Below are 65458 nucleotides of genomic sequence, written 5' to 3'. Positions count from 1 at the left end.
TTCAAAATATGATATTCCTTTAAATTACACATGTATTTCTCAATTTCTTTTAATTTCTCTAAATTTTTTTTATTAAGCAAATAAATTCCTAACCAAACTATACTTGGTATATAAAAATTATTAATTTCAAAAAATAATTTGAAACTCAAAAACCAATTTAATTAGTATTCAATAGTCATAAAACTCAATAACATTATAAAGTCGAAAACCAAAATTTATTTTAAATTACTTTGTTAATTTCTTCTTTAGATATATCATGTTTTTGTAAAGGTTTTTCACTTGGTAAATAAGTTTTAAATTAAGCAAAAAAAAATATGTTGGATTCATTATTGAGTCTAATAATTTTTAAAAATAACTCAACACTCAAATAGTAATCTAATTAATACTTAAAATTTATGGTCAAAAATTGGTGTACAAAACTTTATTATTTCTCTTTTATATAAAATCATTATTTTCCCACTGTTTTCACTAGGAAAATTCAAATTAAGTAAGACTTAATAATACTTAGGTTTCATTAACAAGTTTAGTAATTTTTAGAAAAGAACTTACAGCTAAATAGTGATATAATCAATACAAGAAATTTATGTACAAAAATTGGTTTAAAACGACTATTGTTTCTTTTCTATATAAGATCATTAGTTTCCAAATTTTTCAATAGGCAAATAAACTCCAAATTAAACAAAATTTAAATGTTTGAATGAATTTAGTAATTTTTAAAAATAATTTAAAACTCAAATAACAAATCAATTATGGACTACAATTGATTTACAATAACTATTATTTATTTTTTGCACATGGTTATATTTTTACAAATTTTCTCACTAGAAAAATGAATTTCAAATCAAGCAACCTTTGTATTGATTTTATTAATAGGTTTAAAAAAATTTTAAAATAATTTTGGAACTCAAAAAATAGATGAATCACTAAAAAAAATATATTAGATTAAAATTAAGATATATGAGTCATGACTTTATTATTTCTCCTATGCACAGCTATAATTTTTTTTTAATTTTATTATTAGGTAAATAGACTATAAATTAAGACATAGTTAATAATTTAAATTCTTGAATGAATCATTTGATTTTTAAAAATAATTTAGAATTTAAAAATTTTATCTAATTAATTATAAATTAAATTAAAACATTCTAAAATATTATGTTCATAGTACTAAATATTACAAAAATTCTCTTTCTTAGCTTTGAGCTCAATATACTTAAATTACTAGTATGCCAATTACCAAATACATAAACTACAAATTCGAAAATAAGACAAAGGCATTAAAACACAAAAAATGGTTCAGATTTACATATAAGTACTTGAAAAATACTTGGAGATCAACCCTAGACAGGACAAAAAATAGAGTCAAAATGCAAAGAAACCTTCAAGAATACAAGAAAAAAAATTGAAGGTTGAAGCAAGAAGTGAATGCAAAAGATGAAAATGATAATAGTAATAATAATATAATATAACAAAAACCATCAAATAGAAGATATTACAAATGTTCTTGTAAAAATTTGAGGTTTGAGTCGTACAATTGCCATATTTGTAAATGCCAAAATTTCTGGACTATATTACTTTGATTTTGTAATGGATTAAGAAAATGAGATTTCTCAAATGACTAAAATGAAATCTTAGACATTGAAATAATTGCAAAGGAGATTTCTCAAACAAAAATGAAAATATCATCTACCAAAATAATAATAATGATAATAATAATAATAATAATTATAACATAACTTTTAAAAAAGAGTTTTGTCAAGTTTGTCTTATAAAAACAAGAAGGATTCTTTGATCTTGCCACAGTAAGAAGACCAAAAAAGTTACAATCTTTTCTCAAAGTCCACGTAAGCAAACAATTTGATCATTTTTTTTATTTTTTATTTTGTCATATTTGTAAGGAGTAATAAGAAAAAAAAAGCTATCCAAAGGAAGTGTCTTCTCATTAGTTGAGTCATTAGTAGGAATTCAAAAAATTTGTGATTCTTTATCATTACTAACCCACCTTTTTAACCCATCTCTAAGTTTCAACAATAAGACATTTCTTTTATTTGTTTTTTTTTTCTTAATTTGTTAGAAATGAATTCAACCTTCCCTTTCGATCATAACACCTCACCCTAATTCCTTTTCCTATTTTTGTTTTTCTATTTTCTCCTATAAAATCTTCAAACTAATGCAACCTTTTATTCAGAATTTTGGGTGCAAAGCAATGGAAGATTTAAGGAGAATGATGATGAAGCTAAAGTTGGTGATAATGGTGATGATGGTGCTCAAGGCTTTCATGGCAAGTGCTGAACGAGTTCCAGGAGTTCCCATTTGTTGCACTTATGATCGTGAAAGTTGTAACCGCTACCTTAATGGACTCGCTGCCAAACCCTGAGTTCATAAACTCTTTTTCTTTTTCATCCACCACAGTTTGTAGTAATTTATGAATTATAAATAAGTGGATGATGTTTGTTGCTTTGGTCTAATATGATATATATGATTTATCCATCTGAAAATTAAAATATATTATGATTTTATTCTATATCTCTCTCACTATATATATATATATATATATATATATATATATATATATATATATATATATATATATATATATATATATATATATATATATATTTGATAAATGCTGGATCAAGTTAATATAAGAATGATTATAATGGACTCGAAGCCACGTATAAAACATCTAATGAGATTTGAAGTGAACTTTGTAACATTGGAAATATGTAAGAAACTCAATATCATTAAAATCAACATCAAATGAGATTTGTTGAAAGCTTTGTTTTTTTAAAAAATATATGCATATTTTTCATTATATTTGTTTATACATATTTAGTAAATTAAAAAAAAATTCTTTAGTTATTTATGTTAAGTAATTTAATATGAAAAATATGTAAGAAAATTAAATATAATTAAAATCATTATAAATTTTTTTTTGAAAAAATAATTTATTAATTCTAAATTTATTTTTTATTTATCTTTCGTTATTTCAAAAACCAATTTCTATTTTTTCATTTTAAAAAAAAATATTTAACATTGTCTAAACATTTTGAGATGTTTAGTATAATTAGTAATTTAGTAACTACAATTGCAATTCACAATATTAGTAATTTAGTGACATACCTTAAATAATTATTGGGGATTAATTTTTAATTATTTCCCAACTTCAACACAATCCCAAAATTATAAAATTTTGAAAGAAATCACAAAATAAAAAAATAAAATAAATAAATAATGGAACAATTTGAAAGCAAGGAGGCTTTCAAGTGAATTATGGAAAAATGAAATGAAAATGAGATATTTATTGGAAAGTTTTCGGCCAAATAATTGTTAGACATCATTAATGACCACTAGATCATATTTAGATTGAAAATTGATATTTGTATCCTGTGGATTACTTCATTCTCTATCCTAAGATCACGTTAGGTGCATGGATCACTTCCCAGGGCATCTAGATACTAGAAATAGAAGAAAAAACACATTTTTAAACAATAAGGATCTAAATTAATGGATCAAAAAATTTTACCATTGATTTGGATGTTCCTAAATCTTTTCTTATAGATGAAAAACAAGTTTGAAGCCTCCAAAAGTCTCATACACCCACAATGACTCTCTCTCAATCCTTGGCACTCAAATAGTGAGGGTTTGTATAATGGAGGCTATGGCTCTCTTTGTAGATGGTGGGGGAAAACAAAAAACTTAAGACCCTAACCCCTAAGAGGGGTATTTATAAGGTTCCCTACAAAGCCTAAGTGACTTAAGCCCTTTATGAACTTGGGTCACTTAATCTTGCTTAAGAAGGGTCTTAATTGATTAATTAATACAACAATGTTGTTTAATTAATCAATTTGCTCAATTCGGATATGACATCACCAACCCCTATGCAACTTTGCATAATTAACAAAACACCCTTACATACATAAGTGAACTTATAGTCGATCCAACCCTCATAAACTGTATCATCAAGTATATGTGTTCGAGAAATGACCACTAAGACCCACAGGACAATACCGATTCCCTAAAAATCAAAATTTGAAGTTGATTTAACATCTTAGTATAGATAATTAACTGCATTCCAATACCCTAAGTAAATGATAACGAGACTCTAAGTGCTCGGGTTCGTGACCTACTATTCGTTGTATACAACCTTCCCATGAGTTAGTGTTCGATGCATAACAAAGTGAAAGTTATCAACCTCTTAAGACTACCTCTACTATCCTTGAGTTCCATATCCTTCTATTGTGGGATCAATTGACATATCTTATCTCACTAAGAGCTCATGTCAAGTTTCACTTAAGGAACTACTATGATCATAGTTTACATGACACACCTCCTTAGGATCACCCAATAGGACATATTATCTCAATTTTATGAGACATCATGATGTCTCTATTGAGAATACCTATTGTTATTGACTTCCATTAACAGTGACTCAATTCATAGAGAATATATGACCACTTTAGGATCTCACTTGTAGGTCAAAACCATTATTAATTTTGGCACAAGTTCAATATTCTCTCAAGGTTGAGAGTCAATACAATATAACAACTTAGTAAAGTCATGACTACTTAATAACCTTATTTCATGACTCATTGTAAGTCTTATCAAATGTGTAATCATACACACTTGTGTACTTACCATGGGAAACCCATCCTAATGGCCAAGACTAGTCATCTCTCCAACTAGGAGGTAGTACACCATAGCTTCAAATGGGTTGCCTAAGCCTACGAAGTGGCTGTGAATGAATCACCTTCTTGCAAGGAACCTATAATTTGGATCTTTCATGCAATTTCTAAGGCACCTAAGTCATAAACAATGTAAGGGATACAAACCCAAATTCTCATATAGTATAATGCATGAAATAAGGATAGATTAAAGTGTACTAGAATTTTATTTAATGAATAATTAATAAAATTTAAATTTGTTACATCATGACATAATTTTAAGGGCTCCATCTTAATAATCTCCTACTAGCCATCAAAGAATCATACCACTAAAGTAAACTAGCTACACATTTGACACCTATGCTATCCTTATGACCATCAAAGACTCACCCTATGAATGTCTTGGTGAAAGGATCCATTAAGTTTTCTACAGAAGGGATTCGTCAAGTTTTTTGTAGAAGGTATCTTCTCAACTATTATATCACCCATTTGAACTATCTCACAAATCAAGTGGTACTTTCTCACAATATACTTACCCTTCCGATGGTTTCTTGGTTCTTTAGACTATGTCACAACTCTTATGTTTTCACAAAACAATATCATACATTGTAGAGCCAAAGGTATTTCCTTTCTAAGTCCTATGAGGAACTTTCTAAGCCAAATGACTTCTTTTACTGCTTCAAAAGCTGCAACGTATTCATCTCCTTAGTGGAGTTAATAATGCAAAAATGTTTCACACTTTTCCAACTAAGAGTCGTGCCACCAAAAGTAAATACAAAACCAAATATAGACTTATGAGAATCCTTATAAGACTGAAAGTCTAAATATATGTACCCTTTGGGTACTAGCTCGTCACTTTGGAACACAAGTATGTTATTCCTCATTCTCATAAGATACTTAAGTTTATGCTTAACAACTTTCTAATGATTTGACTAATATTTACTCACCATGCCTACTGCAAAGCAAATATCCGATCTAATACATAGCATCGCATACAAAAGGCTACCCACTATAAATGCATAAGGTACTGCTTGCATGCACTCTTTCTCCTCAAGTGTCTTAGGACACTGATCCTAGGAAAGAGGAATTCCATGTTTGAAAGATGGCAAACCCTTCTTGGAATTTTGCATCACATATTTAAATAAAAGTTTGCCAATATAGGTGGCTTGAGACAACGTCAATTTCCTATTCTTGCGGTCTCTTAGGACTATATTCCTAGGAATATATTACGCTTCTCTTAGATATTTTATTTAGAACTAAGTAGACAACCAGATTTTGATTAATGGCAATAACCATACATTATTACCAATGAGTAAAATGTCATCAGCTTATAAGATCATGAAGAGCACCATGTTTCCCTACACCTTATGCACACAAGGTTCATCCTTATTTTGATCAAAGTCAAAAGTCTTGACTACCTAATAGAAATGTTTGTTCCATGGATGGGATGCTTGCTTTAATGCATAAATTCCATGACTAATTAATTATATTCTAGGGAATGCAAAGTTGGAAGCTATTGAACATGAGTTGATTTCTCGAGATTGAGTCCTCAAAGAACTCTATGAATGCATTGCATAAGCTCAAGCTTGGATGAAAAGATTGTATGAGTCCAAGCACACAAAGAGAGTTTTAGGTAGGGGATTATGCTTATCTTAGGACGCAACTATATCATCAAACATCAATTTCCATGAGAAAAAATGTTAACCTCTTAGCTCGTTACTATGGCCCGTTTGAGGTACATGAAAAGATTTGTAAGGTCACTTATCGTTTAAAACTAACTAGTCACTTATCGTTTAAAACTAACTTCTATTTTAGGGCTCCATCCTGTTTTTCATGTCTCACAATTAAAGAAAAAGATTGGAGAGTGCCACTCTGTGTTACCAAATCTTCCAAAGATCAACTCAAATTATTCTCTAGCACCTACCCCTCAAGCTATTTTGGGTCAATGTTGTCACAAAGGAAAACAAGCAGTTCTAGTACTTCATTAGCAAGGGTTATCTCCAATAGAAGCTATGTGGGAAGCACAAGATATTCTTAGAGAAAAGTTCCCAAAATTTCACCTCAGGGACAAGGTGACATGGGAAGCACAAGATACTCTTAGAGAAAGGTTCCCAAAATTTCACCTTAGGGAAAAGGTGACTACTTAAGGGGGAAGGAAATATTGCATGCATGGTTCGGTCTTTTATTTGCTTAACTTCAATTTCCATTTTTCTTGGTATTGTTTAGGTTGATAATGATTAGTTTGAAGTTGTGGAGGTTGATAAGAATTGCTTTCAAGTTGTTTAGGTTGATGAGGAAGAGACCAATAAGGACTCTATCTCCTTGCTAGCTTCTAACTATTCTGTGGAGGATGATAAGAATTGATTTCAAGTTGTTTAGGTTGATAAGAATTGATTTCAAGTTATTTAGATCGATAAAGAAAATACCAATAGGGAATTTATCTCCTTGCTTATTTAAGCCCTTTTGTTATCAACTTGAGAGTTGTGAGCTAACCCTTCAAAATTTTAACAAATTTCCTTTCATTCTTAATTTCTTTATCTTTTGTTTGTGTGAATGCATAAGAGATGAAGCTAATGTTGGTGATGGTGCTCATGGCTTTCATTGGAAATGCTTAACGAATTCAAGGAGTTCCCTATCATTGCAATGACAATCCCGATTGTAAGCTGCAAAACCCTGAGTCTTCATCCACCACAGTTTGCTTTAATTTATGAATTATAAATAAGTGGAGGAGATTTGGTACTTTTGTCTAATGGGATATGTATGATTTATCTATCTTAAGATCGATTAATATATATTTATTATGATTTTACTATCTTTCGTTTCTTTTTTCTTACATATATATATATATATATATATATATATATATATATATATATATATATATATATATATATATATATATATATAAATGAGATTCGATGAAAACTTTGTTTTTGAATAAAATGTATGTTTATCTTTCATTATATTTGTTTTAAATATATATTTTTCACATTAAATTAGCCAATGAAAAAAGAGATTTTAAATTTCTTTTTAGCAATATGTTAGGTTTTCTTCGAGTGAAAAATAAGTAAGAAAATAAAAGAGAATTAGAATCATTAAAAAAATTATTGAAAAAAAATATGAAAATATAATTTATTAATTCTAAATTTATTTTACATTTTTATTTTACTTTTTTTTTTATTTTCTTTCCCTCTATTTTCTCTCTAGTTTTTTCAATATCCAAATACAAGTACTGTATTTTTTTTTTTCCTTTTTTTAATACTTTATATGATCTAAACATTTTGAGAAAAGTCACAGAAATTGTTGAGGAATTGGGTCGGTCCTTCATGAATACAAATGGGGTCCCAATGAAAGTAAGAATTCCTAGGTACAAATTGTTTCCTTGAGTGTTACATTGATTGGTATAAGGTTGAAGAAATAAATAAGAGTCGATTAACTCACAGAAAAAAGTTGGGAAAAAAGAAAAAGAAAAAGAAACAAAGTTGTCCAGAAACCTTTAATAGGAGAGAGAAATCTTTCATTTAAATTTCTTTCAATTATTTTCTAGGGAAACAAGCAAAATCATATACAGCTATTGTAGAACAAACTGAGTGCTTGTTAACCATAAAAATTAACAGGCCAAGGCCTACATGATCATCAAACTTAATTAACAACTCCAAATCATAACTATAATATATATAAATGATCAATTAAACAAACAATGTTTTCAAATATAATCAGCAACTCAAATGCAGAAGATCATCCCAGAACTCGAAATCCAATACAATTAGCACAGAAAAACTAAGTACCCTTATACCAAACCCACAAGGTTGGCAATAAAAGCCATTAACAAAGGGACCAGTGTTGCAGAAACTAGCACTCCAGAGCTTGAGAGCGGAGATGGTGAAGGAGAAATTGGAAAATAATTTCCGGGCGGTAAGGCAATGGCCGGAGGAGACTGTGAGATTGGGTGCAGAGCCATGACGCTTATGACCAATCGCTGGCCGCTCTTGCAATGCTCAGGATCTCCGCTTATGAAGTAGAAGGAACCTGGCCTTTCTAGTTTGATAACACTCTTCCCGTTCTTGAATGAAGAGATGGGGCTGGAGCTGTTGCAGTGGTAGAAGTCCCATTTATCCACTTCAAGAAGTGAATCATTCTTGTATTCAAATGCTGTACAAATCAGGAAAGGATCACCAAGCATCAGAGAACTACCACTGGTTACCCTAGCAATAACAAAAAGAAAGAGAAGGTAACCCATTTTTTCACAAACTCACAGAGAGAATCTCCGACTTGAAACCTGTTCCTTTTAGCCCACTGCTCATACATTGCAGTCTCGTTCACACCGGGCTTTCGCCAGCCCTCACCATCTCCGACCCGGAACTCCGTCGCAGCTCCGGCCGAAGAGTTCATGGCAACGAGGACGATCAAAGCGGTGAACAGAACACTTAAGGAAGAAGCCATGTTGGTGTTCTTCATTCTTTTTTTTCTCTCCTGGAAGAAAGGTTGAAGCAACGTCTGTGAAGTGGAAGCGTGCCACAAGTGATGTGTGTGATTCAAGCAAACGGGAGTATATAGGAATATGGGTTTTTGAAAATTTGGAACGTGGGTGGTTACAGAAGTGGAGGTGGATCGACGTGGCAGTTATTTTGGTAGTTAAATGGACCGTTAAAGTGTGGTTGTCGTCCAAGGACATGCAGTTTTGGATTTGATTTTAGGAGGTGAACGTCTGATATGGCGCCAGGCTCATGCAATTGGGGAAATAACAAGTGACTCAAAAGATGACTAATCTTCCCACGACTCAAGATTACTCGAAAGATAACGGGAAAAAGCCTTTGAAATTGCATCAGTGAAACTTGTACCATGGCATATAATTTTTGGCTATTTCCCTTGTAGAAACATAATTAATTTCCATAATACATCTACCACCTAACCCTTTTTTAATCACCCAAACATCACAAAGATTCAGCTCCTCTCATCTCCGAGGGTTTAATTGAAGCATAAACATATCATAATGACCTAATTTGTTTTCACCATTCCATTCAAGAAGCTAAGGAAACCCAATCAGATCAAAATTGGCATATAATGTGAAGATCGAAACAACATACCACATGTAACCTGTGTTCCTCGTATAAAATCAATTGAAACTGTGTAATATGATTACAAAATCTCAGTGCCCAATTGTTATGATTAGGGCAGAGCAGAATTGAATTCTGAATCAAATCGCATTTAGATGACCACCTACTTATGCCCACACTGTGAATGAGTTTTATTTGGCAGCGATGGCCTTGCTTCCTCAGTATCAAGCTGTATTCTTCCTTCAGAACCGAAGTAATTTGCCAGGTCTAGTTCAACATGTTGACTCTGCTTTGGACGAAAAACACCAGGTCTCAGTTTATGGTGCTAACCATGCTGCAAACATATCAGCCAAAAGCATACATAAATCCTTGTGAGAAACCAAAACATCCATTACACCTTCAACGTGACAAAATACATACTAACATAGAAAGAGAGATTTTAGGCTGCCATGATCAAATAAAAAAGAAGCGACAGAGAGGTTAGTCGCAATGATTAGGTTAACAGGTAAAACTTGCAAGGGTTGGCAAGAATAAACTGGAAATCTGTATTTCAGATTTCCCTTACACCTGGTTCTGTTTTCTATCTTTTACAATACATGCCAGGAGAGGAAGAATACTATCTGCAAAGGTGAAATTATGAATACTATCTGCAATGCCCAATGAATGGGCAGGGAAACATGACTTGAAGTTCACATAATAAAAGTTTTGCCAAGATGGATTTGAACCCTGAATAAAATGGACAATGAAAGACCTGAAATGAGGTTTGCACATTACCAAGCACGAAAACAAATGTTTTGACCCATGCACAAGATTCTAGGTCAGTATCCCTACAGATTGAATTAGCTAAACAATATCAAAACTTAGTAAACCTTAAACAGAAGATAAGAAAATACAAAGACCAAAAGTTTAAGCACCTGTCAGATAGTTCTCTTGGTACTGTGCTCAAATGTTCTTCCCTACTGCTGCCTCTCTCTGGTTCATCATCCTTTCTTGGAATTGTATACGCTTGGCAGCCCTGATATCAAGAATATTAGGTGGCATAGGTTTAAGGGAGCCATGCACCTCAACTAGGCGAAAAAATTCTTGCTTGGTCAGACTTTTCTTCTGGACAAGTTCATCAACCACAGCATCCATGAGTTTTCGATTCTGCTTCAGGATCTGAAAAGGGAAATATTGATTTGTATGGAGGAAGAATACAAAAAGTTGCAATTGCATGTTTCTTCCACGTAATATAATATACCTCTTTTGCACGTTCATAACAAACTTCTAAGATCCGCAATGCCTCCAAATCAATATCCTGATGACAGAATTGTACATCATAAAGTGCATCATATGTAACCATGGCCACAATTGGTAATTGATAGTAGAAACAAGATTCTTTTTTCCTTTTTGCTCATCAGAAAAGAAACAAGATTTTTTTATAGAAGAAACAAGACTTGTTTTTTCTTTTTTGCTTATCAAAAAAGAAACAAGATTTTTTTTTTTTTTCTGGATTTTTCAACAGCTTCAGAAAATTCAAAAGTTCAAGGGAATTTCCATATTTTTCCCACTTTTGCTTCTAGCTCTCCAGTTTGTGAATTACAGAGAATTATCCAAACATGCAAAGTGGAGTTTAAGTAAAGAATGGAGAGGAAATAGTGCTGCCATTTATCAACTTCAAAAGAAAATTCAAAATTTCAGCAATAGAACTAAAAAAATTGCAGGACAAAGTTGGAAGTGGCATACATTAATTCGATCCGCAACCCAGAAGCTAGATAACCCTTGATGTTTCTCAGAAAGGCCACCAAGAACAAAGGTCCTTGCTGCTGATCTAGCATTATCTGCTGTTTCAGCCCATATGGTACTCAACTGGAATATTTCAACACATATTAGGGACATTTCAAGTGCACCAGCTTAGACTAACATAACCAGAACAGAACAAGATGCTACGACTCCAAACACCTATGTTATGTCTTCTGAGAAACAACGATGTTCAACACCCATGAAAAACCACATATTGATCATATCTCAAAAACAAGCAAAATGCAACTAATGATGTTAGAATGAACGAAGAGAATAGTAAAGCACTAGTTCTTCAGAGCAAGAATGATCACATGTCAAAATCAAAACAAGAGTATTTGAAATAATCCCTCCCAACAATCAACAGATTTTTTAATTTCTTCAAAATATTTGCTACCAAGTTTCTAGCTTTACTTGAGAAAATGGTCCAATTATTCAACATAGGAGGGGGTCCAAAAAAATGGAAAGCCTGATTCTTGCCAAACAATTACTATTTTCTGCACAATAATCTCCCTTTGAGGAATATGAAAGACATTATACATTTGTATAAAAATTGTCTCCTCACCTGATCTTCACCATACCAAATCTCATCAGCAGCACGCGGTGCTAGTTGAACAGTGATATGATCCAGGAGGGATTGCCGACTGCATAAGACCAGGAAAATGAAGGAAAAAAACAGAGGTTGAAATTTCAAAACAGCCACTAATGCATCACAGATAATTTAAGTACTAAATGCAAGAGCACTGATTGTAGAAACATTTCCTTCTAAGGTCAGTGCAGTATTGTATGACCATAACCAGTTATTATTAATAATTACTTTTGGCAATCTTGACTTTCTTGGTAAGCATAATCTTATAACATGTCCAAAAGAATGAACAAAGAATTATGGATGTGAAAAGGCCATACCTAAGCATTCCTTCCTTAAACTTGATGTGATCCATTTTCATCCGAACGTAACCCAATTCCCTGCCAGCTCTGGGAGAAATTGTGACCTAATGAAAGTAATTTTAGTAAGATGTGTTGTTACCATAAAATGATTTAGGATGCACAATGTAATGTCAAGTAAAAATGATTTCTAGGAACCATAAAGCCAAAGTTAATGAGGTAAATTTTGGAGCACCTAACCAAATAAAAACCAATATTTCAAACAAAGTGTTACTTGCAATGCAGTTTCTCAAGAATAATTGATCCCTGTTAGTGTAATTAAATGCATTAGGAAGTTTATACCTGGAGGACCAAAGTCGAGGGAAATGGACCAAAAGGACAATCAGAAAGTGTTAATCTTTTAAGATACCTTAATACAAAAGATACAGACAAGGTGCCAAAGACACCATGATACTCATCTTCAGTATGCCCTTCATACACTAAATTGAGATTTTATTTAAAAAATACAGATAAAAACTAATGTAGCTTTTCAAACCAGATGCAAATAATTTTCTTTATGTTAAATCATTTTATTTGCTATTTCTACTTCTACTTTGAGACTTTGAATCAAGGAGACACAATTGAACTTGATTCACCTTTTATAGTCTTATACTAACGATTTAGAGGTGAGTACATGAAACCTGCTTTACAAATCTTCTACATCTAGGACCATATTTTCAATTAAATACTAGGTCAAAATGTCTTTTCACTACCTCACTATTGTTCTTTAGCAAAGCTGTCAACTTGAACCATGTCTTTGCAAAGCTGTCAACTAGAAACATATCCCTCACGACTTTTGCAGCAACTGGTCATGGGTAATGAAGTTATATTTAATATATGCCTATCAGTATATATGAACAAAAAGGTCATATTTAAGTGGTGTAGGGTAGAGAGCCAGATCATATCACTTGGGGTTGTACAATATTGATTGCAGTCTTTCAATCAAGGTTAAGGTAACAAGGCTTATGTTGAAGGTTAGGGTTAAAACTTCATAGTATAAAGTACAAGACACAAGGAATGCTTTCTGCTGCATGTTGTGGACCATTTATGCCAACCAAGGCCCTAAGGTTTTGCTAGAGAAGTATGTTTCCTTTGGCTTCTAATTCTCCCACTTTTCATAGATCTTATGTACTTGTAACTCACATTTATTCTTTAATAATTCATCAAGTTATAAAAAGGAACTAGAATGGTGAAAACTTCACAACTTAAAGTTCCCTCTCAAATATAGCACATAGCCTCCTTAAGTAATTTGTCAGACTTCTACATATATACTTCCTTTTTGTTAGCATCCCTGAAATTTGAATGTTTTGTCAAAATTTATGTGCAATTTATTTCATTGCTGGGGGCAGCACATCCAATAATATCAATATATAAGACCCTTGTGACAAGCATGGAATACAAAAAGAAAAGTGCAAGGCTTTGTACCAAGAGAAATGCATCAATAAAACTATTTTAAGACGTAAAGGCAGAGACTGGCAGAAATGACAAGGTTCCATATGTTTAAAAGATTTTCCTAATCATCTCTCAGATCTTCATGAAGTTCATTGATAGTTGTTTACCTAATCTCGCAGTCCAAATATCCAACTAAACAGTATTATAATGATTATAACCATGGAAAATATGCCCAAATAATCAAGGAATATATAACAGCAACATCCATTCCAGCATGCAGAAGTTCTAAACTAACTGGCCAAAAAGTCTAGACATCTTCACTGAGCAATGTGATGTAGAAAGGCATTTAAGAGAATAAGAAGCATTAAGAGAAAAGAATGAGTCAACTACATTCCTTTGCAGGTCTAATACTAAGATAAGACTTTAACATGGGTATAATTCAGTCTAAGTGTTAAATATTCTTCAAATATACAACAATTTTTAAATACCAAAAAACCACTTCAACAAAATAAAATGATAGTGTGCCTGTGGCCAAAATTGAGACAAAATATGCAAGTAAATGAATTAAAGCATATAGTTAATGTGAGAACCATACAAACTCAATATTTTTTAGATCAGGAAAGTTCACAGCTACTACAGCCATTGCTGCTTCATTAATAGCTACTTGCTTCCACATCTCAGGGCTTCTCTCCTTTCTATCCAGCATTCCTCTTTCTTCTATTTGTGCCGCTTGTAATAAGTCATCGGTTGTAATCTGCACAAGCGCACAAAAAGGAAAAAAAGGGGCAAGCCAGAGACAGTTAATTAACAATGTAATTAATAACAAGAAGAAAAGTTCTGAACCTAACAACCAGAACCCCATAGCATCTCATAACTAGACATGGAACATGGAACCCAACAATTAAGAGTTTTTACCTAAAAGATTGCAGTTAGAAATTAGGGTATAAAGCAACTATCAGCCATCTGATTAAATCATGTTCATTTGTGTTAGATGAGAAAGAAAGTGAAGACTGGAAACCAGATGGTTAAAAGTCATCTGATCATTCTGATTTTGAAATAGGCAATCCTCTGAGTTGCAGCCAATCAGTGACTGGTATGCATCTAATCATAGTCTTAAGGTCTTGTATTTCAAAACTAGGGCTAAGATAGAAAATGTTTCCCGAAATTAGATGATCATAAACGAATGGTATGCAAATTTCAATAATCTGTTTAACTTACATGAGAATCATAGTTAAAAATCTTAAAGGTAGATATTAGCTCTTGGCTCTAAAACAAGACACAGCAAAGCAGAGGCCTGTTCTAACCGTGCCAAAAGGCACAACAAGAATAAATGTTGAAAAAAAAGGTTGATACAAATTATACTTGCTAAGAAATATATTTTCAATGTAAATAAATAAATAAAAATGAATAAATTAATTAATTAATACCTTATACACAGATGTCTTAGAAATACACTAGACAAGAAGCATGTTTTGAAGATTTAATTTTTTTCTACAAGAGACATAAGATGGTGAAACCAATAGCTCAACTAAGGTTTTTGTTCAGGAACTCTTACGAATTGCCTCCACATTAAGATTTATTGCAAGTTTAACTCCTTCCAGCATATTGTAGAGTATTCGTCATTTAAGTTCCTATTTCTAGGACTGTCGTCTTTTTTCTTTTCTTTTCAGAATTTTTTTTTTCCATAGTAAGATTTGCCTTCTTGTCTTTATGAAGACACTAGGAACATTATGAGAAATAAATAAAGTTCATTCATCTGCAAGATTTAAGTATTACCTCACTCCTTCCATCACGCATCATGTTTATGGCAGCAACCTCAATAATGTTGGCTAGCTCTGCACCAACCATTCCATCAGTCATACTACCAACTGCCATATAGTCCACATCCTCAGCCATTGGCTTCTTTCTAGCATGAACCTATAACCAGGAAAAAGAAGCAACATAACAAAATATATCATATAAGGGCTTGAAACTACATAAGGAGAAATTACAAAATGAAAGTCTTGCAATGGCCATATAAACCATGGCAAGATGCATACACAGACTTATTAATGACAAAAGATGACCTTCAGAATTTCAATGCGTCCTATTATGCCAGGCTTAGGAATATAAATTTTTCGATCAAACCGTCCTGGTCTCACAAGTGCTGGATCCAAAATATCCGGTCTATTTGTGGAGGCAATAGTAATCACGTTTCCTCTCCCTTCAAATCCATCCAAACAAACAAGAAGCTGAAGAACATCACAACATTGAACATAAATGCTCAACTTGAGACTTCTTTAAATGAAAGAAATACTGGTAGTACAAAAATCATAGAAGTTGAATTTGCCCAAGCCAACCTGATTAAGAGTAGCATCACGTTCTTGTCCGCCAGATCCCTTGATCAAACCACGCTCCCTACCAACAGCATCCAGCTCATCAATGAAGACAACAGATGGAGCCTAGCAAATCAACATGATAATTTTTATGTCAAAATTTGTCCTCCAGCAAAAACATCTGAGAACTTGAAGAAAGCAGTCAAGTTAAATGAGAAATGGGAAAAATAGCAAAAGAGGTAGAACATTAATTTTGCACAACAAAAAACCATTTTCGATTGAAAAGCAGGAAACCAACAAGAAGAAAAAGCTTATTCAACAGTCTGTACTGAGTGCTGCAATAAGGTAACATAGGATGGTGACACTGGAAATCATATCACTAAGCGGAATTGAACATCAACCAAATAGAAGTAATCTTATGTTATGGATGTTTATTTCAGAATGCATGAGAAATTGAGAATAGAAAGGAGAAATCAAAGAAGCAGCTGAAAAGAACAATTACATTTTCCTTTGCTTCTTGGTAAAGTGCCCGTACACGAGAAGCACCAACCCCAACATATATTTCCACAAACTGAGACGCAGAGATGGAGAAGAAGTTCACACCTGCTTCACCTGCCACAGCTTTTGCGAGCAAAGTCTTCCCCACCCCTGGAGGGCCACAAAGAAGTATGCCCCCTGATAAAGCAAAATAAAATAAGACAGAAATTTCAACCAAAAATAAGCCATGTATGGAGCATTGCCAGAATGAATGGCCATGTAACACAAATAAACTGAGAATTAAAGGAACTTGAGGCCTGGCTTAACAGGTAAGGGGTTGGGGTGAAGATGTGGGCATTCTAAGTTCAAATTCCAGTGGTGACAAATAAAGGTTCACTGCAAACCCCAAAAAATTTAAAAATTAAATATTAAATTAAAATTATAAAAAAAAAAGTGATATAAGTACATGCACATACAAATATATTAATCTCACTCTGTTTTTGTTTCCACTCATTATTTGTCCAAAATCAGCCCAACAAATTTAATTTTCTCACATAAATGCTCTCACATGCCAACATCCCATGATGATTAGAAAGACAACAGTACATAATGCCTATTTAAAACTAATGCCTATTAGCGAAAGGAAAAATAGACCCACACGGAAATAAGAGGACAAAAGAAAAAACTCAGAAAATTGGAGATACAAAGTACAACTGAGGCAAATAAGAACTTTAAAGATGAAAGTTTTAAAGAGGCTGGTTGTTGTTGAGGTTTAGAAAATAACAATTAAAAATATACAGATTATAACTAGAGAAAGGATAAGTTCCAAATTTTAATTATATCAAGATGCTTCAAATAAAAAAGTTGTAAAATTAAGCATGAATGGGAACATGATATAGGGATTATAACTTCAATAAAGTAAGAAGTAGGAATACAGGTGAAAACTAGTGGGCAAAAAGATAAAGCAAACTTTTTGTTGGTTCTCTATATATCAGGCATCCATTACAATGGTAAGCTTGGCATCAACCACAAGATTACAGGAAGATGAATGAAGAGGGGCAACGCTATTTAGGTGTTGTGTGGTCAAAAAAATAAAATAAAAAAAAAAAGGAAAAAGATTCTACGAAGTGTATAGGGCACCATACTTTCTGAAACAGAATGTCAAGTTGTAATTGCGATAAAATGACAATAGCCAACATTAAGATTTGGAGATGAACAAGTGAGGTTACCAGGTAAGACAAGAAAGAAACATACTAAGATATGGATGCATTCCTTTGAAGGTGATGCACCACCTTTGAAGGACAAGATCAAAGGAAGCTGTAGCATCAATTGAGGGCAATATAAAGGAAGTCATAATGGATAGTTTGGTCATGTCTACCAAAGAAATTTGTTTACTCCAAGAGATTGAAGATGCTACAAGCACAGTAGGAAGGTAAAAGAAAAGCAGCCATGACTGCACTGAAATAAGACATGATGGTATGATGATTTAACTTAAGGTATGACCCTAAATGGCGTGAAGGGAAGAAAAGTATACAAGTAGCTGAACAAGTAGCTTACAGAAAGCTTTATTGAGTTTCGTAAAATAAATCTAAATCACAAAATACCAAAGTAGATTATCCAACATCTATTTCAAGCAGGACATAAGAATATATATCTGTAATTACTTAAAGGTGTGAGGGATTATACAGTGTGATATTTGCTCTACATCCATCATTCACTTCTATGCGAAATTCTTTTGAGTGTACCTTATGTCACAGGATGCTTCAAATGAGCCTCCTCATGGGTTTATATAGAGCCCAGGAAGCTTCTGGAAACTCCTAGAGCCATCTACACTAAGCTATTGGAGGGAAGAGTGTGGAAGGTTCTAGAGATGTCAAGAGATGTCCACACATCTCTACACTATGGTGGAAGGCATGAGAGGAGTCCAAGGCTTTCTAGAGAATTCTAGAGATCTCTTGTACATAAGGTTGTACATAGAATTGTGTAGGGTATTTTAGAATCTTTTTGACTTGTAAGGAACCCTCCAAGGTTCCAGAGAGTTCCATTGGTGCCTATAAATAGGTGAGGGTCTCATTTGGCCAAGGCACCGTCCAAAATCACTTCCTAACCAATCAAGTGAGCTTCTAAGCATTGTATAGCTTCCTTTGAAAGCAATAAAGCTTCCATTCTTTAAGAGTCGCCTACTACGCCTTCTCAAGCTTCCGAGTTGTGAGCATCTTAGCCTAACAAGCTAAGCATTGGAAGTAAAGCCGACTTAGCAAGATCAAGCGTCTTGACTTGTCTACGTGCCGCACAAGCTTAGGAAACGACTAAGTCCGTGACATAGCTACCCTCCATCTTTAGGCATCAACAGGCAAACAGGATCTATCTTGTTAAAGCCTAAAACATTTGAAATAGAACTACTGAACTTGCAGTTTTCCCATGAACCTCTTCTCAAATCTGATTGGGAAAGAATTCATTTAAGTAAATGATCCTACCAAGGATAATATGAATGCAATGATTCATTCAATTAAAATGCCAAATAAATTATGTGATTTAATTCAAATCTCTCATAGTCAGAATTTTAACACCAAAACACATTTGATGACTATCTAAAGGATATGAGCTGAAATTTTCACATTCTACTCCAAAATACACTAAGAATATGAAATTAATTTATTGGACAATCTAACCTGGTATTTTTACTCCTCGCCTACGATACATTTCACCATGTGTAAAAAATTTCACAATCTCCTCAAGCTCAAGCCTTATCTTCCCAAGTCCAGCAACATCGGTAAACTTCACATCCACACCTCTCTCTAAATATTGAGGGAGTCTCTTATTATGTGCCCTGCGAACACGAGCTCCGGACTTCATGAACTGCATAGCCATCTTCATGTAAGGATTCTGCTCACCTCCCACAATCTCACTCTCATCTTCCCCACCCTCAATTCCCTCCAACTGTCTCTCTAGTTCCCTCATTTTCTTCTTCTCCTCTGCCTCTGCTTTCTCAATTTTCAATCTATCCTCATAATCTTTCTTCTGCTTCCTATAGCTTAAGACAACCGTCCTATAAAATATGTAAAAGAACACAAACCCAAGTGCAGTTGCCACATTTGAGTCCGCAGCCAAATTGGCCCAAAAATTTGCCATACGTTCATATTTCCTCCTTGCATCACGCGTTGATTCCTCGTACTTTTTCTTCTTCAACTCCCTCCTTATTCTCCTCTCTTCCATCCTCTTTTGCACTCTAATGGCCTTCTCCATCATCTCCCTCTCCTCCCTCATCCTCACCAACTCATTCTTCCTGTTCCTCTTCAACTCCTCTCTCTCCCTCTTTATCTCCATTGCCCTCTTAGACACAGGCTTCGGTTTCACAAATGAAAACATATATGCCGGTATCCTGGACAAGAACCCTAAATAAGGGACTGGGAGCTCCGGCCCCTTCACTGGCGGACTATACGCATTCACACAAACGCTATCAATCTTCAACTCATCCCACATTTCCCAAAACCTCCTATCCCTCTCTACAGAGGGCACCACCGTCCTCAAAACCCTAGAATCTTCTAAAACCACCAAAACTGCCTCCGCCCTCTGCCTCAGCCCGACCCCAGGTCCACCGGGCGGCTTAATTACATGCTTAAGCTTTCCCTCTCGTTTCAAATCCAAAATGTCCGTATAAGGAACACGGTCCGTCACAACGGGAAGTCCTTCTGTCCACGATTTCAGTTCTTGGGGTGTCAGCGCTTCTGGTTTTCTCGAGGAACGCTTTTTTCCTGCAGATTTTCCGACGGCAGCGGCTGCGAGGGAGGGTTGGGGGAGAGAGGCGGAAATGATGGTGAGAGTTATGGAGAGGTTGAGGAATTTGCAAGGGTTTTGCTTCGCCTTTTTGCTTTCCATGTCGTTATCTTCATATTCTTGGGGTTGAGAAGTGGAGAAGTGGTATGAGATAATTGGTGGACGAATAGCTAAATTTTTTGTTTTGGTTCTGGTTTTGGGGCGAGAGAGAAATGGGAGAGAGGGAAAATGTGGAGAATTGAGAGTACAGTGACTGGCCATGGGACCGCTGTGGAGAAGTTTAATGAGAGTGAGAGTGATGAAGAATTGGTGGAAGCGCCATTGGAGTTGCAGAAAGCTTCGGCGGGATGTGGATTTGAGAATTAGGGCTTTGAAATTCCAAAGGGTTTTTTCACAGATGGAGTGGAGATGTGGGCTGAGAAATCAGTGAGAAAGGATCAGAGCCGGAAGTCATTCAATCAAAACGACACCGTTTTCTTTTTCCTTTCATCTGGATTTTACACTGTAAATTAACAAGTCGCAGGTGCCCTCCATAGGATTATGGAAGAAGGACTTGAAAAAACACGGAAGAAAGTATTGAGAAAAAAAAAAAAAACTTTTTTTTTATTTCACCCCCAAAAAATATAAGAAAATTAAATATAATTAAAAATTTAAAATATTTTTAAATTATTTAATTCTTATATGGTGAGAAAAAGAAAAGAATTGAATTTTAAAAATATATATAAAATAATTTATTGATTTTAAATTTAATTTTTAAATTTTTTTAATTTTCCCTCCAATTTTTCAACAATCAAACATAATCTAAAAAAAATTAATAAAAACATGTTTTTTTATTTTGATAAATAGAAGCAATGAAGACGAATGCTTTTATTTTCAACCAGTGAGGTGTTTGAGTTTTTTAAAATATGAAAAATAATATTTTAAATTTAAAAATATAAATAACCAATTTTTAAGATATGTTTCTTAAGAAACATGATATTGAACTTGTTCTTGTATCATTTTTATGTGAGCTTTTATTTTTGTTTATTATAAAAAAATCCTTCTTAAAAAAGATTAAAAAAAAAGAAAAAAAAACATTGTGCTAAAATAAATTAAAAATGAGGTCCCTTTGTGCTAATATCCTCTGGTCTTATAAAATGTCACCTAATAAAAGAGTTATCATATGATTAAAGTAGGAATTATTTGGAGATTTTTTGAATGGTTATATTGTTAAAAAATGTTTTTTAAAATCACTTTATTTTTTTCAAAATCCCCTTAAAACGGTCCAAAGTCATGGGTGCTGGAGTCCACGATAAGGCTGAACTCTTAAATGAAGTGGCCCACACTAGATTTTTTGCTTTGTGAACAAACTTCAACCATTCATTAATCTCACCTCTCAGCAACTCATCACCGATTTCTCCTCTTTTCTTCTTTCTGAGTTTTGTTTCTGTGATCTCCTACAAGCCATGGATTTTGTGAGCCCAATCCTTTATGCTGCCTCTAGTTTATGGGATTGCACTGCCAAACGTGCAGCTTATCTCACTGATCTGCAAGAAACCCTTGAATCTTTGAGAAACACCATGGAGGAGCTGAAGACCGTGGCTGAAGATGTGAAGAATAAGGTGGATCGTGCTGAGGAAGACCGCGAGATGAGACGGACACATGAAGTGGATGGGTGGCTCCACAGAGTACAAGTCTTGGAAAACGAAGTGAGGAAGATACTGCAGAAAGGTGATCAGGAAATCCAGCAGAAATGCCTCGGAACCTGCTGTCCCAAGAACTGCCGGTCAAGCTACAAGATCGGGAAGATAGCAAGTAAAAAGCTTGGTGCCGTCACTGAACTGAGGAGCAAAGGGTGTTTCAGCGATGTGGCTGATAGGCTGCCTAGAGCTGCGGTGGATGAGCGGCCAATTGAGAAGACTGTGGGATTGGATCGGATGTATGCAGAGGTTTGCAGATGCATCCAAGATGAACAACTGGGAATTATTGGAGTGTATGGTATGGGGGGTGCCGGGAAAACTACCCTCATGACCAAAGTCAATAATGAGTACTTCAAATCATGCAATGACTTTGAAGTGGCCATTTGGGTTGTAGTATCCAGGCCAGCAAGTGTGGAAAAAGTACAAGAAGTCATTCGCAACAAGTTAGACATCCCGGATAAGAGATGGAGAAACAGAACTGAGGATGAAAAAGCAGTAGAAATTTTCAATGTCTTGAAGGCAAAAAGGTTTGTGATGCTGCTAGATGATGTATGGGAGCGGCTTCATCTCCAAAAAGTGGGGGTTCCTTCTCCTAATTCCCAAAACAAGTCCAAAGTAATATTAACAACCCGTTCTCTGGATGTTTGTCGCGATATGGAAGCTCAAAAAAGCATTAAGGTTGAGTGTTTGACAGAAGAGGAGGCCATCAATTTGTTCAAGGAGAAGGTTGGAGAGACCACTCTAAATTCACATCCAGATATACCCCAGCTGGCTGAAACTGCTGCTAAAGAGTGCGAAGGTTTACCACTTGCACTCATCACTATTGGGAGAGCTATGGTCGGCAAGAGCACACCACAAGAATGGGAGCGAGCCATACTAATGTTGCAGACTTATCCATCAAAGTTTTCAGGTATGGGAGATCATGTATTTCCGGTCCTCAAATTCAGTTACGATAACTTGCCAAATGACACCATCAAGACTTGTTTTTTATATCTTGCTATATTCCCAGAGGACCATGTATTTTCTTATCAGGATCTTATATTCCTTTGGATTGGAGAAGGGTTTCTGGATGAATTTGTTAGCATAGATGAAGCATTAAACCAAGGGCACCACATCATTGAGCATCTAAAGACAGTATGTCTATTCGAGAATGGTGAATTTGATAGTGTTAAAATGCATGATGTCATTCGTGATATGGCTTTATGGTTAGCTTCAGAATATAGGGGCAATAAGAACATAATCTTGGTAGAAGAAGTTGATACTATGGAAGTTTACCAAGTTTCAAAGTGGAAAGAGGCACATCGGCTATACCTGTCGACAAGTAGTTTGGAAGAACTCACTATACCACCATCTTTTCCCAATCTCTTGACTTTAATTGTTAGGAATGGAGGCCTGGAAACATTTCCGAGTGGATTCTTCCATTTCATGCCGGTTATAAAAGTTCTGGATTTGTCAAATGCTAGAATAACTAAATTACCTACTGGAATTGGTAAATTAGTTTCATTGCAATATCTCAATTTGTCAAATACAGATCTAAGAGAATTGTCTGCGGAGCTTGTGACTTTGAAAAGACTAAGATATCTTATATTACATAGTTGTCTTGAAATAATTTTTAAGGAAGTAATATCACATCTCTCAATGTTGAGAGTTTTTAGCATAAGATTTGAATATATCTTGTCAAAAAGAAATGATATTTCGTCACCCACAGACGAGGAGGAAGCCAAATATTCAAGGAAGGATGATAAGGCTATTTATTTACATGAGGATAATAAAGCATTATTAGAGGAGTTAGAAGGGTTGGACAACATAAATTGGGTCTCTTTGCCCATTGTAGGTGCTCTGTCTTTCCAAAAGTTATTGAACTCTCAAAAATTACAAAATGTTATGAGGTGTTTACACCTTTGGAACTTGGAAGGTATGAGCATACTTCAATTGCCAAGAATCAAACATCTACGTAGCCTTACAATATATAGATGTGGGGAGCTACAAGACATAAAAGTCAATCTAGAAAATGAGAGGGGTAGACGAGGATTTGTAGCAAATTATATCCCAAACTCAATTTTCTACAATCTCCAAATTGTATGTGTTGATAAACTTCCAAAGTTGTTGGACTTGACATGGATTATTTACATCCCAAGTCTTGAACATCTTTCTGTACATGAATGTGAATCCATGAAAGAAGTGATAGGTGATGCGAGTGGGGTCCCTAAAAATCTTGGCATATTCTCAAGACTCAAAGGTTTGTACTTGTATCTTGTACCAAATCTAAGGAGCATCAGCAGACGAGCTTTGTCATTCCCTTCCTTGAAAACCCTCTTCGTGACAAAATGCTCAAACTTAAGGAAGCTGCCATTGGATTCAAACAGTGCAAGAAACAGTTTAAAGACAATTGAAGGGACACTGGAGTGGTGGCGACGTTTGCAGTGGGAGGATGAAAGCATTCAACTCACTTTCACTCCCTACTTCAAAGAGACCTCGTGGTTGGGAAAAAATGAGAAGATGACCTTCTTCTCCCATGCTTTCTCAGGTACTGCCTTCTTTTTTGAGACAAAGTTTCAAATGTCTCATGTGTATTCATGTTCACGTTTTTTTTTTTTGTTATAAGTGGATAAAATTTATTTTTATTTCCACTTTTGTTTTAATTTTTTTTTTTGTTACCTCACGCATTACTCACCCCAATGAATTTAGTTATAGTTTAAAAAGAAACTATTAATAAAACTCCAAATAAAATAACTTTTCTTAATGTTGATCCTATTTTCTCTTTCCATATCCTAAAATACATGTTTGTAAAACAGATTAAGGCATAACTTTTGGATCCAATAACATACTTGATGCATCATTAATATTATCTCAATCTTTTTATTTATTATTTGTTCTAGAGACAAGGACTTAATATTTTTGTCTTTTGATTTTTTATTTTTACAATGAAACTTAATTAAAACCATCGCTTACATGCATATTTATTTTCAAAATTATTTTACTCTTGAGGAATTTAGACTATGAAAATACCTACTTTGGAGAATTATTATGAAAATGCTAAAAATGAACTTATTTTACACTTTGTCTACATTATCTTAACTTGGGCATACAACTCTAAAGAATTTGGATTAGTTGTTTGTTTATGGGTACACATTTCTAAATATTACTTCAAATTTTGAATTAATTTGTTTACATTTTCATTATATAAATTGTAAATAACTCTAGTTTACACATATCCTTTGCAGCTACTTATTAGAATCTGTTATGATTCATAACGTTCATGAATTGTTGTTCGCATATAAGTTAAATATTTAGATTCACTTAATTTTTTTTTATTTAGATTATAGGCCATGATCCAACTTATTTGTGTTTTTGTTTTTGTAGGATAAGATTTTGAAGAATGGTCGGACTCAACTGAAACTTCTTGCAAATGTTTGAATTTCCGGATGCTAAGTGTGCACAGGGTGGATTGCAGAAATAAACATCCAAAGAGAAAAAAATAAAAAATAAAAAATCCTTTGTGCTTATATTGTGTGTAAAGATGAGTGAAAACAGCTCTTGTATATTTGGATTGTGTGTAAGGTGCCATAACCATGAAGCTACTGTAATTTTTATTCGCTTTAATTGATTGGAGTGCTTGTATTAAGAATGACAATTTCTCAACTTGGGATTTGAAATAAATTTTAGGTAATACTTCACCAATCGAGTTTTTAAAAGCACATACATTAAAGGGGTTAGAGCTTATGTCCTGCCATCTCATGATATATTTAGAGAATTTCTAGTTTATATTGTAACACCTTAAGAAATGAGCATGCCTCAGTACTCTTGCCCTTTAACAAAGTGTTGTCAACATTTTCAATTATCATTTAAAATGCATGGGCCCACGGGTTGATTTGATTTTTTCTTTTTTCCTTTTTAAAAAAAAAAAAATTCAAACAAGCAGAGGATTAAGACCATAACCATTTATGCCATGTTGACTTTGATTATGCTTATATATACACATATTTATGTCATCACCAAACAACAAAATCATAAAGCTATAAATTTAATAAAATGTGAATAAAAATTGTAAAATATAAAGTTAATAAAGAAAAAATAAAAAAATAAAAAAATTATATTTCACTCTTTAATATATAATTGATCTTTTTTAATAATAACATATTAATAACTTTTTACTTCATAAAATACAAAATATTGATACATTTGTATTTTATCATTTGTTCAATATGATATTATTAAAGAGAAAATGATGAAACATTTTATGTTTTTTAATTATTTATATATAATTTTTTACTTCTTTTAACTATTTTTAGTTGTATTTATCAATGATGGAATGTTAGAATTTTATTTCACTCATACTGATTTATTATCCTTTTAATAGAAATTAAGGTTATATGATGATACATGTTGGAAAAATTAGGCTAATCCAACCTATGGAAATCACCATAAAAGGAGGGGGGGTGAAAAGGGTGATGGTTTTTTTTTTTCCAAATTTAAACTATGTGAATATAAGAGACAATCATATGCAAGTATATAATAAAACAATATAAAGACAATTGAATATAAAGTAAAAGAATAGGGAAGAAAGAATGCAAATTTTATAGTGGTTTGGCGCAACTCGGCGTACATCCACTCTCCTTTAACTTCAATCCCAAGCTTGAGGTTCCACTAATTCAAGACTTGCAAACCAAGACTTCAAGCAATACAATTGGACTATGGTTTCAATCCATCCTCTTGGACTTTTGACTCCAAGCATCCTTTACGCTTCTCAAGAGGTACCCCACTCTTGGACAACCCCTCAAGTGATACTCCTTACTTGAGAATTCTTAAGTGATACCTTACACTTAGATTCTTCCTCTCAAAGATATACAAATAATTTCACAAACTCCTAGTATAAAACTTTAGGCTCAAAGATTGAATGATGCACAAAAGATATGTAAGTTTTAGAACAATGGTGCACTCAAAAACACTCTTCCAAGGCTCAAATATATTCAAGAAAGGTTTGGGAAGGTTAAGCTCATAAACAATGAAGATTTGAAGCCTTTTTATAGAGGAAAAAAGTCAAAGTCGTTAAGGGTTTGACCGATCAAGCTGGGGGTCGACTAGTTGACTAGTTGTTAGCATTTAATGGTTGGCAGGTGACCGTTGGATCTCAACCGGTTAATGTTCATACCTTGACCGGTTAAACAACTATTCTGGAAGAAAGAGAAGATTTTTTGCACCCCTCGACTGGTTGAGTTGAGGAGTCAACCGATTCCTCATCCGGTTCAATTGGTTGAGCCATTTTTTGCTCAACAACCAACTTTTTCAACTTAAAACATTTTAAACAAGTTTGAAAAACATTTGACATAAGGTTTTAATTGAAAACATGAAACATCCAATTTAAAACAAAATAACTCTTGGATGATTTTGGTGCATAAATAAAGAATGTAATGCATGAAAATTCTAGTGCACCAACAACCTTACAAAAAGATCTTATGAAGCTTGGGTCTTTGAGGTCGTCTTCTTCTTCATGATTTCTCTTTGGCTTGATTTGTCTTTATGATTGTCATTTTGGAAATCTTCTTGCCTAATCATACTTGAAATATAATCATTAATTCTAAACCTTATTTTGTTATCGTCAAAACCGAGATTAACCAAACCTTTGTTTCACAATATATAATTTAGAAAATTGGATGATTTTAGATATAGATTATTGATCTTGTTAATATCAATCATGATATGATTTTTTTTTTTAAAATTGACTTCATACATAGATCGTAGAAATATTATTTACTTTTTAATTTTATTAAATAAATATAAGTGGATTAGAATAAAACCCAAACAAGCATATTATATCTTTAATCTATAAAATATCCTTGAATCTTTCATAAATGCCATGGAGAAGATGAAAAACATAATTGAATCTTTCTATCACTTCTTTACAAGAGTACAATTGACTATACATTCAACTAAAATTTCTTCTATTATCGTTTTGTGTTTTTGTGTTCCTTGTGACCTTTTCACAAATTTTAACCTGGGCTGAGGGACCAATTGTTATGTCAACGAAGGTATCAAAGTAAACATATTAATGAAAAAAAATATAAAATAAAGCAATCCAAACGCAAAAGGAATTTGAAGCTCTTCCCAACAATAAATGTTGGGAAGTATCTAAAGTTCGACTATTGAATGTGTATGGTAAGATCAAGGTCATCAAATGAGAGTATAAACAGATAAAACCAAGGTATAAAAGTACAAATAAATGTGATTAGAATATTAAAAAAAATATTTGAAGATGTATATGTGTCACCACCTAATTGATGATGTCTTTCGATACCTACAGAAAAAAATACACTTTAATACGATAGATGGATCCTTAAAAATATTCTCCAACTTACTTTCTATTTTTTTTTAAAATAAAAATAGAAAACATCTTAAACAAAAAGACTTAATATTTATGTCTCCTTATTTTTTTTTCCCAATGAAAAATAATTACAACTATATGGGTCCCATGCATGTTTATTTTCAGAATTATTTCATATAAATATGAAAAATTGCTAGCTTTAAAGAATCATTATGAAAATATTAATTTTCATTCTTGATTGAAGATGGTAATGGTGAATCCATTTTCAACTTTGTTTACATTCTTTTACCTTGGACATTTACTCCAATAAAGTTGGATTAGTTTTTGTTCATGGGTACCTATTTCTAAAGATCAATTCAAAGTTCACTTAATATGTTCACATTTCATTGTAGAAATCTCTTGGTAATTTCAGTTTTCTATCATATTTCTTCATCCATCATAATATGATATGGAGACCATAAATAAAACAAATAATTAATAATTTGATTTTAAATTGTTAAATACTTGATTAAATATGATAGTTGAAGCAGAGTAGGTAAGGGGAAATAATAGATTTGGAATAGAAGCTTAATGAAACTGGTGAGTAGTGGAGTACTCAGTACTTTGCATTATTGAAGTAATGTGGGACAGGAGAATGGTAGTGGCCTTATCTCTTTCGCCACCATTAATCAAGATTGTGGGCCACTAATCACCATTATCAGATGTCATTGCACAGCACAACGCCTTCCAAAGGATTGCATATTCAGCTCCATTAATAACCAATAGCCTCCCTTGATCGATCAATCACTTCAAAGGGATGAGGAGCAGTCTGATATATTGAAATGCTAAAGCCCAGAATAATCAGATCCATAATGTGATCAGGGACTCAAAATAAGAAGCACTCTGGAATCTTGGCATCAAACTTTTTTTTCGTTTTGGAAAGTAAAGTCCACACGGCGAATTGGAATTCCTTCATCAGGGAGATTGATCTGTTTTTGACAACCACAAGTGAAGAGCTAAAACTCTGACTAATTAATCACACCCAGAATGTGACCAGGGACTCATAACAGGAAACACTATGGAATCTTGATATGAAACTTCCTTGTCTTTTCAGAAAGTAAAGTCGACACTCTGAAAAGAAAATGATAATGCGTGGAAAAGCAGCCTTTGAATAAAATTATTGAAGTTATGTCGGAGGTGGGGTCAGGGGTGTCTTCCAACAGTGTAACTAGCAATAATGCGATCACCCATATTGGAATTCCTTAATCGGAGAGATTGAACTGTTTTCGACAACCACAAGTCTTCTCTGCTCTCCGACTTTCTCTTCTTTTCTTGAATCTCACCTCTTGTTTCTTTCATCTCTCAAGGCAAGGAATGGATTGTGTGAGCCCAATCTTGGATGTTGTCACTCGCGTATGGGACTGCACAGCCAAGCATGCAGTCTACATCAGGGATCTGCAGGAAAATATGGACTCGTTAAGAAACGCAATGCAGGAGCTGAAGAACGCATACCAGGATGTGAAGGGAAGAGTTGAACTTGAAGAGCAACGGCAAATGAGGCGCACAAATGAAGTGGGCGGCTGGCTCGATAGCGTCCTAGCCATGGAACTAGAAGTCAACGAGATCCTGGAGAAAGGCGATCAGGAAATCCAGAAGAAATGCCCTGGAACTTGTTGCCCCAGAAACTGCCGGTCCAGCTACAAGCTTGGGAAGAAAGCGAGTAAAAAGCTGGGTGCTGTGACTGAATTAAGGAACCAGGGACGCTTTGGCGTTGTGGCTGATAGGTTACCTCAAGCTCCGGTGGATGAGAGGCCGATGGAGAAGACTGTGGGCTTAGATCTGATGTTTACAGAGGTTTGCAGATGCATCCAAGATGAGGAGCTGGGAATTATTGGGTTGTACGGTATGGGGGGTGCCGGGAAAACTACCCTCATGACCAAAGTCAATAATGAGTTCATCAGAGCGAGCAAGATCTTTGAAATCGCCATTTGGGTTGTAGTATCCAGGCCAGCACGTGTGGAAAAAGTACAAGAAGTCATTCGCAACAAGTTAGACATTCCTGAAGACAGATGGAGAAACAGAACCGAGGATGAAAAGGCAGTAGCAATTTTCAATGTCTTGAAGGCACAAAGGTTTGTGATGCTGCTAGATGATGTATGGGAGCGGCTTCATCTCCAAAAAGTGGGGGTTCCTTCTCCTAATTCCCAAAACAAGTCCAAAGTAATATTAACAACCCGTTCTCTGGATGTTTGTCGCGATATGGAAGCTCAAAAAAGCATTAAGGTTGAGTGTTTGACAGAAGAGGAGGCCATCAATTTGTTCAAGGAGAAGGTTGGAGAGACCACTCTAAATTCACATCCAGATATACCCCAGCTGGCTGAAACTGCTGCTAAAGAGTGCAAAGGTTTACCACTTGCACTCATCACTATTGGGAGAGCTATGATCGGCAAGAGCACACCACAAGAATGGGAGCGAGCCATACTAATGTTGCAGACTTATTTATCAAAGTTTTCAGGTATGGGAGATCATGTATTTCCGGTCCTCAAATTCAGTTACGATAACTTGCCAAATGACACCATCAAGACTTGTTTTTTATATCTTGCTATATTCCCAGAGGACCATGTAATTTCTGATCAGGATCTTATATTCCTTTGGATTGGAGAAGGGTTTCTGGATGAATTTGTTAGCATAGATGACGCATTAAACCAAGGGCACCACATCATTGAGCATCTAAAGACAGTATGTCTATTCGAGAAGGGTCAATTTGGTGGGGTTAAAATGCATGATGTCATTCGTGATATGGCTTTATGGTTAGATTCGGAATATAGGGGCAATAAGAACATAATCTTGGCAGAAGAAGTTGATACTATGGAAGTTCACCAAGTTTCAAAGTGGAAAGAGGCACATCGGCTACACCTGTCGTCGACAAGTAGTTTGGAAGAACTCACTATACCACTATCTTTTCCCAATCTCTTGACTTTAATTGTTGGTCACCTGGAAACATTGCCAAGTGGATTCTTCCATTTCATGCCGGTTATAAAAGTTCTGGATTTGTCAAATGCTAGAATAACTAAATTACCTACAGGAATTGGTAAATTAGTTTCACTGCAATATCTCAATTTGTCAAATACGGATCTAAGAGAATTGTCTGCGGAGCTTGCAACTTTGAAAAGACTAAGATATCTGCTATTAGAAAGTAGTCTTCAAATAATTTTTAAGGAAGTAATATCACATCTCTCAATGTTGAGACTTTTTAGCTTCCGAATTCCATATTCCTTTTCGGAGGAGGAAGCCAATTATTCAAGGAAAGATGATAAGGCTATTTATTTACGTAAGGATAATAAAGCATTATTAGAGGAGTTAGAAGGGTTGGAGCACATAAATTGGGTCTCTTTGCCCATTGTAGATGCTCTGTCTTTCCAAAAGTTATTGAACTCCCAAAAATTACTGAATGCTATGAGAGATTTAGACCTTTGGAACTTGGAAGGTATTAGCAGACTCCAATTGCCAAGAATCAAACATCTGCGTAGCCTTAACATATATAGATGTGGGGAGCTACAAGACATAAAAGTCAATCTAGAAAATGAGAGGGGTAGACGGGAATTTGTAGCAGGTTATATCCCAAACTCAATTTTCTACAACCTCCTCTCAGTAAATGTTCGTCAACTTCCAAAGTTGTTGGACTTGACATGGCTTATTTACATCCCAAGTCTTGAACGTCTTATTGTACAAAGATGTGAATCCATGGAAGAAGTGATAGGTGATGCAAGTGGGGTCCCCGAAAATCTTGGCATATTCTCAAGACTCAAAATTTTGTACTTGTCTTTTGTACCAAATCTAAGGAGCATCAGCAGACGAGCTTTGCCATTTCCTTCCTTGGAAACCCTCATCATGAGGAAATGCCCAAACCTAAGGAAGCTGCCATTAGATTCAAACAGTGCAAGAAACAGTTTAAAGACAATTAACGGGGAATCAGAGTGGTGGCAAGGGTTGCAGTGGGAGGATGAGACCATTCAACTCACTTTCACTCCCTACTTCCACAACTAGAGCCTATTTGAAGAAATCACAGAATGGTGGAGAGAAGCTGCACTCCTTCCCTCTCCCACCCCTTTACCTGCTTCTCCCACGCTCTCTCAGGTACTGTGGACAAATTTTCAAATGTCTAGCATGTTTTCATTGTTTATTATTTTTTTTCTGCTAAGAATTTGTTTTATATTGGAATTGGTAGGGTATATTTTCTTTTTTTTTCTTTCCTCTGGTTTTATTTTTTATTTTTTCCTTCCTCATATGTTACTCATCTTAACAAATTTAGTTATAGACTTATAGGTTAAAAAGAAAGTATTTATAAAACATTATATTTTCCTTTTTTTACAGAAAAAAAAAACAAAAAAAACAAAATAACCTACTTTTTCTGGTGGTCATCGTATTTTGTATTCTCAGATCCTAAAATTCATGTTTGTAAAGTTGGTTAAGGAAGAACGTTTGGTCCAACAGGTACTTGATGCATCATTAATATTAGCTCAATCTTTTTCCATTTACTAATTTTTCTATTTGTTCCCATAGTCAAAGTCTTCTTTCAATGAAACCTAATCAAAACTATTGTTCCATGCATGCTTACCTAATCAAAACTATTAGTCACATACATGCTTATTTTCAAAATTATTTTACCCGGAGTAACTTAAACTATGAAAAAACTACTTACTTTATAGAATTATTATGAAAATTTTCAGTTGCATTTGGTTTAGAAAATGTTGTCTAGTTTTATTTTTTATTTTTACTTTTCGAAAAAGTTTTTTATTTCTTATTTTTCTTTTCTAAAAAAAATGAGATTATTTAAAGAAATTAAAAAAAAATAGAAAAGCAGAATGTAAAAGATTGTGAAAATAAATATGACTAAAATTTCATATAATATATTTGTTATGGTATGAGATATACTATCATAAATGATGACATTACTAATTTTCATGATGTATATAATTTGATATCATATATATAATAATTTTCTACATGTTATTTGTCACTTTATTATTTTGTTGCATTTATTATTAATTATTATTTTTTATTTTAAAATAGTTTGGAAAAATATTCTAATATGATTGTAATTATTCAAATAAATTACTACAATATAAATATATATACCCTCGTAATAATTCATAGTCTACACCTATCTTTTTCGGTTATTGGAAATTTTTATGATTGATAACGTTCATGAATGGTTCCTTGAATTTAATCTAAATATTCAAATTTACTTCACTGTTGTTTAGGTTTCAGAATGAAAAGCAGTTTTTTCTCAGATTTCATTGTAGCATATTTGTTCTTCAACTTAGATGATAAGCAAATGATCCACCTGATTTGCTATGTTGTGTTTGTAGGACAAGTCTTTGAAGAATACTTGACTCAGCTGAAACTCCTCGCAATTGTTGGATCACTGGATGCTTTGTGTGCATAGGATGGATGGGTTGCATAAATAGTCATTTAAAAAGCCAAAAAAAAAAAATATTGTATTTGTATTGTGTGTAAAGTTGAGTGAAAAATTCTCTTGTGTGTAAGGTGTGAAGCTACTGCCCCTCAATAAATGTAAGACATCTAATTTTAGGTATCTAAAAGTTGGTCTTGAAACTATCCTAAGGTGGTATTTAAAATGAACAGTCATAAGAAGAAGATGATTTTACAGGTGGACTTGGTTTTTGAAACAAATTTTAGGTAATATTTTATTATATGTGTTTTTGAAAGGATATAATTTAGACGGGTTCTAGTTTATGTTCACTAAAAAATATGGGTTGAGCTAGTAGGTCAAAAGATTTTGGGCATGGGCATGCCTCAAAATCCATGCCCTTAAAATGTGCCATGGAAATATGGAAGAAGATGTCAAAATCCTAACTAAATCCATTTTGGTTTCCATGAAAATAAATATTTTATTCTTATTATCATTTCTAATCTATTCAAACACATTAATTAAGAAAAAAAAATAAAGTTTTGTTTAGCAACTATTTTTAATACCAGCTTTAAAAATCATTTTAAAAATGTTTTACAGAGTAATAGTCCATTTGATAGTGATGTTAGGAAGCACTTTTAATATTCTTAATACTTGAAAATTTTCATCATTCGAGTGCTAAAAATATTAGAAATGTTTACTAGAATCACTTTTAAATGCACTCTAAATGTGTATTTGAGAATTTGAAATGTTTTTAATATGATTTTTACATTATTAATATGTTTTAAAAATAAATTTTATATATAATGTTTTATTGTAATCATTTTTTAAAACAACTATCAAAAAACGAATGAAAATAATTAAAAAATATTATTTGAAAACACAATTTTTTGTTTTAAAAATAGAAAATTGTTTTATATCGTCTTGTTATCATCAAACGTGTTTTTTCTTTCTTTTTTTCTATTGTCTTGAGAACAAAAATGATTTTCAAAAACACTTATGAAATATAGCCTAAATTTTTCATTTTCATTCTCTATTATAGCATTTTAATCATGCCCTCAACGAAAGAGAAAATAGCACCAAGCTCCACCAAATTATGTGCTGCTGCACTTCAAGTTAGGAATCATGTTATCATATAAAAGTATCATTATTTTTTGCAAATATTTATATAAAATGCAAATTATATAATTAGAGAAGTATATACAATGCCAATCATATCATTGAGAAGTATTTGGACAAATTTATTTAGAGTATAGGCAATTTTGATTTAGAAATTGATGAAGCGTATGAATAGGGAACTGTTATAGTCTTGCTGCAGTGTTTTCTCAGTAATTTCTTGGTAGCTTAACCTGATCCATCATAATATGATATTGAGACCAAAAGTCAAACAAACAATTAAGAATTTGGTTTTAAATTATTAAATACAATTGATTAAATATGATAGTTAGAGCATAATAGGTAATACGAAATAATAAATTTGGACCATAGGCTTATCATTACTGCAAATGATCATATGAAAGAACCTTTAGTAAGGGCCTTGGATGACCAAGTTGATCTTTCAAACAAAGGCCATAGGCCTCATGCTATTACTACTCCACTGTCACTACCCTAAAAATTTCAAGAATTAAAACGATCCAAATTGTTTCTATATTAAATTCATTAACATGTAACGAAAAAATCAATATATATATGTGTGTGTATTTTTATAACATGAAAATCATTTATACATCAAAGTCGTCATCAAAGTCGTTGCATTGACCAACAGTTAGTTTCAATAAGTGGGTATATGTTAAAACTTAATAGTTATTATTTTATTACTTAATTTGAATTTAAGTTAAATTGTTTTTAAGTTATTTATTTAAAACTTATTATTTAATTGTTACTTTAAGCATTAAGGTTGTTTGATAAAATTAATTTAAAAGTTTATTTTAAATCATCAAATTGAGATATTTAACTCATATTTATTTTCATTAATTTTAAACAATAAATTTATTTATTAAATATCCATATTTAAATACATAACATAACCAAATATATTTAATTTATTTAATAATTTAAATTAAATTATTAAGTTATTAAGTTAATTTGCTAAACACCCTCTAAGTCCATATATGGAAAAAAGAAAACTATTATTCCCTAGGGGGTCAAACTGGACATCAAACACAACTTTTTGATGCATACCTCCAAAATTATAATAAAACAATAAATAAAAACAATTGAGAAAGTTACCAATGGCTTCCACCTATTTTTAATGGTTTAAGATCTTATATATCCTAAAATTCTATTTTTTATACCATTTTTATTGGTTATAAAGAATTATAATTCAATTTATCTTATCTAACATTTACAAAAAAGAAAAAAAAAGTTATAACAATCAATCCATTCATTTAAGTGTAAATTGTCTAAATGAGGTTAAAAATTAAAATAATAATAAATATTCTCCTAGTAGACAGCAAAAATGGGGGGTAATTGCTCATCCAAAGTTGAAGTTTCTGGCTACTAAGATTCTGTCAAAATTTTTGATTTATTCATACTTGCAAATATCAATTTAAAGTCATAAGAGAGTTAACCAATTCAGTTAATGTAACACATTCTAAGTAATAAGAACAATAGGAATAATTCCTAATTGAGATGTTAAAACCCAGACTAATCACATCCAAAATGTGATGCCCAAATGATTTTAATCATGTATAGAGGCTGTCTATTGCAATCTCATGTTTGTAGGAACCCTTCCCCCTGATGACACATGGCGCGCCACGCTGTCCGGAGCAACTCCATCCGGACTCCCCCAAGAGGGACACGTGGCGCGCTCCCCTATCCGGACTCCCTCAAGGAGAAGCACACGACACTCGCGAACATCACACCCGGACGATAGCATATCCTATCCGGATATGTTGTCCGGATCATTGACTGAAGTGAGCAAGCCTTGCTACGTCATTCCGATAGTCTGCCACAGCCCACGTCCCGCCGCCTGTAGAGCGAAAGGACAAGAATGATGGCAAGTCGCCTCCCACGATCTCTGACAGCCGCCCGTAGGGTGATGATGGCCCTGCCACCACCTAGAGACATCATGACGAGCCAAAAAGTCTTCCCACCATTAAAGAGGGAGGCAGAGCTTCTGACACTATATAAAAGGGCCTTCACACAAGGAGGAAGGTAAGCTTGCTATCCCTGAAAAAGCCCAACAGCTTAATCTCCTGAGCCATGGCTAACAAAACCATCGGAGGGTGTGTCCGGACATCTTTTGCAGGGACAACTGAACCAGAACTCTATCTTGGTTGAAAGCGTGCGTCCACTTGGCAGCTACGTGGATCATTGGGACGCAAGGCCTCAACATTGGCGTCGTCTGTGGGAAGTTCGCTGATTCGGTCGCCGGCAAAGATGTCCACACCTTCCAGAAGCCGCTCGTCTGTTAGGAGAGAGGAAGATTATTCCAAATGGCGCCAAGCCATCGAGAGAAGACAGTTGGAAAGTGAGCGACAAATGCAGACTCTCCTCCAGGAGACAACGAGATTGAGAGAAGAAAACGTTGTGTTGCGCATCCAGGCTTCATCGACGGGGCCTCCTCGTCGTCAGCTTTCAAGACGCCAGATAGCAAACTCAAGGCCTGACCTAGAGTCAATATACCCTAGGACCACAGGAGCCATCCCTGAAACATGCAACGTTAGGCCACAAGAGCGACACACGCCCATGCACTAAGCTCCCCAGGAGGAAAGCTCATACTCTACTCATCTCTCAGCAAAGAGACAACGCGACAAAAGACCCAGTTGTCAGACGCAATGCGCGCGAGGCTAGGTCCACAGGAGCCTGGGAGGCCAAGGCCGCCAATAGCCACAACCTGGGGAGCGCACCCTGACCCTCTGGTCACCCCTATGGTGCAGAACGTTCCCCCTCACCAAGCGGTACGACAAGCTGGGAGAAACCTCCCAAACGAGCCACCCACTGGCTCCATCAGCAAAAGGTTGGACGACATGCTCTCCACGTCTTTTTGCTCTCATATTGTTCATTACGAGCCCCCAAGGGGATTCCTCGTGCCTAAATTCTCCACGTATGATGGGTCCAGCGACCCCTTTGACCATATCATGCATTATCGACAACTCATGACTCTCAATATTGGAAACGACGCATTGCTATGCAAAGTATTTCCCGCCAGCCTACAAGGGCAGGCCTTCTCATGGTTTCATCGCCTACCTCCCAACTCTGTTGATAATTTTAGGGACCTGTCGGAAGCTTTCGTGGGACAATATTTATGCTCCGCTCAGCATAAACAGAACATCAGCACTCTGCAAAACATAAAAATACAGGAGAACGAGTCTTTGAGCGAATTCGTGAAGCGGTTTGGTCAGGCCGTGCTATAGGTAGAGGCTTACAGCATGGATGCTGTCCTGCAAATCTTTAAGCGAAACATCTGTCCAGGCACCCCATTCTTTGAATCACTCGTTAAGAAGCCTCCTACGACGATGGACGACTTGTTCCAGCGTGCGAGCAAATACTCAATGCTCGAAGATGACGTGCGAGCAGCCACCCAGCAAATCTTGGTTGCCGGACAGGCATCCAGAAATGGTGCGGAAAGAAGTGCCAAACTTTCGGACCGGCCAAGGCCGTCCGATCGAAGGTAGGAAGGGCAAAGTCACCCGGAACTGCTGCCCCTCACACCTCTTTCCATGTCCTATGAGAAGCTTCTCCCTATGATCCAAGACATGTCCGACTTCAGGTGGCCCTGACCCCCCAGAACGGACCCATCCAAAAGGGATTATAGAAAAAAATGTGCCTACCATAAGGAGCATGGTCACACAACGGAGACGTGCAGGAGCCTCCATTATTTGGTCGAAAGGCTCATAAAGGCGGGACATTTGAAGCAATACCTCCGCTCAGATGCCAAAGGTAGAGACGCTTCTCGAAATCACAACTCTGGAACCCTCAGGGTTCTAGTCGCCCCCAAAGCCATTATAAACTATATCAACGGAGGCCCATTAGACGAGGAATACGACTCCAAACGAAAGAAACAGAGATTGTTGTGGGCAGCATCGATGCGTGAGCGCGTCAACTCCATAAGGCTTGGGATAACTGGGGGGGCCCTCGCCCTATAGATGGGACAATCATTTTCCCACCAGTAGACCCCACACAGATATTGCAGTGACACCGCGACGTCCTCATCCTGTCCCTGGAGGTGGGAGACTTCGACGTGAGATGCATCCTAGTTGACCCGGGCAGCTCGGCCTATCTTGTGCAAGCATCGGTAATTTGCCATATGGGACGCAATCTCACAGGCCTCGAAAACCTTGAGCGAATCTTGTCCGGATTCAACGGAGCGGCAACTACTTCCTTGGGAGATATTGTACTGCCGGTCCAAGCTGGCCCAGTCACTCTCAATGTACAATTTTTGGTGGTACAAGATTTATCACCCTTCAATGTCATCTTGGGGCGCACATGGCTGCACTACATGAAAGTCATCCCTTCCACGTATCATCAAATGGTAAGCTTTCTTACCGAGGGTGGGCAAATCGACCTATACGGCAGCCAGTTAGCCGCTCGCCAATGCTACCAGATAGCACGAGAAGTAGGGACCAGCCAAGAGGATAAACCCTTCCCTGAGTCCACCCATGCACTTGACCAATAGCAATTACTGAGTCCGACGGACAAAGATCCCCCGGCAGCGGATCAGTTGCAAACGACTCAAATTTCAGAAGAAGGTACTCACCTTACATATATCAGTTCCCTCTTGACGCCAGAAAAGACCCGGAACATCCAAAACGCCCTCCGACAAAGCCATGACATGTTCGCATGGGCGCATTCTGATATGAAAAGAATTCACCCCTCCATCGTCTCTCATAGGCTTAACGTCTTGCTAACAGCAAGGCCTGTCTGACAAAGGGTTAGACGTTTTCACCCGGACAGGTAAAAGATTATCAGGGAGGAGATTGATAAGTTGTTGGAAGCCGGATTCATTAGAGAAGTGGAGTATCCGGACTGGTTGGCAAATGTAGTGGTGGTACCCAAAAAGGAAGGCAAATGACGGGTGTGCGTCGATTACACCAACCTCAATAATGCATGCCCAAAAGACAGTTTCCCTTTGCCACGGATAGATCAAATTGTGGACTCCACTGCTGGGCAAGGGATGCTCTCCTTCGTAGACACCTTCTTCGGATACCACCAAATCCCCATGTCCCTGGCTGACAAAGAGAAGACAACCTTCATAACCCCACACGGTCTTTATTGCTACAAAGTCATGTCGTTCGGACTCAAAAATGTTGGCGCCACTTATCAGAGACTAATGACGAAGATCTTCAAACCTCTGGTCGGCCGCACAGTGGAGGTATATATGGACGATATCGTGGTTAAAAGCAAAACCCGAGAGGAACATACCATCCACTTGCAAGAGGTCTTCCACCTCTTAAGGAAGTATGACATGAAGTTGAATCCTTCTAAATGCGCCTTTGGCGTAAGTGCTGGCAAATTCCTGGGATTTATGGTCAGCCAAAGGAGGATAGAGGTTAGCCCGGATCAGGTTAAGGTAGTCATGGAAACACCACCCCCCAGGAGCAAAAAGGAATTACAGTGCCTCACAGGCAAGCTCGTTGCGCTAGGACGCTTTATAGCCCGTTTCACTGATGAGCTGCGACCCTTCTTCTTGGCAATACGAAAAGTTGGAGCGAGCGGATGGACGGACAACTATCAGAGCGCTTTCGAAAAAATTAAACATTGCCTCATGCAGCCGCCCATTCTAAGCAGCCCCCTCCTTGGAGAAAAATTGTATATGTACCTGGCTGTATTGAAATGGGCAATTAGCACTGTTCTATTCCGCTGCCCCTCGCGCAAGGAGCAGAAACCTATTTACTACGTCAGCAGAGCATTGGCCGATGTAGAAACAAGGTATTCAAATATGGAGCTAACGGCCTTGGCCCTTCGAAGTGCCACCCAGAAGCTCCGCCCTTACTTTCAAGCCCACCCGGTGGTCGTGCTAACTGACCAGTCCCTTCGCAACATCCTACACAAGCCGAACCTAACCGGAAGAATGCTTAAATGGGCCATAGAGTTGAGCGAATGTGGAATCGAGTTCCAACCCAGGTTGTCCATGAAAGGCCAGGTGATGGTTGACTTCGTGCTAGAATACTCCCGAAGATCTACCCCGCGCAAGGAACTAAGCGGAGAGAAGTAGTGGACTTTGCGGGTTGATGGAGCCTCCCGGTCATCAGGATCCGGAGTAGGGCTCCTGCTGCAATCCCCAACAGGAGAACATCTGGAGCAAGCTATCCGACTGGGATTCCTCGCCTCTAACAATGAAGCGGAGTATGAGGCCATCCTATCCGGGTTGGACCTCGCCCTAGCTCTATCCGTCTCCAGGCTCCGAGTCTATAGTGATTCCCAACTTGTGGTAAGGCACGTCTAGAAAGAATACGAAGGTAAGGATGAGCGCATGGCGCGATACCTGACTAAAGTTAGAAACACCTTACAGCGCTTCACCGAATGGACGATCGAAAAAATTAAACGGACGGAAAATGGATGTGCCGATGCCCTAGCAGGCATAGCTGCTTCCCTCCCCATCAAAGAAGTCATATTATTGTCTATACATGTGCAAACCAACCCTTCCGTCGTGGAAGCCTCCACTTGCAACACCATTGAGGCAAACCAAGCAGACGTCCAAGAGTGGGCGGAAGACATAATAAGGTATCTCCGGACAGACACTCTGCCTGAAGAACCCAAGCAGACGCACAAGACCCGGGTACAAGCTACCCGTTTCACCCTGATCGGGGGGCACTTGTACAAACGGTCCTTTACAGGTCCCTATCTCAGATGCCTAAACCACTCAGAGGCCCTATATGTATTAGCTGAGTTGCATGAGGGGGTATGTGGGAACCATTTCGGCTGTCGATCTCTGGCGCACAGGGCCCATTCGCAAGGATATTACTGGCCCACGATGAAAAAAGATGTGGCAGCCTATGTCAAAAAATGTGACAAGTGTCAAAGGCATGCCCCCATACCACATGTGCCGTCGGAGACATTGAAACCAGTTTCAGGCCCCTGGCCCTTCGCGCAGTGGGGCATGGACATAGTAGGACCCCTACCAACCGTACCTACCCAGAAGAAATTCCTACTCGTCGTCTCGGATTACTTCAGTAAATGGGTGGAAGTTGAAGCATACGCTAGCATCAAAGACAAAGATGTCACCAAGTTCGTATGAAAGAACATCATCTGCCGCATTGGAATCCCCCAAACCATTATAGTTGACAACGGTCCACAGTTTGATAGCATCACTTTCCGGAATTTCTGTTCGGAACTAAACATCCAGAATTCATACTCCACACTGCGTTATCCTCAAAGCAATGGGCAAGCAGAGGCCACAAACAAGACCCTAATAACTGCCTTAAAGAAGAGGCTCGAGCAAGCCAAAGGGAAGTGGGTGGAGGAGCTACTCGGCGTCCTGTGGGCTTATCGAACCACACCCGGACATCCGACAGGAAACATTCCCTTCGCCCTCTCATACGGTATGGACGCAGTCATTCCTACAGAAATAGGGCTACCCACTATCCGAACTGAGGCAGGACAGCAGAATGATGCAAATGCGGAATTAGGAATAAATTTGGATTGGGCAGACGAAATAAGAGAGACCGCATCCATCCGGATGGCCGACTATCAACAAAGGGCAACCGCTCACTACAATCGCAAGGCAAGGCCCAGGAGCTTCAAAAGTGGAACGCTGGTCCTTAGGAAGGTTTTCGAAAACACTGCTGAGACAGGAGCAGGAAAGTTTCAAGCCAATTGGGAAGGCCCCTATATAGTGTCCAAGACAAGTGAAAGTGGAGCCTATCATCTACAAAAGCTAGACGGAACCCCATTGCTCCAACCATGGAATGTATCCAATCTAAAGCAATATTACCAATGAAAGAAAAATAGAAGAACAATGTGAATGAGTATGTTTTATTAATAATTATGAAATTATATACAAAAAGGGTCTCCAGACTACTAATACAGAGAGAAATAGCATTAAAAGTTACAAAAAGAAAAGCTCTCATTGGGAGGGCTTGCGGCGCAACTTTTCCTCCTCGCCCGGGGAAATCGAAGGGACGTCCCGTTTGATACCATGCTTCTTCATGCAGCAACGGTAGCCGAAGAAATACATCTTGTCCACCTGCTTCTGGTATTCCGTCTCGAGTTTCTCCCTTTGCGCGGCAAACTCAACCTCCAACTCTTCTTTTTGTGCTGATAAACACAACTGCAAGTCCTCTTTCTGTTTTTTCTCAATTGACACCTCTGTCTGGAGTTGTCTCACTTCCCCCCTCAGCTGGGCCGTCTCGTCCTCCGCCTCGTGCAGGCGGGCTTCTGTAGCTTTCTCCCGTCTCTTTGCCTCTGCTAGCTCTATTCGGAGAGCCTCGTTGTCGTCCTGAGACCTCTTCAAAGCTTCGGCACTCTCTTCAGAGTCTCTCCGGGCAGTGGATAAGCTGGCTTCGGCCTACTCCAATCTCGAGCGCAATTCCTCTTCACCGTTCATGCGCTGGGAGACGAAGGCCTTCATATAATCGGCAATCCGCAGCAGGTCTGAAAAAAGATCGCGTTGTTGAACCATGCCGCGAATACCGCTCACCAACTGCAAAAAAACCCACAACAACAAGTTCAATTACCAGCCGTGTGAAAAACACACCAGTATGACAAGAAAAATCAAGAGGAATAAGTTATACCATTTCCACCACTTCAAACATCTTCGCTGAAGGCAGAGCAACATCTGAGCCGGGAGGAATCTGTTTCAGCATCTCTCCCAACTCCGCATAGCTGAAAAGGCTAGCGGAGGTGCAAGCCGCATCATCAACTGGATTCACTCCTAAAGAGGCGTTATGGTGTGACTCCTCCCCTGGATCCGGGCCCCCATCATTCACGGCCGACTGGATCTCTTCGGGCAAACCCTCATCCGGGACCAACATCGGGTCGGTTGGGTTCTCTTCTGCCATATCTGTCTCACTTCCCTCCGGATGATCCTCCTGGGCGGATGAGCAGCTGACTTCAATGGTTTCTAGAATACGATCCTAAAGCCGCCAGCTGATGCCGGACTTTAAATCGCGGACCGGACGAGACCTCCCCGTAGCTGGCCCCTTCACTGGTACAAGTGCAAGGGAGCTCGGCTCACAAGGGGGCAAACCCTGCCTTTCAGCCCCCGTTTCTTCCATTGGAGGCGTCGTAGGAGGCAACATTTCAGCGCAAGAGGCCCTGGCTACATCCGCATCCGGATGGGGAGAGCCAGGCTGATACACTGAGGTTGTTCCTCAACCAGAAGAGCCAACCGTTCAGCCGCTGGCATTGAAGGCCCTGATCCGTTTTGACCAGGGATACGTACAGAATCGCTTGAAACAGAGGGCAAGTCGGAGGGAGCTGGAGATCTTATTACTATTCCCTTTGTGGGAGCTGGAGATTTTATTACTATTCCCTTTGTGGGAACCTTCTTCTTCTTTCCCGCTGGGGCGCCAGCGGGAGGAAAGGACGCGGAGCGTTTATCACCAAGGGCCCTCCGCAAAGTTCCCTCTTACCTTCTTTCCTCCCGTTCGTTGAGAAGTGTTTTGTGTGCCTGGGCGTCTGCCTTGCGCGCCTCCACGTAGAATGAGAGATCTTTAAGAACGAAATGCTCCCCAGGCACTACCTTTTTTGGCAACTTCCTAGGGAGAATATTGGTGATGTACGCCTGGGACTCCCAGACAACGGCCAGCAAGTTTCGCGCAGTAAGCAGCGTCTGATGATGCCTCTCAGCTGCAGTAATCTCAAATAGCTTGTTCAATAGTCGAAGGACTCTTTTTCCACCCATTCGACTACGCGACCCCTCTTTGTCCGTACCTGCATTATCAGCAACCAAAGATGTTAGCCATCTGATAACCCCAAAATAAGAAGAACAACAGACGAACGTCGGACAAACCCCACAAGCTGCCTTACCCGGAAGCACCAGCGAACGATTTGGGGAAAACGGTCTCTCTGGATGCTCCAATAGCCCAGCCCAGACACCCGGACTAATACATGCCCCTTGGCTCCTCCTTTCGTCGAATCCGGAAGATGAGTCACCAATTGGAGGGAAGGCAGGCGGGCAGCCAGGCTGAAAAGGTCAGTTTTCCCCTTCTTGATGGAGTAGATGAAAATGACCTCCAACAGTGAAAGGTCCAGGTTGAACAACATACTCAGAATGCTGCACCCCATCAGCACCCGAACTATGTTCGGATGGATGTAGGCCGGGGGGATCTGGGTGAAGTGAAGAAATTCTTTGAACAATGATAGGAGGGGGAACCGTAGCCCAGCATTGAATTGCTCCTTGGTGAAGTAGATGGCGTTGTCCGCAGATTTCTCAGTGGACACGGCCTCTCCATCCACAAGCTGAACGGACACGCCATTCGGGATGCAAAAGCGTTCACAGAACTCCCTCACGTTCAGCTTGTCCACAGATTTTTCCACATGGACCTCTCCGGACATATCTTTGCCGCTCTGCCCGGCCGCGCTAGACGATGCAACGTCCTTTTTCGCAGACATTTTTTAGAGTGGGGTTGAAAAGGAACCTGCATGGCAGAATGCCAACAGTAAAAAACAAGGATCCGGCCCCACAACTCTAACAACAAAAACGCCCAGAAAACCTAACATAACCAGCATCCCCATCCTAACCCTTGACTCTACCCCAAAGAAGGATCGGCAACCCACAAAAGGTGCAGGAGGGCAACAGAAACCCTAACGCACCCAAAACACAACCAAAATCCCTCGAAAAAGCCCTAAAAACCAATACCGACCCCCAGTCGCAAGTAATTTGCCCAACAAGCCAGAAGCAACCGCAAAACAAACACAATGAGGAGAAGACAGGAATAGAGAACGTACCGAGCGTAAACTGGGAAAATGGAAATAAAGTCAGCGATGCAATCACCGTCACGACACAAGTATTGCTAGTAGAAACCCTAGAACCTCACTCACAGATGAAGATACGCAGAAGGCTGAAGAGAAAGCACTACCAGCAGAAAATGCAGAAGAAAAAATGCAAGAGTGAGGGGCTCGGTCTGCTATTTAAAGAGTGAGGCGATGCAATCACCGCCTCCCACGATCTCTGACAGCCGCCGGTAGGGTGATGATGGCCCTGCCACTACCTAGAGGCATCATGACGAGCCAAAAAGTCTTCCCACCATTAAAGAGGGAGTCAGAGCTTCTGACACTATATAAAAGGGCCTTCACACAAGGAGGAAGGTAAGCTTGCTATCCCTGAAAAAGCCCAACAGCTTAATCTCCTGAGCCATGGCTAACAAAACCATCGGAGGGTGTGTCCGGACATCCTGTCCGGACATCTTTTGCAGGAACAACTGAACTAGAACTCTATCTTGGTTGAAAGCGTGCGTCCACTTGGCAGCTACGTGGATCATTGGGACGCAAGGCCTCAACAATGTTTGCTGGGCATATAGCGCCAGTGCTGAAGAATGTACATGATGATGTGAAAGAAGAGTCGAACTTGAAGAGCAACGACAAATGAGGTGCACAAATGAAGTGGATGGATGGCTCCATGGTGTACAAGTCATGGAAATACAAGTCAATGAGATGCTGCAGAATGGGATCAAGAGATCCAAAAGAAATGCCCTGGAATTTGTTGCCCCAGAAACTGCAGGTACAGCTACAAGATCGGGAAGAACGCAAGTAAAAAGACAGTGCAGGGACTAAATTAAGGAAGAAAGAACATTTTGATGTTGTGGCTCATAGGTTACCTCAAGCTCTAGTAGATGAGAGGCTGATGGAGATGACCGTGGCTTAGATCTGATGTATGCTGAGGTTTGCAAATGCATCCAAGATGAACAACTCGGAATTACTGGATTGTATGGAATGGGGGTGCCAGAAAAACTACCCTCATGACCAAATTGAATAATGAGTTCATCAAAGCAAGCAAGGACTTTGAAGTCTCCATTTGGGTTGTAGTGTCCAGGCCTGCAAGTGTGGGAGAAGTACAAGAAGTCATTCGCAACAAGTGAGACATCCCGGATCATAAATGGAGAAACAGAACTGAGGATGAAAAAGCAATAGGAAAATAAAAAAGTTCGTGATGTTGCTAGATGATGTATGGGAGCAGCTTGATCTCCAAAAGTTGGGGGTTCCTTCTCCAAATTCCCAAGTCCACAGTGATATTAACAACCCGGTCTCTAGATGTTTAATTACCACAATACGGATGCTCACAAAAGTATTAAGGTGGAGCGTTTGACACCAGATGAGGCTATTAATTTGTTCAAGAAGAAGGTTGGAGTGACTACGTACTCTAAATTCACATCCAGATATACTGCAACTCGATGAAATAGCTGCCATAGAGAGCCAAGTTTTACCACTTGCACTTGTTACTATTGGGCAAGCTATGGCTGGCAAGAACAGAGTATAAGAATGGAAGCGAGCGATACAAATGTTGGAGACTTATCCATCAAAATTTTCAGGTATGGGAGATCATGTATATCGGCTTCTGAAATTCAGTTATGATAGCTTGAAAAATGACACCATCAAGACTTGTTTACTATATCTTGCTATATTTCAAGAGGATTATGAAATTATGAATGATGATCTTATAAACCTTTGGATTGGAGAGTGGTTTTTCAATGAATTTGACAACATGAAGCATGGGACCAGGGGTACAATATCAATGAGGATCTAAAGGTGGTGTATCTATTTGAGAGTGTAGAAGATAATTAATCCTATACCCTAAATTTTATAATACTGTCTTGGATTTAACATTGGATTGTGAAACTCTCCATAACATTATTTTTTTTATTTGATTTATTTCATTAAATATTTTATAAAATCTTTATTGGTTTTTTATCCATATTTATTTAAATTAGGATTTCATTTACTTTAGTAAATAATTAATCATTTTAATCTAAAAACAAATAAACATATTAGAACTCATGTTAGAAAACAACAACTTGGAATACTAGAAAGTTGGGATAACTTTACCTTTGATTTTTCTTGTCCAAAGTTAGAATATACAGGCTTTAATATTCTAATTACAATAAAAATTTGCATTCAATAACTAAGGACTTTTTTTTTTTTTTTACTTTTACGGTTATTAAAATTTTAATTGCCATATTTTTTTTAAAACCATTCTATCCATATAAGTTTTTTTTTTTTTTTTAACAAAACTTTGGAAACCTTTTTAATATTTCATTTTAAAGATAAAAATAAAAATAAATAAATAACGGTTAAGATTCTCCTTGAAAAATAATTTGATAAGTTTAGAGCAAAAAAAAAAAAGTGTTTCTTTATTTTTATTTAATTAATAATTTTTTACTTTTCCTCATGTGTGATAACATAAAAGAAGTTTTAAGTAAAAATATTTTTCCTTTTGAAAAATAGAACCAATGAAATAAGATATGCTATTATTTTCAATTATTGAGGTGGTTGAATTTTTAAAAATGTGGAAAATAATATTTTAATATTTTTTTAAAAATAACCCATTTTCAAGATATGTTTTTATAAAAACATGGTAAGGAACTTGTTTTTTGCATGTTACAATAGAAAATGAGATTTTATTTTTGCTTGTATGAAATAAGAGGCATAGATGAGACATAAACATTATGTTTGAGATTGCTTTTTAGAATAAAAAAATTCTTATAATAGGGTTTTGAAAATATGATATTTTTTTAGAATATATTTAAATTATTTTTGTTCTTTCCACTTATTTTTTTAATAACTATTTTAGAAAATAATTTTACAAATATGAGAAATGACCATGGTTTTGAAAACCGGTTCAACCACTAGTAGTCCCTATATTGAACCGCCGCTGCACAGCCCATATTTGTTAGCCCACCTTACCTTAAGCAACTTGAGCCCATCAGGACATGATTTCATGTGGATAAAAATGTTGTACAATAGTCGCAAAAAACCCACACCCACCCAACAGGACCTGAACCTTGGATCTCAAGGTTAAGGAAAAGACTGAGGGCACTCTCAACTCCAAACCATTTTATGCTTAATACGACAAACAAATAAAATATATTATTTGCTAAAAAATTTATAATATTAAATAAAATAATTGAATTTTCTTTCATTTTGAATATATTTACATTTAAATATTATACATATAGCGTTTAATAAAATTTAAAATATTAATATTTTTATATTTATGCATATTTAATTTGATAATATCAAAGGTGAAAAATAATATTATTGATTTTTAATTTATTTATACATATTTTAATTTTTATAATTATTTTTAATTTTAATAATATATAAATTATATATTTATTATATTATCTGTTTGATCGCGGTTTGACCACCAATCCAACTATTGAATTGTGAATCAGTAACTTTTTCAATTCAATGACCGGTCTAATTCTAAAAACATTTAATTGACTGAAAATAAAACATTAAAGATAAAAATTATTTTTAAGAAATATTTGAAAATATAAAAAATAAGTAGAGAAAATTTTAAATTATCATACAAACTTGTTTCTCTCAGAACATTTTTTTTAAGAACTATTTTAGAAAACCTTTCCAACATGCTGAATCTCTTATTATCTCTTATTATTATCCACCACTGCTTACCTTCACTCCATTCAACTTTATCTATGTTTTTTTTTTTTTTCGTAAATTAGAAATGCAAGGACATTATGTTCTTGGATTAAAAAGAGTTAAAAAGAGTTACTTGACTTTTGCATGTGAATCCAAATATTGTAATTTTTCTCGATGTTTTAAAAATCGAATCGGATTTAACTTCAATAAGGATATAACTATCCTTATTGAACACATATAAGGATAGTTAAGAAAGACAAATAGAGGAATATAACTTCACCTACACAAGCCAAATTCTTCCATGATAATACCGAACAATAAAAGTAACAATAATTAGCAATATCTATTTCAAAATACCAACAAGGAACACCAAAAATCCTCCTAGAGAAGATAAAAACTCAAAGAAAATTTAATCCATTATTAACAATTAATGTGATTACAAGGTCTCCCTAGACTTCCACAAGATAAAGTTTGGGGAAATAGGTTAACACATTTGAGATAAAATCACCATCTTAGTTCAACAATATTAGAAGAGATGAAAATTTCACAAATGAGTTGTGAAATTAATCATTTAACACCTTTATCAAGAAAGAGCTGGTATCTTTGTGTGAATATCCCACATAAAATCATTGGCTTTACATAAATTGGTCTTACTTTCCACTGCATTATTGAAAAATGTCACATAATATATAAAAGAGTTGTCACTTACTAAAATAGGATGATAAAATCTCACACGCATTTCAAATTGAATGCAAGAAAATGAGATCGAGTAAAAGGAAATTCAACTAAAAGCTTTAAAAAGTATTCATTAAAAATATAAGAGTTTTAAAATTATTTCCAAAATCTAGAACATTATTTAAGATATTGAAACAATAACTTCAGTTTTTTCAAAGGTTAACTTTAATATTCGGTTGAAATTATCTTTTTAATGGATTCCTCCTCTTGTCATAGATTTGGGAAGATTTTTTTAATACATTTTTTCGAAATTTCTTTTTTAGAATTACTTTATTTTTTTATCAAAATCCCCTTAAGACGTGGGTCCAAAATTTATTTGTGCAGGGCCATATGATAAGGCTGAATTCTTAAATGACGTGGCCCCGCACTAGATACTTTGCTTTTGTAAACAAATTTCAACGAGTCTTCAATCTCACCTCTCTGCAACTCATCACCGGTTCTCTTCTCTTTTTTTTCTTTCTTCCTTGAATTTCTGAGTATTGTTTCTGTAATCTCCTACAAGCCATGGATTGTGTGAGCCCAATCCTTGATGTTGCCTCTCATTTATGGGATTGCACTGCCAAACGTGCAGCTTATCTCACCGATCTCCAAGAAACCCTTGAATCTTTGAGAAACGCCATTGAGGAGCTGAAGAACGTAGCTGAAGATGTGAAGAATAAGGTGGATCGTGCTGAGGAAGACCGCGAGATGAGACGGACACATGAAGTGGATGGGTGGCTCCACAGAGTACAAGTCTTGGAAAACGAAGTGAGGGAGATACTGCAGAAAGGTGATCAGGAAATCCAGCAGAAATGCCTCGGAACCTGCTGTCCCAAGAACTGCCGGTCAAGCTACAAGATCGGGAAGATAGCAAGTAAAAAGCTTGGTGCCGTCACTGAACTGAGGAGCAAAGGGTGTTTCAGCGATGTGGCTGATAGGCTGCCTAGAGCTGCGGTGGATGAGCGGCCAATTGAGAAGACTGTGGGATTGGATCGGATGTATGCAGAGGTTTGCAGATGCATCCAAGATGAACAACTGGGAATTATTGGATTGTATGGTATGGGGGGTGCCGGGAAAACTACCCTCATGACCAAAGTGAATAATGAGTTCTTCAAAACAGGCAATGACTTTGAAGTAGCCATTTGGGTTGTAGTATCCAGGCCCGCAAGTGTGGGAAAAGTGCAAGAAGTCATTCGAAATAAATTAAAGATCCCTGATGACATATGGAGAAATAGAAGCGAGGATGAAAAAGCAGTAGAAATTTTCAATGTCTTGAAGGCAAAAAGGTTCGTGATGTTGCTGGATGATGTATGGGAGCGGCTTGATCTCCATAAGGTGGGTGTTCCTTCTCCTGATTCCCAAAACAAGTCCAAAGTAATATTAACAACCCGATCTCTGGATGTTTGTCGTGATATAGAAGCTCAAAAAAGCATTAAGGTGGAGTGTTTGACACAAGATGAGGCTATTAATTTGTTCAAGAAGAAGGTTGGAGAGACTACTCTAAATTCGCATCCGGATATACCACAACTTGCTGAAATTGCAGCTGAAGAGTGCAAAGGTTTACCACTTGCACTGGTCACTATTGGGCGAGCTATGGCTGGCAAGAACACACCACAAGAATGGGAGCAAGCAATACAAATGTTGAAGACTTATCCATCAATGTTTTCAGGTATATATGGGAGATCATGTATTTCCGATCCTAAAATTCAGTTATGATAACCTGCAAAATGACAACATCAAGGCTTGTTTTTTATATCTTGCTATATTCCCAGAGGATTATGCAATTGGGGATAAAATTCTTATACTCCTCTGGATGGCAGAAGGGTTTTTGGATGGATTTGCTAGCATGGATGAAGCATTTAACCAAGGGCACCACATCATTGAGCATCTAAAGACGGCATGCCTCTTCGAGAGTGATGAATATGATCAAGTTAAAATGCATGATGTTATCCGTGATATGGCTTTATGGTTAGCTTCAAAATATAGTGGCAATAAGAACGGAATCTTGGTAGAAGAAGTTGATACCGTGGAAGCTCACCAAGTTTCAAAGTGGAAAGGGGCACAACGGATGTTCCTGTCCACTAGTAGCCTGAAAGAACTCACTACACCACCATCATTTCCTAACCTTTCGACTTTAATTTTTAGGAATCAAGTCTTGGAGACACTTCCGAGTGGATTATTCCATTTCATGCCGGTTATAAAAATTTTGGATTTGTCACGTACTAAAATAATCGAATTACCTGTTGGAATTGGTAGATTAGTTACTCTACAATATCTCAACTTGTCCAATACAAAATTAAGAGAATTGTCTACAGAGCTTAAAACATTGAAAAGAATAAGATATCTAGTACTAGCTAATATGCCATATCTTAAAATGATTTCCAAGGAAGTAATATCAAATCTCTCAATGATGAGATATTTTAGCATACGACCTAATAATTTGATGGACAATAAAGCTTATTATTCACCCAAAGAGGAGGAAGACAATTGTTCACAGGAGGACCGCAAAACGATTTATTTATGGGAGGATAGCAAAGCATTATTGGAGGAGTTGGAAGGGTTGAAACACATAAATTGGGTCTCGTTGCCCATCTCTGGTGCTATGTCTTTCAAAATGTTATTGAGCTCCCAAAAATTACAGAATGCTATGAGGTATACAGGCTTTAGGAACTTGGAAGGCATGACCTTACTCCAATTTCCAAGAATGAAACATCTACAATTCCTTAGAATATATAGTTGTGGGGAGTTGCAAGACATAAAAGTAGATTTGAAAAATGAGAGGGGTCAACAAGGATTTGTTGCAGATTATATACCAAACTCGAATTTCTACTGCCTCCGAAGTGTACGTGTTCATCAACTTCCAAAGGTTTTGGATTTGACATGGCTTATTTACATACCAAGTCTTGAAGATCTTGAAGCAGGTGAATGTGATTCCATGAAAGAAGTGATAGGTGACACGAGTGTAGTCTCAGAAAATTTTGGCATATTCTCAAGACTCAAAATTCTGAGCTTGAGTAATCTACCAAATCTAGAGAGCATCAGTGGACGAGCCTTGACATTTCCTTCCCTGACGAATCTCTGGGTGAAAAAATGCCCAAACCTAAGGAAGCTGCCATTTGATTCAAACAGTGCAAGAAGCAGTTTAAAGACGATTAGAGGAGAATCAGAGTGGTGGGAGGGGTTGCAATGGGATGATGAAACCACGAAGCACACTTTCAATCCCTATCTCGAAGAGACCATCATGTGAAGAAATGAGAGGATGGTGGAGATCGCTCCCCTTCCTTCTCCCACCCTACTACTCTCTCAGGTATTCTCTCTTTCTTTCTTTCTTTTTTTTTCCTCCTTGTTTTTGGACAAATTTCCAAATGTCCCATGCGTCTTCATGTTCACTTTTATCTGCTATAACTGGATAGAATTTCATTTTTTCTATTCGGAATTGGAAAGCTATATTTATATATACCTTGTTGGTACAAATATTTATATGTAACGCAGATTGTATCATTAGAGAAGTATTTCTACAGACTGACCTCCCAGCTTTCTCGGAGCTCCACCCAGGAACTGCGGGGTTGCCTTGAAATCAGTAAACTATCGTCTTCAACAAATAGTGAACTGGATGATGCCAGAAGCGCTGGCCGAGTGTTTGAAGAAATGCTGGACTGAAACTTGAATTCTTAGAATAGGATGATCTGCATACTGCTGAAAATGAGCCAGGAGAAGAAGAATTTACAATGTTTCCAAGACGAGATAATATGGAATGAAGCCAAGCCAGGTGGCTCAACTTTTGTTGGTGTTCTACTACATCTTGGTTTCTGAGGGTGGGCTGTGGAGGATGGACTAGACAATACTCGTAAGAGTCTATGAGATGGATCGGGTGAAGTGGTTTTTATTTACAGTATTACACATGTTGTCTGTAACGTAATCAGTGATGAATCAAAATTTTTTTATTGAAGTTACCATCTTATTTAAGTCTATATATTTGTTCTTCATTGTTTCTTATAATTATTCCAGATTCTATACTGGTTGGTTCAGTTATTCTATGGTGAAAATTGAGAAAATGATTATGAAAAAGGCAAAAAAAGACAGAGAATCCATTCCAGAACAATTGTTTACAATCTAAGTAACCAGCAATGAAAAAGAAAAATCTTATTCACTTAAAAATGCACCAATTCCCAAATAATGATTGATAATATCAACTCCATAATAAAAAGGAAAAATCTTACTACCTAAACATAACTTAGATGATGAAACATATACACATAATGGCATTCGTCTAGGAAGAACTTGAAGACCAAATACACACGCATTTGAAATTTCTCCAATCGATCAACCAGAAGGAAAACAAAATAAGAGATACCTTTGTGATTGTGAGGGAGAGCATCTCTGGAGAGAGTAATTGGGTGTCAAGGACTACAATCACCGTGATATGACTCTCGCAGCTTCAATCACCATGCTGTTAAGCCAGATCAATGTCAAATACAATATACCGAGTGAAAGTTGGTTTAAGGATTCATCCTCCCACTACAATTCCTCCCACCAGCTTGATTCCCCTGCAACTTGCTTTAAGGTACTGGTTGAGCTGTTGGAATCCAATGGCAGCTTCCTCAGATTTGGGCAACCTGTCACATGGATCTGTTTCAAGGAAGGAAATGGCCAGGCCCACACCTAGATGCTCTTTAGGTTTGGTAGATTCCTCAAAGTTAGAGCTGTGAGTCTTGAGAATATGCTTTTCTTATCTGAAACTTCATGGTCATCATGCATAACTTGTTCAATTGATGAGCACCCTCGTTGACAGAGCTCCTGATGGCTTGGAGCATAAATAAGCCATGTCAAATCCAACAACTCTGAGCAAAACTGAATTGTTACTCTGAGAAGGTTGTGGAACTTTAAGTATCTGATATTATCTGGGATGGGCCCCTCCCTGCCTTCATTTTCCCGATCAGCTTCTATCTTTTCCAAAGTATTACAAGACACTAATTAAATTCTCCATTCTTTTTAGTGAGGATGACAGTTTGAGTGTGGTCAAACCTTCACAGCATCCAAGTAGTAGCCATCTTAGACCCCCTTGCAACTTCCAAGAGTCGTTAACTTTTGAATGGATAGAAGACTAGTTATCGTGATGATCTCATCTATGTGTTCTAAGCAATCTAACTCATTTAGTGGGTCTTCACCTTGAATATAAGATAAAATTGTCATTAATACACATACTAAATAATTGCAATGATGAAAGCTTTGATATCAGCTGGGAAGGAATTATTCTTAGTAGAATCAAGTATCAAACACCTTATTCGTCAAATCTTTGAGCTCCATTGGCAATTCCCTTGTACCTGTCTGTAAACTAACTAATTTACCTATCCCCACAGGTAGCATAGTTAGACAAGAATGAGATAAGTCCAGAACTTTTATAACTGGAATGAATGGAAAGAATCCAGTGGGAAATATCTATGGCACATCAGATTTGACGAGTAAAGAGATTGGGAAAATGGGGTGCAGTGAGTTTAAAACTGTTATCCCATATCAATATCCTATGCACCTCCTTCAATTTTTTTATTTTAGCAGCACTCAAAATGATGCCTCCTTGTACCAAGACTTCATTCTTCTTACCATCATATCAGAAGCTATCCACAACGCCGTGTCACGAATCACATTATGCATCTTGACATGATGTTCAAGTTGACCTTCCTCAAATGGACATGCAAACTTTAGACTTACAATGATTCTATATCCTTGCTCTCACGGGCTTCATGTAAGCTGTCAACTTCATCTAAAAACCCTTCTCCAACCCAAAGGTCTATAAGTGTATCATTCCAAATTTGACAATCCTCTTGGAATATTGAAAGATATTGAAAACAAGATGGGATGGCAAACCATGGCCAATTAAAGTTTTCATGAAGGAAGGAAGGTGATGGAAGAAGTAGAGGTGAAGAAGGTTTCTCTTGGTGGAAGATGCTGGTTTGGAGTAGATTCCAAATCTTTTGAAATTTCGTTGGAGTTTGTAAATGGTAAGAGGGTGGGAAAGATTGTAGAGAGGAGGGGGGGTTGTCCTCTTGGATTAGATTTGGGGAAAAGGTTCTTGCTAGGTTTTTGGAGGGTGTGGAATTTTGTTCTCTAGTGAAAGTGAAGGAGCCTTTTAGAAGGGTGTGGAATGAGGGTGGAAGGACTACAAGCTGAAGTTGTGCAGTAACAAAGCTGGAAGATTCCTATTGTGTTCAGCTATGTGCAGAGTAGAAAAGGTTCTATCTTGTTCTCCCAGAAGGTAATGTTTTCCAAGGGGGTTTGGAAGATCCTTGCCTCTAAACTCAAAAGCATCGAGGTTGTCCCTGAGTCTAGGCCAGTGGAGGAGTTTAAAGAGTGAGTTAAACTTTGGAGGAAGAGAGAGGTGGCAATTTGCTAGAGTCTATGTCCTTTGCAGAGGTGTTGAATAGAGGTAAGAGGCTTTTGGGCGATGCAGTGTGGATTAAGAGTGAGACAAATGAGGGTTTTTTTTGTAACTTGGAGTCCCTTAAGAAGTGTCTAGTGGGAAGGTGGGACTGTCATTCAAACCGTGCGCCAGTTTTGGACTCACTGAAACTTTGAGCTTGACATTCTCAAGGTTTGGAAGGAGACTTGCAATCGTGTTCGTTGGGAGGTACTATCATCTTATTTGAGTTTGAAGATGTTTTGGAGGCTAAAAAGCTAGGTTTTGCTTTTAGGGCTTGTTTGGTTTGAGGAAAAGAGGTTGTAGTTGGATTGACAGGAGGCTAGATGTTGGTAATTGATAGACAAACACCCGCATTAGCAATTGCTTCTTCTCCTCTCTAACAGATGCTGTTATGATTAGTTAGAAGATGGTTAGGTGGTTCAATAGATGGTTAGATGGTTAGATTAGTTATACTGTAATATATATATATAGTCATTGGTCTACTGTAAAAAGTGAAAGTAGAAACAGATTCTTCATTCTTGCTAATCTGTGCTTGAGCATTTTCATGGTATTAAAGCCATAGGCTCCTGAATTTTCTTTTTTTGATTTCTCTCCCGGCAAGACAATCAAGAAATCTCCAACAACTCTTTCTGCTGCAACTTTCTTTAGATATACGTCATCTGCAGATTACCTTTTGCTTTTCTTACTCACCTCAAGAAAGCTTCAAGAACATATTGTACCTAGTTTCCGATGGCTTCATCAACACAAACCACACCGGAGATTGTCTCTTCTTAGGTAACGTCTACCCTAAACATAAGCATGCTGAACCATTCTCTTCCTATCAAACTAGATAGAGATAACTATATCCTTTGGCAAACACAAATGGAAAATATGATATATGCTAATGGATTTGAGGACCATATTGAATGTCTGAGACCATGTCCTCCAAAAATAATATCCATCGGTGAAGTGAACCCGGATTTTCTGATTTGGAGGAGATATGATCGTATGATTCTGAGTTGGATCTACTCCTCTCTCACCCCAGATGTTATGGGCCAAATTGTTGGGCTACGAACATCCCATGAAGCATGGACAACCCTCCAACGAATCTTCTCTGCTTCCACCAAAGTAAGAACAATGCAGTTGAGACTTGCTTTTCAAACAACCAAAAAAGGCCCTCTCACCATGATGGAATACATCCAAAAACTCAAACACATCTCTGATAGTCTAGCATCTATTGGAGAGCCAGTGCCAGAAAATGATCAAATCCTTCAATTACTAAGTGGACTAAGGGCTGAATACAACCCCATCGTGGCTTTTCTCACAGCTAGAGATGATGACCTTCAGCTTCATGCGGTACATAGCATCCTTTTGACTCATGAACAGAGGCTGCATCTTCAAACCATGACTATTGAAGAAGACCTCCTCATTGCCAATATTGCAACTCATAATAGACCACGAAGGTCACAGTCCAGCAAACCCTCTCAAGAGAAACCACCTCAGTCATTCATGCCAACCCCACGACCTGACACTCTTCCATATTCACGACAGCAACATCCTCAAGGATATCACCCTAACCGATTCAACAATAATCGATCCCTCCTGGTTTTTGGATTCAGGCACCACCCACCATCTCTCCCACACGGCTGCTAATATCCACAATGGTACCCCATACAATGGTACTGACTATGTGATGGTTGGCAATGGTAAGTCCCTACCCATAACCCAAGTTGGTCATTCCTTTCTCCACACTTCTGCTAAACCCTTTGTCTTACACAATGTGCTTCATGTTCCACAACTCACTTCAAATCTCATCAGTGTGTCGAAATTCTATACTGATAATAATACCATTCTTGAATTTCATCCTTCTTCATTTTTTGTCAAGGACAAGGATACCAAAGTGAGTCTTCTCCAAGGCCAACTTGAACGTGGACTCTACAAATTTCCTACCTCATCTATTAGCTCACTCTTCTTTACACAACTACCCTTCCATCCAAATTTTGGTCCTATGCTTTCACTACAGCAGTTACCCTTATCAATTGCATGTCTTCTCATTTGCTCAATTACAACTCCCCATTTTCTCTTCTTTACAAACACCCACCTGATTATTTCCATTTCAAAGTCTTTGGTTGTCTTTGTTATCCACACCTCAGACATCTCAACTCCAACAAATTTCAACCACGGTCCACACCCTGTATCTTTCTTGGTTATGCAACATCTCACAAGGGTTATTTTTGCCTTAATCCTACAACTGGCAGAGTGTATATCTCTAAGCATGTAGTCTTTGCAGAGACTACATTTCCATTTCAGGCATTGGTTTCTCCTTCCCACCAATAATCTCACTTTCCTGTCACTCCAACATTTCCTTTTCCTCCATCTCTTGTTCTCTTCCCCTCCACAACCAGCTCTCCTCCGGCTATCCCATCTGAATCTGCCCACATCACCTCCAGCCAGCTCTTTGTCTTTACCCCCGGTCATTCAGGTGCCATTTGTGGATGAAGCAATTGAGAATTCTATTGCTCCACTCCAGGATTCCACAGCTCCAATTCTGGCCATCCTATGATTACCAGATCCAAATTTGGTATTTGTAAGAAGAAGACCTATCTTACCTCACTCATAGCTGAGCCACGTACTGTCAAATAGGCTCTTCAAGACCCCAACTGAAAACTTGCTATGGAATAGGAATATCAGGCTCTATTGAAGAATCAAACTTGGTATTTGGTGCCACTTCTATCTAATGCCAAAATTATTGGGTGTAAATGGGTCTTCAAACTCAAACATAAACCTGATGGCAGCATTGACAGGTACAAAACTCGGCTGGTTGCCCAAGGTTTTCATCAAACCTATGGCATTGATTTTTTTGAGACATTCAGTCCAATTGTGAAGCCTTGCACTATCAGGCTTGTTCTCTCCATTGCTATATTTTCCAACTGGCATATTAAACAACTAGATGTCCATAATGCTTTTTTAAATGGAGATCTTCAAGAACAGGTGTTCATGATGCAACCTCCAGGCTTTGAAGATAGCTCTTGTCCCACTCATGTTTGTCATCTACAGAAAGCTCTCTATGGCCTTAAACAAGCGCATCGAGCCTGGTTCCACAAACTCAACTCATTTTTCTTACAGTTGGGATTCCAATGCTCAAGGGTTAATGCATCTTTATTTTATTTCCACTCTGCATCTGATATTATCATCCTCTTAATCTATGTGGATGATATTCTCATTACTGGCAGCTATCCACCATAGGTCCATCATATCATTTCTCAGCTTAGCTCCCATTTTGCTCTTCGAGACCTTGGAGATATTAGCTACTTCCTTGGCATTGAAGTCACCCGGCTTCCTCATGTTCTTCATCTCAATCAACAACGCTATATACATCAGCTACTTGAGCGTGCTGATCTTCTTAAGGCCAAATCTGCTAGCACACCTAGTGCTTTGGGAAAATTGTTATCAACAGTGGATGGAGAACCTTTATCTGCTCTTGATGCTACTCACTACTGCAGTCTTGTGGGTGCTCTTCAGTACATCACTCTCACAAAACCAGAAATCTCATTTGCAGTGAATCGAGTTTGTCAATACATGGCTCATCCTACCACTTCTCATCTGCAAGCTGCTAAACGCATACTCCACAATCTCAAAGGTACTGCTACTCATGGTTTTTCTATCCATGCCTCACCATCTTGGTATCTTCAAGGCTATACCGATGCGGATTGGGCTTCATGTCCCGATGATAGAAAAAACACCAGTGGCTTTTGTCTTTTTTTTTTGCACCAATCTCATCTCATGGTCCTCCACCAAGCAACGTGTTGTCTCTCGTAGTAGTGTAGAATCGGAGTACCGGGCACTTGCTCTTCTCGCCACTGAGGTCTCCTGGGTTCAGTTTCTGCTCAAAGAATTGTGCATTCCTCAACCGGACACTCCTCTGATCTGGTGTGACAATATTAGTGTTGCTGCTCTTGCAGCTAACTCTGTCTTCCATACCCGCTCCAAGCACATAGAGATTGATCTTCACTTTGTTTGTGATAAGGTCCTTCGCAAAGAGCTTTTGATTCAATATGTTCCTTCTACCAACCAGTTGGCAAATGTCTTTACTAAACATGTTCCAAGCTGTCAGTTCTCAGCCACTCGTACTCGTCTCTCTGTTGTCCCGAGACCTGTCGGCTTGCGAGGGGATGATAGACAAACACCCACATCAGCAACTGATTCTTCTCATCTCTAACAGATGCTGTTATGATTAGTTAGAAGATGGTTATGTGGTTCAATACATGGTTAGATGGTTAGATTAGTTATACTGTATATATATATATAGCCATTGGTCTACTATAAAAAGTGAAAATAGAAACAGATTCTTCATTCTTGCTAATCTATGCTTGAGCATTTTCAGTAATTACCTGAGAGAAAACGTTTGAGATGGTGAAGGTGTTAGGTTTACTAGCTCATCTATGGGGAAAAGAATTTTTTAAGGGGTTGGGCGATGCCTGTGAGGGTTCTATGATGGTGGATGTGGAGACTGAGAAGCAGCGGCACCTAAAATGGGTTATAGATTATTCGTTTGTTATGGTAGGAGAAAGGAACCGAGATAGTTGATGGATGTGGAACGCGAAAATGTTTTTTTCTATACAACCGTGGTGGGAAGCTTCACCATGGTCGTCGAGAGTGGCTTCCAAGGAGTGTCTTAGAAGATATGAGGTTAAGGAAGATTAAGAGGAAAGCTCAAGCACGACAAGAAGAGCAGATGGGGCTCTAAGGAAACGTCAAGGCTAGCAGTTTTGTAGACGTGAGGGAAACATGAAGGAGAGACGTCTCCCACAATTTGAGTCAAGTGGGACTTTTTCAAACCTGGTCAACCGCTTAGAGAATGGACCTATTGGGCCCTCTGTAAACTTAGTTGGGGGTGAAGGGAGCCTTGTCTCTCTGGGCTGGTCCTTTAAGATGTCTGAAGAGAACCAAACTGGGCCTCCCAAGTTTAGGCCTTATCTTACAAACTTAGAACACAGGCCCATTGGTGGTGGGCCTATGGTTAAGTTTGCCAATGAAGGGCTTTTAAGCCGTTCTCGTCTTTGGAGAGCCTGACAAATCGTTGGAGTCTCCTGCCGACCTCCTCATTCAAGCGACATCACAGTGCTGATGAAGTGGGTTTTGGAGTTGATGAAGTCCTCATGGCAGAAGCGACAGGGTTCGAAAGTAGGTTTTCCTCCCCTCTTCCTCTTCCTTCTCCAAATGGGTCTCCCTCTCACGGTGTCAGGTCAGCATGTTAGGCAATGATGGGCCCTGCCTTAGGGTTTTTGGGTCATGGCCTTCAACCATTAAGTTTGTTGATCCAAGATGGAAAGTTGGTGGATCTCACGGGAAGCACAGAGAAGGATTACTCGGGTAAAGATTTGACAATTAGGGTTAAGGAGGGGGAGGCTAGTAAAGCAATAGAGGAATCTGTTAGCCTTCCCGATAACTTAGTCACATTTAGTAGCTTTTTAGGTATGTTTGTGGTTGGGGTTGAAAAAGGAAATTAGCTCCCTTCTTAGCAAAATGGAGTCAAGAAAATGTTGGGATTAAGGTTCGAGGAGAAAAGAAGAATTCAGTTTTGGCTACTTGTTTGCAAGAAGGAAAATATCACGATATGTCAGCGATATATCGCGGACATATCATGTATCGGAGGGTATCGATACAATATTTCATGGAGAAATATCGGTCCAGCTAAATATCAGGAGAAATCCCCAAAAATCGGCAATATCTCGCGATATATTGACGATTTTGAAGATAAATCGCCGATTTTTCCTGATATATCACATGGTCAACGCAAGTCAATGGCGGTCAAACGCGCTATAGTGAAGTCAATGCGCTACAGTGGCGCTACAGTGGCTGAAAAGGTTTGAGGTTTGACCCACTTACCATTCGGGCATACTCACCTTTGTTATATATTATGCATTAAACATATATATATACTTAAACTCATTATATAAAGAAAATATTAAAAGAATATTTTAAAGATCAAATTAATTATAATTAAATGCAAAATTTTCTTTTGATTGATTACCAAAAATATAAAAATTATACATATATCATAATTTATTTTATATTGTTTAATACAATTGAATTAAATGGATCATAATTTTAATATTAATATATATTTTAAAATTAGACATATTACAATCAAATATCATAATATTAGATGTAATTTAATAATAAATATACACTTATAAAATTCATATTTTTATCGATACATACGATATTATTATCAAATATGATAAATCATATTATACATATATCAAATTATTTAATAAAAAAAACTCAAAAATATCATTATACTTCTAATTACATTTTTATGAAAATTTTCTTATATTTTTATAAATTTTGATCAATTTTAGGTTTATCGATATTTTTTTCCAAAATATCTGTCGATATATCCGATATATCTATAAAATCGAAGTACCGATATATCCATAATTACCGATATTTTCATCTTTGCTTGTTTGGAAATAGAGATGCAAAATTTAAAATGCTTAGCCAATTACAATTGTTCTTGTCACGCCCCAACATCCACTCCAAAGGCATGACCGTCATTTCACATCTCAAACACGAAGGTTCAAAGTGGAAACGACACAAAATTTATCTTATAACTGGAAATTTCTAATTATTAAATTCTTATTCAGAGTACTATAACAAAAATTCTAAAAAATCTCTAACTATCAACTTCAAAACTAATACATCAACCAAAGTGTTATTACCTAAATAAAACTTAAATAGTTCAACAATGATTAAATTTTAACATCTCCAAAATAAAGTTTGAAACAAAATCCTAAACAAAAAAAAAAAAAAAAAAAAAACCCAACCTAACCATTACTTTTTGGTGGAACTGAGAGTACTTGAAAAATTATCAACGAATGGGCATGAACTTAAAGCCCAATAAGGAACATTAATACAATTTCATCGATCTAACATTTTTAATTTTAATTATAAATAGGAGATAAATCATATAATTATTTTCATAAAAACTTTGAATTAAACAAGCTAATGCATTCAAAACTTTTCAACAAAACACTCATATCCATTTCAAAACAATTTCTCATCAAAACTAAATCAAATACATTCAAAATATCTTTACTCTCGATATCGAATAACAAATGGTGCATAATTAGGTGGAACTTCACAAATGAGCGGTTAACCTCAAATATGTTCTTTTTAAGATGAACAAAACCAAATGTCAACAATTATAATCTGTTGACTAGGGTCATATGGTCAATTATTATAACTCGTTGACTAGGACCATATAATATCAACTAAGACCATATAAACCAGAGTCAAACATTTTATTTTATTAATTCAAACTTACAACACAAAACATCAAATCTCTATAATTTTCATTTTTGATAAACAAAGATAATGCTCAAATATATTTTTCATACCAAATATATATTTGATCTATACACAGAAATAAAAATAATATTTTTACACATTTCAATAAAAATAAAACTATTTTATTTTACAAAATCTGTATTAATTTCTCTTACCTCGAAGAAACATTCAATAACTTAAAATATTTAGCTTGACGAATTTACTCATCATCTAACATAATACCATACACAATTATCTAAAGTTATAAATTTGACAATCCTAAAAATATTTTATTTAGCATTAAGGATCCTAATTAATTTCTCATATTAATATTATTATCATCCAATATTATTTTCAAATACATAAACAATAATAATTTAATTAATGAGTTTTCAAATTTTTATAAAATTAGGTTCATTTCAAAATCTATTTTCAATCATTTTATTCCTTTTTTCTAATTTATCTAAATTAAATCTTTCAAAAAATATTTATTTGCATTAAACTATTATTACTATTATTTTATTTATTAACTTAAAAGTAAATATTATTATTTTTTATTAAGTTTCAATACCAATACCCACCCAACCCGTTACCCTCTTAGACAAAAGCCTAAAAATTAAAACAGTGAAGCGATGTTTTTTCCCATTATTGTTATTGTAATAATATATTTACAAATGTACTTTTTCCCATACTTAAATCTCTTCCCTGGCAACACGCGTCCTCCATATTTTTTATTTTTTATTTTTTTTAATCCCACGACACTCTACGGCCACCTCCACGCCTTTCATCATATATATATATATATATATATATATATATTTACATAGTATATATATCTATACGTTTTTCCTTTCCTTTTTGTTTTTCTACAACCAAAAAAATATAATATATATATATTTTCTTCCATATCCCAAACTGTAATTTATTTTCTCTATTAATTCGAATATTCGAAACTTTCCAATCATTATTAATAACTCTATTCATATTCATAAATTTTTAATCTTTTTATCTAAAAAAATTAATTTAACAAACCCTAATATAGATTGAAATCTTCCAAACGTATTTAAATTTAATTAAAGAATATAAAATACTAATTTAAGGATTTAAAATCTTATCTGAAAAATTTGATCTTCAACCCTAAGCCTCCAAATCTTCAGCTCTATACTCTCTGATCTCTTTTATTTTTTTGCATAAAAGGATTTTTTGAATAGAGAAGATAGAAAAAATCTAATTTATACCTAGAAAATTTAAATACGAAAATACATTTTTACCCTTATTCAATTAATTTAATTAATTTTTAAAATTACGATTTTACCCCTAAGTTAGGTTTGGGGCGTCACAATCTTCCCTTCTCAATGAAAGTTTAGTCTTCTAAACTTGACATGCATAAATTTTCAAATAAATGAAGATGTTTTTCTCTTATCTCATTTTCTAATTTCTAAGTGACCTTTTGAATACTAGGATTGCATCACTAAACCTTTATCAACTTGGCAATAATATATCATAATTTTTTTCCATCATGCACCACATAAGCATAAAACCCTTAACAACCTTTCCTAAGCAAGGAGCCAGCCCATAAAGCTAAGATCATATACAACGATCTGATCACATGTTTTCCCTCAAAACTAAACTCATGTTGGTTAAGAATGTGGAAAGCCACCCTTTTACCAAAATAATTAATAGAGGCATAGTAGGAAGCTAACAAATCTATCCCCAAGTCACATCAAAAT

The 65458-nt window shown here is 36.5% G+C and overlaps 5 protein-coding genes and 1 long non-coding RNA gene across 6 annotated transcripts; 4 read left to right on the top strand and 2 right to left on the bottom strand.

The window, feature by feature from the left end:
* Positions 1 to 8306: 8306 nt before the first annotated feature.
* Positions 8307 to 9597, bottom strand: LOC117922095 (mavicyanin-like). Its single transcript, XM_034840116.1, has 2 exons — positions 8921 to 9597; positions 8307 to 8816 (listed from the first exon to the last, which is right to left on the bottom strand). Exons 1-2 carry the CDS (start codon positions 9120 to 9122, stop codon positions 8455 to 8457), a joined length of 564 nt encoding a protein of 187 aa, XP_034696007.1. The 5' UTR covers positions 9123 to 9597; the 3' UTR covers positions 8307 to 8454.
* Positions 9598 to 9731: 134 nt separating this feature from the next.
* LOC117922094 (probable inactive ATP-dependent zinc metalloprotease FTSHI 2, chloroplastic) lies at positions 9732 to 20890 on the bottom strand. The gene is made up of 12 exons (XM_034840115.1): positions 19281 to 20890; positions 16634 to 16806; positions 16156 to 16257; positions 15883 to 16047; positions 15593 to 15733; positions 14412 to 14570; positions 12407 to 12492; positions 12066 to 12144; positions 11447 to 11569; positions 10962 to 11018; positions 10636 to 10879; positions 9732 to 10055 (listed from the first exon to the last, which is right to left on the bottom strand). Exons 1-11 carry the CDS (start codon positions 20644 to 20646, stop codon positions 10664 to 10666), a joined length of 2667 nt encoding a protein of 888 aa, XP_034696006.1. The 5' UTR covers positions 20647 to 20890; the 3' UTR covers positions 9732 to 10055; positions 10636 to 10663.
* Positions 20891 to 21753: 863 nt separating this feature from the next.
* Positions 21754 to 25745, top strand: LOC117922778 (probable disease resistance protein At5g63020). Its single transcript, XM_034840993.1, has 2 exons — positions 21754 to 24591; positions 25428 to 25745. Exons 1-2 carry the CDS (start codon positions 21831 to 21833, stop codon positions 25430 to 25432), a joined length of 2766 nt encoding a protein of 921 aa, XP_034696884.1. The 5' UTR covers positions 21754 to 21830; the 3' UTR covers positions 25433 to 25745.
* A 3894-nt stretch (positions 25746 to 29639) lies between these two features.
* On the top strand, positions 29640 to 33995 carry LOC117921452 (probable disease resistance protein At5g63020). Its single transcript, XM_034839312.1, has 2 exons — positions 29640 to 32502; positions 33738 to 33995. The coding sequence occupies exon 1, from the start codon at positions 29740 to 29742 to the stop codon at positions 32410 to 32412; it is 2673 nt and encodes an 890-aa protein (XP_034695203.1). The 5' UTR covers positions 29640 to 29739; the 3' UTR covers positions 32413 to 32502; positions 33738 to 33995.
* Positions 33996 to 50504: 16509 nt separating this feature from the next.
* LOC117922523 (probable disease resistance protein At1g61190) lies at positions 50505 to 51462 on the top strand. The gene is made up of 2 exons (XM_034840655.1): positions 50505 to 51334; positions 51417 to 51462. Exons 1-2 carry the CDS (start codon positions 50525 to 50527, stop codon positions 51447 to 51449), a joined length of 843 nt encoding a protein of 280 aa, XP_034696546.1. The 5' UTR covers positions 50505 to 50524; the 3' UTR covers positions 51450 to 51462.
* Positions 51463 to 52659: 1197 nt separating this feature from the next.
* LOC117922770 lies at positions 52660 to 53948 on the top strand. Its single transcript, XR_004652542.1, has 2 exons — positions 52660 to 53306; positions 53492 to 53948. It is a non-coding gene; the product is annotated as an uncharacterized LOC117922770 (long non-coding RNA).
* Positions 53949 to 65458: the final 11510 nt, after the last annotated feature.

Source organism: Vitis riparia, chromosome 9 (genome assembly GCF_004353265.1).
Source record: "Vitis riparia cultivar Riparia Gloire de Montpellier isolate 1030 chromosome 9, EGFV_Vit.rip_1.0, whole genome shotgun sequence".
NCBI classification, from domain to species: domain Eukaryota; kingdom Viridiplantae; phylum Streptophyta; class Magnoliopsida; order Vitales; family Vitaceae; genus Vitis; species Vitis riparia.
This window is presented reverse-complemented; position numbering and strand designations above follow the sequence as displayed.

Coding starts and splice junctions, on each gene's coding strand:
- LOC117921452 (XM_034839312.1), top strand. CDS start 29,740: ATGGATTGTGTGAGCCCAATCTTGGATGTTGTCACTCGCGTATGGGAC.
- LOC117922095 (XM_034840116.1), bottom strand. CDS start 9,122: ATGAAGAACACCAACATGGCTTCTTCCTTAAGTGTTCTGTTCACCGCT. Junction 8,817..8,920: donor TCAAGTCGGAGATTCTCTCT/GTGAGTTTGTGA, acceptor TGATTTGTACAG/CATTTGAATACAAGAATGAT.
- LOC117922523 (XM_034840655.1), top strand. CDS start 50,525: ATGGATTGTGTGAGCCCAATCCTTGATGTTGCCTCTCATTTATGGGAT. Junction 51,335..51,416: donor AGCGGCTTGATCTCCATAAG/GTGGGTGTTCCT, acceptor GTCGTGATATAG/AAGCTCAAAAAAGCATTAAG.
- LOC117922778 (XM_034840993.1), top strand. CDS start 21,831: ATGGATTTTGTGAGCCCAATCCTTTATGCTGCCTCTAGTTTATGGGAT.
- LOC117922094 (XM_034840115.1), bottom strand. CDS start 20,646: ATGGCCAGTCACTGTACTCTCAATTCTCCACATTTTCCCTCTCTCCCA. Junction 16,807..19,280: donor GCGAGGAGTAAAAATACCAG/GTTAGATTGTCC, acceptor TTGCTTTATCAG/GGGGCATACTTCTTTGTGGC. Junction 11,019..11,446: donor GGGTTGCGGATCGAATTAAT/GTATGCCACTTC, acceptor TTCTGTCATCAG/GATATTGATTTGGAGGCATT.